Source organism: Apium graveolens, chromosome 4, assembly GCF_009905375.1.
Source record: "Apium graveolens cultivar Ventura chromosome 4, ASM990537v1, whole genome shotgun sequence".
NCBI classification, from domain to species: domain Eukaryota; kingdom Viridiplantae; phylum Streptophyta; class Magnoliopsida; order Apiales; family Apiaceae; genus Apium; species Apium graveolens.
The window spans coordinates 225,327,207-225,399,295 of NC_133650.1; the positions used below are offsets into that span (position 1 = coordinate 225,327,207).

A 72,089-nucleotide genomic window follows, 5' to 3' on the forward strand; every position below is an offset into this window, starting at 1 on the left:
TGGTTAGAAGCCGTTATGTGATGTTGGCAAGGCCAGAAAGTTGATCAACCAAAAGATCATTCATTATAATGGGTTGAGCTTGGGCGTCTTGAAGCCATTTAAAGATAAGGTGTAATGGTGGCAGAGAGGGGTTTGATGTAGAAGGAATGTCTGTTGGGTTTGAGGTGGATGGGTGAGGTTCAATAACATTACATGTGACTGATGTCATAGTTTGACTCACAGTTGGAACTGTGGTTATGACAGTGTGTTGTTCACTACTTGTGGGAACCTCCAATTGAATTGGAGGGGATTTTACCAGGTTACTGTCATATACCATGGCCTCAAACCCTTGCTCTTTTTGCAAAGAGCTGACACTTGAATGTGTCTGACTTGCCTCCCCTATAACAGGCTCATTGGAAATTGGACTCCTAGTTTCAATTGTTAAGGCAATTTCAACTAGGTTTTTGAGGGGAGTTGTTCCTACATGAGGAACCTCCAATTGAATTAGAGAGGATTTAGATAGCTCCCCCTCATGAGTACTACCCTTAAACCTATCAATATGTGAAGATTGTTTAGCACATGAAGGTGCTTGAGTAACTACCACATGGTCTTCAGTAAAAACTGATGAAACCCCTGTGTTTGTATTGGTGTCATCAAGGTCTACCCCAGAGTCTAGCCTCTCACCAACTAAATGTGGTTCCTGGGTGGTGAACATAGTTTCATGAACCATGTCACTTGATTGTGACAACACTTGAGAGTTAGATTCAAGTGTTTGATTATATGAAGAAGATATTTTAGATATTAGATTTATAATTTCAGGATTGAGTGTTGGCAGTCCCCCTGAATAGATGATGGAGCTTCAAAAGATGTGCTCTGTGTATCTGTGCCATCCTTATTCCTTCTTTCATACACTTTAAAGTGTTGAAGTATTGGTGTAGACTCTTTACATGATGCACTAGGGAGAATGCTCTTTTCAATAGAGACACCATATTGAGAGGATGCCCTTAGAGTCTATTTTATGCCCTTTTTTGCAACTACATTATTTTGAGAGGATACAGAAGTAGCTTGAGTGGTCAGCTCAGTTTGTTTTTCCTTCTTTGGTTTCTTGACCAAGGTTGACTCAGGTTCTATTTGATTCTCACCACTCTCATTTATCACAGTCAAAGGTGCATGCTTTCTCTTTTTTACTCACTTCACCTTTTAAGAGGATGAAGTGGTTGGTTTCCTATCTTCTATTGGTAAAGAAAGAGGGGTCTTAGTTTGGGAAGACCCCTGTTGGTGTTCTTGTGTTTGTGCTTCCATGGGTACAGGAGCCATAACTGTACTAATTGTTATTGTAGACCTCATGTCAGGCATTGGGTAAGGGTAAGTCCTGAATCTCTCCAACATAAATGGAGTGATTCTAAGACTTAGAGGTACCTTGTTCTTTATAATGAGTGAGCCAAATAGAACTTTGGACACTTGTTTACAGTTGCCTATTTTAGTTCTATCTATACCATTAAGCAAATGAATGTCATGCACTTTATAATTTAAAGCATACATTATAAATCTAGGAATAACGATTTCCTTACCTCTTGATGTCAAAGGTATTATTAGCCTGGTGCTGAGCTCCTCCATTATCAGGTGTCCTACATTGAGGTGTCTATTATGAGCCATAGAGAATACCATCTTCTGAACAACACTTGAGATGTTGTCACACCCTGTCTTCCTAAAGGTGAATGCCCTCACAATTGAATCAAACAGGAAATACCATTAACTCCTCATGTACTTCTTGTCTAGGCTAGCCAAGTTGATTCTTTCACTGTAGTTTATGAAGTCCATGAACTCAGCTAGCTCATCTTGTGTTGGAACCTCCACCAAATTTTCATTAGGAATGCCCAAAGCCACATTGACATCATCTTCAGAAAACTTCACTTGTTGGACTTGAATGAAGCAGTTAACCACCATGGACATAGCTTCGTTCTCATGCACCACTATCCATATCACAGCTGTGTTCCAGAAATCCCTAAGAACATCCAAGTACAATATTGGATTTGCAGTTAGAGCACCTGCAAAGTATGTTTCAGAAAGAAACTTCACAAAACTCTTGAAGCTATCAGGAGCTTGGTTTGCATCTATAAATGCAAGATAGCTGGTTCCTTCTTTTGGGATAAAAGGTGTAACTGTGTTTGATGCCATTTGAAGTATTTGAATTTGAGTGGGTAAGAAAAATTAGAGAGAAAGAGCTTGAAATGAGAGAAAGCGGTTTGGATTTGGAAAAATTAGGTCACTTAGAGATCTCGAAGGCGTAAAGAGGTGTATGTCGAGATGTCTAGGTATTTATAGTAAAAGGTAAATGACTTATCGAAAACTCAAAATAAATGTTTGGAATTTACTTATCGAGAAGTCATATTTATGAGAATAGATACATATCGATATGTCATTTTCCTGACTCTTATTGAGAACTAGAAAATGACTTATCGAGATGTCAAATAAATACTCAGTTTGTCCTGAATGGACTGAATTTTTCCAATTTTTATTTGAATAAATCAAAACAAAATTAGAATGATTTTATCAAAAGTATTTTACCAAAATAATTTATTAAATTAAATTATCTTAGTTCTAAGTTGTTGATAAGTCTAAAATTCATACTTGTAGAGAACTCTGTAAGTTTTCACTTATCGAGATCTCTACAATGACTTATCGAGAAGTCATAATAATGCTTGTCGAGAAGTCCTTCGAGAAGTCAAAGAAATGACTTATCGAGAACTCACTCGAGAAAATGACTTGTCGAGAAGTTAGTTAGATTTATCGAGAACTCAGTTCTCTATATACTTTTATTCTTTTGATTCTGTCTTATGCTAATTTTACATATTTGAAATGTAAATTATCATTTAGATAGTTTTCTCATAATTGAACAATTCCAACCTAAATTTTGAATTTTAAAAAATAAATATACAGAGATTTCTGAAATATTTATAACTCATATTTCAGTTAATTTCCAATTAAATCAAAATAATTTTGATTTATTAGAAATTAATCTACTGTAAAATATTAGCTGAGTTCTTGCCTTTAGGATGCAGAATTTAGCATTCCAATTTCACCTACAAGTCTAGTGAAAGTTGCTTCATCCAAAAGTTTAGTAAAAATGTCCGCTAACTATTTTTTTGTTGGAACAAAAATGAGCTCAATGGTACCATTTGCAGCATGTTCTCTAATAAAATGGCACCTTACATCAATGTGCTTTATTCTAAAATGATTAACTGGATTAGCCACAATAGATATAGCACTAATATTGTCGCACATAATTGAAATTTTGTGTAACACTAGGCCATAATCCATTAGCTGATTTCTAATCCAAAGCACTTGAGCACATCAACTTTCAGTAGCTATGTATTCAGCCTCAGCTTTGGAAGTTAACACAGATTGTTTTTTCTTGCTATACCAGGATACAAGTCTTTGTCCAAGAAATTGACAGCTTCCACTAGTGCTCTTTCTGTCAACCCTGCATCCAGCAAAATTTGCATATGTGCATATAGCAGCTTCAAAACCTGTTCCCTTAGGATACCATAATCCCAAGTTTGGAGTCCCCTTTAAGTATCTGAAAATTCTCTTCACAGCCATCAAATGTGATTCTTTTGGATTGGCTTGAAATCTTGCACACAGACATGTTGCAAACCTAATGTCTGGTCTACTAGCAGTCAAATATAACAAAGATCCAATTATTCCTCTATAACCTGAAATGTCTACACTTTTTTCTTTCTTATCTTCATCCAACTTAGTAGTTGTAGACATAGGTGTGAATGCAGGTGAATAATCAACCATACCAAACTTCTTCAATAGATCTTAAACATATTTAGTTTGTCTGATGAAGATTCCATCACTTTTTTGACTGACTTAAAGTCCAAGGAAGTAACTTAATTCCCCCATCATACGCATTTCATATTCACTCTGTATGAGTTTTGAGAATCTTTGACATAGATTTTCATTAGTAGAACAAAAAATGATATCATTCACATAGATCTAAACTAGGATCATATCACCATCATGCTACTAGTAGAAGAGAGTCTTGTCAATTGTACCTCTAGTGAATCCATGTTTATGCAAAAATTCTGGCAGTGTGTCATGCCATGCTCTAGGTGCTTATAGAGCCTTGAGTAGTTTGTACACATAGTTTGGAAATTTTGGATATTCAAAGCCAGGTAGCTGTTGCACATAAACTTCTTCTTCCAACTCACCATTATGGAATGCACTCTTTACATCCATTTGATACACCTTAAAATTTGAGTGTATAACAAATTCAAGAAAGATCCTTATTGCTTCAAGTCTTGCAACTGGAGAAAAAGTGTCATTATAATTAATTCCTTCCCCCTGTGAATAGCCTTTTACAACCAACCTTGCTTTATTTCTAGTGACAATCCCATTTTCATCCATTTTATTCCTGAACACCCACTTGTTCCAATTACACTTCTATTCTTTGGTGCAGGAACCAACTCTCAAACTTTGTTTCTTTCAAATTGATTTAGCTCCTCTTGCATAACAGATTTCCAATCAGGATCAAGCAGAGCTTCCTCAGTTTTCTTAGGATCAACTTGTGAAAGAAAGCATGCATGTAAATATTCATTAACAGTTGCACTTCTACTCCTCACTCCAGCATTTCGATTACCAATAATTGCTACTCTTATGTGACTCCTATCCCATTTCCTGGTGTGAGTTTGTTGACTTGAATTTTCTGTATTTCCTTCATCATTGGCATGACTTTAGAACTATCTCCTCTTTTTCCCCCTGAGTTTGTTCAATCAAATTCAGGTGTTTGAGATGAGTTTCCATTCTCATGATTCACTACTTCAGTTGACTCTTCATCCATTTTGTTGCTTGTGTTGACTTCAGCTCCATCTTCAGAATCACTATCAATGTTGAGATTTTCAAATTTAAGGGCTTCAGCTTCATTATCATCAAGGCATTCCAAGCTTGGACACTTGTCATCATCAAAAGTCACATATGTGCTCTCTATAATTTTCTTTTGTTCAAGCACATAGACTTTGTAGGCAGTTCTCTCCAATGGATATCCCAAAAAAATTGCTTCAAAAACCTTAGAGTCAAATTTTCTCACATATTCAGAGTTCTCTTTTAAAATATAGCAGTTACTTCCAAACACATGAAGATGCTACACAGTAGGCTTTTTTTTAGATAAAATTTGAGTAGGGTGATTTTCCAAGATTCTTGTTAATGGGATATATATTTTGAGTATAGAATGCAGTGTTGATAGCTTCTTTCCAAAAACTTGTTGGCAGTTTGGCATCCTGCAACATTGTTCTAGCAGCCTCTGTTGTGAATATGTTGTGTACTTGATGATTACCTAAACAAAACATCTAAGTAAATTTTACTTAGTGAAATAATGTAGCACTCGACGGATAAGAATTATAGTCCCGACGGATAACTCGTTTTAGTCCCGACGGATGAGTAACTTATTATCCATCGAGTGAGTAGCTTATGTAATAATAAGTTTGTAGCACAGTGTTGTATGCACCTTTGTATAGAATCTGTAGTAGTATATAAGTCATGTTGACTTTAACTAGATAAGCAGAATAGGTTGATTAACTGTACATAAGCAATGTCTTGTAATTCTGTATAAGTGAAATGAAGTCAAGTGCCAAAATAGCTATCAACGGATGCTTAACAAAGCTTCGACGGATGATCAAATGACTTTCAACGGATGTTTAAAATAGCAGTCGACGGATGATCAAGTAAGTCATCGACGGATGATCTGAAAGTCGACGGATGATCATATCAAGATTCAAACATCAGTTGAACAGTGAAAGCTGACACACAGCCGTCGAGTTGGTTACAAACACACTGTGGAAGCCCATTAACTGGGTAATAGAGGACGAAAAGCAGCAAAGATCAAGACTGTTAGATTTTATATTTATTCAGTTCTTTTAACTTTGTAATCTTGGTAATATATAAACCAAGAGAGTAGCAAATAGAAAAACAACTAAGAGAGCTAAGAAACAAACACAGAGAAATCTTTGTAAGCACTATCTTTAGCATTTCCGGTGTTCTTAGTAGTTCTATTTTGTATAAGCAGTTGTGAGCATTTCTGCACACAGAGTCCTCTCGATATATTAAATATATCTCTGGTGGAATTGTTTAAATCCACCAGAAAGTTTTTAAAGACTCTTGTTTTTAATTACTCTTGTTTTGATTCATTAAAGTTTATATCCCGCATTGTGCTAATCAAAACAAATATATCTATAATCGAGTTGAACATTTTTATTTCAAGAAAAAGTTCAAGAATTTCATTCAACCCCCCTTCTGTAATTTTTGCTATATTGTTAAGGGACTAACAATTGGTATCAGAGCAGGCTCTTAATCTACAAAGAGTTTAAAGATCAAAACAATACAGCAAGATGAACAAGAAAGATGTCGGAGTCAAGATTCCTTTTCTTGATAAAGATAATTACCATCATTGGAAGGTAAAGATGCATCTTCATATGCTTTCTCAAGATGAGGCCTATGTGGACTGCATAGAAAGAGGCCCTCATGTTCCAATGAGAGCTGCAATAGGAAATGAACCATCTGTTCCAAAGCCAAGGCATGAATGGTCTGAACCTGATCTTGAACAAGTCAGGAAAGATAAAAAGGCCATGAACATTCTGTTCAATGGTGTTGATGCAGATATGTTTGATAACATCATCAACTGCAAGACTGCCAAGGAAGTTTGGGACACAATACAGATAATCTGTAATGGTACTGAGCAAGTAAGAGAAAATAAAATGCAGCTACTGATTCAGCAATATGAGCATTTTCACAATGAAGAAAGTGAGTCACTCACTGACATTTTTAGTAGATTCCAAAAGCTACTAAATGCTCTTAAATTGCATGGAAGAGTCTATCAGACTAAAGACTCCAATCTGAAATTTCTCAGATCTCTTCCAAAGGAATGGAAACCAATGACAGTCTCATTGAGAAACTCTCAAGCTTATAAGGAGTTTACTTTGGAGAGACTGTATGGCATTCTGAAGACCTATGAGCTTGAAATAGAGCAGGATGAAAGAATGGAGAGAGGAAAGAAGAAAGGAGGATCCATTGCACTAGTGGCTGAACTGTAAAAGGAGAAGGAAGTAAAGATGGAAGCTGTGGAATCAACTTCAAAGGCCTGTGAAAGCAAGGGTAAAGGGCTAGCTGCAGAAAGTGAAGATTCTTTGAGTCAAGATGACATGGAGGACATTGATGAGCACCTAGCATTCCTTTCAAGAAGATTTGCCAAGCTCAAGTTCAAGAAGAACTTTGGAGCTGCCAAGCCAAATAGAAACATGGTGGATAAGTCAAAATTCAAGTGTTTCAAATGTGGCTTGGCAGGGCATTTTGCAAATGAGTGTAGAAAGTCAGATTCCAGTAAGAAGAGATTTGAGTCTGTGGATTATAAGCAAAAATACTTTGATCTACTCAAACAGAAGGAAAGGGCTTTTATTACACAAGAGAATGACTGGGCAGCTGATGGTTTGGATGAAGATGAGGATGTCAGCTCTGTCAATCTAGCCCTTATGGCCAAATCTGATGAAACAGAGACAAGTTCCTCAAGCAATCAGGTGATTACTACAAACCTTGCAAATTTATCTAAAGCTGAGTGTAATGATGCAATAAATGACATGTCTACAGAATTGTATCATTTGCGTGTTACACTTAAGTCCCTCACTAAAGAAAATGCTAAAATCAAAGAAAACAACTTGTTTTTGAGTGAGAGGAATAATGTGCTTGAGTCTCAGTTTGTTGAGTTTGAGAAACTAAAAATTGAGTGTAGAATTGCTAAGGAGGAATTAACTGAGTCCTTGAAAAAGGAAGAAATTTTAAAGAAGCAGCTTGATCGTGAACAGGAGGTGATTAAAGCATGGAAAACATCCAGAGATGTTCATGCTCAAATCATCGAGGTTCAAGGAATTGAGTCCTTTTGTGATGAAGCCTCGAAAAAGAATAAGGAGAATCTAGAACCTATTTTGGTAGATGGATTGCTGACAGATGTCTCGACGGATGATGAGGACTATCTGTCGGATAACAAAATTTGTTATCCGTCGAATGATAAAAATCCTAATCCGTCGGCTGTGAGCAAACCCATTAGCAAAGCCAAATTAACCAAGCTAAATGAAAAGTATGGGTCTGTTTCTAAGAACTTTATTTCAGGGGAGTCAAGTCAAGCCAAGAAAGGGAAGAAGGCTAATGTTGGTCACATGACTGTCAAACAGTTGAGTGACAGACTTGAGAAGATAGAGGTAAAAACAGAGACTAAAAGGAAAAACAATAGGAATGGTAAAGTAGGGATTAACAAACATAATAACTACACACCTGATAAATATGCTCCTAGAAAAATCTGTGTCAAATGTGGTAGTGTAAATCATTTGTCTGATAATTGCAAATCTGCCATGCCTACTCCCATGTCTGTTCAGCCTCAATTCTCTAACATGAATGCCATGCCTCCTATGCCTGTTAATTCTATGCCTACACAGAACATGAATGCACAGTTTGCTAACATGCCATTTGCACCTAATCCATATTATGTTGCATACAATATGCCTCAAATGCCATTTAGCATGCCTTACTGGAATAACATGTTTGCACCAAGCATGCCATTTCCTGTTAGCCATAACATGCATAATAATTCTGTTGCATCTAGTGGTTTCAAAGGCCCAACCCAAATGACTAAGGAAGAATATGAAATTCCTAAGTCAAATGAGTTAAGACCTAAGAAACAGAAGAAGAAAGCTAACAAGGCAGGATCCAAGGAAACTTGGGTACCAAAATCAACTTGATTTGATTTTGATGTGTGCAGGGAAACAGAAGGAATCTTTGGTACTTGGATAGTGGTTGTTCAAGACACATGACTGGTGATTCTACCCTGCTCACAGAGTTTGAAGAGAGAGCTGGCCCAAGTATCACTTTTGGAGATGACAGCAAAGGTTATACTGTGGGATATGGCTTGATTTCAAAGGACAATGTCATCATTGAAGAGGTTGCCTTAGTGGATGGTCTCAAACACAATCTGTTGAGTATCAGCCAGCTTTGTGATAAAGGCAACTCAGTAACCTTCAACAAAGAAACATGTGTTGTGATTAATAATCAAAACAACAAAGTGGTTCTCACTGGTGTGAGAAGAGGAAATGTGTATCTAGCTGACTTCAACTTAACTAAAGCAGAATCTGTAACTTGTCTTCTCAGTAAAGCAAGTCAAGATGAAAGTTGGCTATGGTACAAGAACTATCCCATTTGAACTTCAAGACCATGAATGAGCTGGTAAAGAAAGAGCTGGTTAGAGGCATTCCTCTGGTGGAGTTTACAAAGGATGGACTGTGTGATGCCTGCCAAAAAGGGAAGCAAATTAAAGCATCTTTCAGGAAGAAACTTGTTTCAGCAATTGAAGAACCTCTGCAACTGCTTCACATGGATTTGTTTGGACCAGTCAATGTATTGTCAATCTCAAAGAAAAGATTTTGCCTAGTAATTGTAGATGATTTCTCAAAGTTCTCTTGGACCTATTTCCTAAAGTCCAAAGATGAAGCTAGTGAAATCATCATTAATCACATTAGGCAAGTTAACAATCATCCTGATTTCAAAGTTAGAAAAATCAGGAGTGACAATGGAACTGAGTTCAAGAACTATGTCATGAGAGCATTCTGTGAGGAAAATGGGATCTTGCATGAGTTTTCAGCAGCAAGGACTCCACAACAAAATGGAGTAGTGGAAAGAAAGAATAGATCTCTTATTGAAGCTGCAAGGACAATGCTTGAAGAATCAAAATTACCAACATATTTCTGGGCTGAAGCTGTCAACACTGCATGCTACACTCAGAACATCTCTCTGATTAATCAAGCAAAATGCCAGACACCTTATCAATTGTTCAAAAACAAGAAGCCAACTCTGAACTTTCTTCATGTCTTTGGCTGTAAATGCTATATTCTGAGAAATCAAACTGATCAAAATGGGAAGTTTGATGCTAAAGCAGATGAAGGAATTTTTGTTGGATATGCTGTTGGTAAAGCATATAGAGTCTACAATCTAAGAACCAACATTGTTGTTGAATCTATACATGTTGTATTTGATGATAAAAAGATTGAAGGACTAAAAGATGGAGATTACCATGAGAGCCTCAAATTCGACAATGTTGAGATGGTCAGTGATGAAAGTGATGATGAGAGTGATCAAGAAAAAGTGTCTAAGGATAATGCAGACAAATCTACTACAAATGAAGCACAAAACTCAACATCCTTCGAGTTACATAATGCTTCATCCGTCGGAAGGCAATCTATATTATCCGTCGGAAGACAACCTGCCTCATCCGTCGATACTCAAAATTCACCATCCGTCGGGTTATCAAAAGGAGCAGGAAGTCAAGGCAGATCACCCATAGAAAGCACCCCAATCTCAAATCAAAGATCCACAAACTCAGGGGGAGTTTCTAGCAATCAAAACTCAATCATACATCAAGACAACATTGAGGTCTCTTCATCTAGGGCTAATCTACCTCAACCAAGAAAATGGACAAAAGATCACCCCTTTGAACTGATTATTGGTGATGTTTCTTCCAGAGTTCAAACCAGGAGAGCAACTCAAGAAGAATGTCTATACAGCAGCTTCCTGTCTAAGGAAGAACCAAAGAAGGTAGAAGAAGCCTTATTAGATCCTGATTGGATTTTAGCTATGTAAGAGGAGCTAAACCAATTTGAAAGGAATAAAGTATGGAAGCTGGTACCCAAGCCTAAAGGAAAGAATCCAATAGACACCAAATGGGTATTCAGAAACAAGATGGATGAAAATGGCATAGTAGTAAGGAACAAAGCAAGATTGGTTGCTAAAGGCTATTGTCAGCAAGAAGGGATAGATTTTGATAAAACATTTGCTCCTGTTGCAAGACTTGAAGCCATCAAAATCTTCTTAGCCTATGCAGCCCATGCCAATTTCAAAGTCTATCAAATGGATGTCAAAAGTGCCTTTCTGAATGGAGATTTGGAGGAAGAAGTGTATGTAAGTCAACCTCCTGGATTTGAAGATCCAAATTTCCCAGAGTATGTCTATTATCTACTGAAAGCACTTTATGGACTGAAGCAAGCACCTAGAGCCTGGTATGACACTTTATCAAAGTTCCTTTTGGAAAGTCACTTCACAAGAGGTACTGTAGATAAAACTTTATTTTTCAGAAATGTGAATGGCTCTAACATACTTGTTCAAATTTATGTAGATGATATTATTTTTGGCTCTACAGATGAGAAACTTTGTAAAAAGTTTGCCAAACTGATGCAAAGCAAGTATGAAATGAGTATGATGGGAGAACTGACTTACTTTCTTGGTTTACAAGTTAAGCAAGTTAGTGATGGAATATTCATTAGTCAAACTAAATATATTTTTTATCTTTTAAAGAAGTTTGATCTAATGGATTGCACATCTGCAAAAACTCCCATGGCCACTGCAACTAAGCTTGAACTAAACACTACTGAAAAGTCTGTGGACATTTCAAGTTATAGAGGCATGGTTGGCTCACTTCTATACTTAACAGCCAGTAGGCCAGATATAATGTTTGCTACATGTTTGTGTGCTAGATTTCAGGCTGATCCTAGAGAGTCTCATTTGATAGCTATTAAAAGAATTTTCAGATATCTCAAAGGAACACCAAACCTTGGCATTTGGTATCCTAGAGATTCTGGTTTTGATCTAACTGGTTATTCAGATGCAGATTATGCAGGTTGCAGAATTGATAGAAAAAGCACAACAGGAACCTGTCAATTTTTAGGAGACAAGCTTGTGTCCTGGTTCAGTAAAAAGTGAAATTCAGTTTCTACTTCCACAGCTGAAGCTGAATATATTGTTGCTGGCAGTTGCTGTGCACAGATTTTATGGATGAAAAATCAATTGCTAGACTATGGCTTACAAGTTGAAAGGATTCCTATTTTCTGTGACAACACAAGTGCAATTGCCATCACTGAAAATCCAGTGCAACATTCAAGGACAACGCATATAGACATCAAGTATCATTTCATAAGGGAACATGTAATGAATGGTACTGTAGAGTTATATTTTGTTCCAAGTGAGAAGCAACTTGCAGATATTTTTACTAAGCCACTGGATGAATCCACCTTTTCTAGGTTGGTAAGTGAGTTAGGTATGCTTAATTACTCTTGAATTTATTTGTATTATTCTTGCAATTTGAAAAGAAGCCAGAAATTTAGTTGATTTTTAGTCTTGGATGAAATTTTGGCTAAGTCAAAATTTGTATCTCGACGGATGACCATTATCCATCGGGTTGAGTCATCCGTCGATATACAAATTGTAAATAAAAATCAATTACTTTTCTGGAATATTTTAAAGCTCGACGGATAACATTTTATCCTCATCCGTCGAAGTATCTAAATCTGAACCGTTAATTCCCTGAACATTATCCATCGAGTATACTTACAGTTTATAAGCATTACACGACGGATAATGGGTGGAATTTTTAAAAGCTTATTTTAAAACGGTCGTTTTAGGCAATTTCTATTGGGTAATTTACTTCTCTTTATTATTTTCATCCGTTGAGTCTGAGCAAAGTATAAAAGCCTATTTCATTCTAATCATTTTCTTTTATCATTCTCAAATTCAACTGTGTTATTTCATTCTCTCTCAAGCAAAAATCCTCTTTCTCTTCAAGCTTTTCTTCTCTAACAATGGCACCCGTAGTAAAGATCATGTCACAGACTGGGTTCATCTATGAGAAGAACAACTTCACCGCCTTGGTCAATAAGGGGATTTAGCAATCTGAAGACTATCATAAGATAATGGACTTTGTGAAGAACTGCAAGTTAAGTTTTGCTATGCTGGAATCACCCACAATCTATTGTGAAGTTTTTGAGGAAATGTGGACAACAACAATCTACAACTCTACTGACAAAACCATCACTCTGACCATCAAAGGTAATGATTTCTGTATCAATAGTGATGTAATAAAAGCATGTTTCAAGATTCCTGATGATAATGTAACTGCACCACACACTGACACTGATATTGTCAATATGCTTAATTCCATTCATTATGCACTTCCTACTGCAAAACTAAGTGAAATTAGAAGACTAGGTCTTAGGAAGGAATGGAGTTACTTGTGTGATGTAGTAACTAAAGTCTTTTCTGGAAAAATCAGTAATTTTGATTCTGTGAACATTTTCATGCTTAACATGCTATACATGCTAGTTACAGACAAATATTATAATTTTAGTGACCTTGTTGTGTATGAGTTAGGTTTTAAATTAGGTGACTTAGCCAAAAGAGGAAAGAATATTTACTATGCTAGATTTTTTATGCTTTTGGCTAACCATCTTTGTCAAGAGATTGAACTTGAGAACCCAAACAACAAATTAGCTTGTTGGGTTCAAGAGAGAAGAATCATTGCAGACTTGAACAGAGCCAACCATCACAAGGATGTGCCAATGTTCTATTTTCCTGTAATGCTGACACCTCAGGTAAGTAAGGTAAGTTTATCCATACCCTCAACTATTCCAATCTCTTCTATTTCTTTGACTTCAAGCATAGCATTGGCAACTGTGAAAATGACCAAACAGTTGCCTGCCAAAGCTGCCAAAACAACTGCAATTCCCAAATCCAAATCAAAGAAAACCCCCTCTGGTATCTCTCAAAAGCTACCAGTTGAAAAATCTACCAAAGCCAAAGAGGGGAGTGTGAAGGAGGGTAAGATAGGTGAGGGAAGGGGTGAACATCAAAGAAATCCCAAGGATAAGGTTGGAGAGATGAGTGAATCCCAGCCTAGCCACACTGCAGTTTCCCAACAAACTGCAGTGCTTAAAAAGGACAGAAGCTCACTTCTAGCTGCATCCTCCCAAAAGGATGTGGCTATTGAACAAAGCTCTCATCCAAGAGCATAGGCCAAGAGGGTTAGGGACACAAGCTCACACCAAACTTACACTAGAAAGAAGAAATCCAAAACAACTGCGGATGCACAGGGCACAAAATTAGTGCAAACTGGTGCTAAAGACACAGTCCCTGCACCTTCTCAAATTCAGATTGATGTGGCTCCAATAAATATGGAGTCACGGCCAAAATCTCTCATTATAGAAGCCACTGAAACACAATACTCACCAACCAACTCACTGGAAGTGGACATAATAAATACTTCAATTCCTGATTCCCCTTCTTTAACTCTGTTGGGGAAGCCAAAATCCAGTTCAAGTGAGCATCATCTTTTAGATGATTTGTTGGCTCACTTGCCAAATCTTTCTGATTCTATTGTGACATCTGTGCCTCAAATAACTTCAATCAACACAGAGTCAACAATAGTTTCTCTTCCCACCTCATTCATTTCCACTCTCCCGATGGATATTGCTCATCCGTCGAGTAGTGATTATATTCCGACGGATAAGCTTAACAGCAGTTATCCGTCGGATAGCTTTACCACTCACCCGATGAATATCACTTATCCGTCGAGTGTCTCTGCACAACTTCAAACTTCAATAATTTCAAGTACAGAAGATTTGGTAGTAATACAATCACTCTTAGGACTGAGAGAGGAGAGTGCATTGAGTGAGAGGTTGGGTTGCTCCCAGGAAAAAGGAGAGGAAAAGAGTGAATCTCAGCAATCCATTCATTCAGGATTGGCAAAAGTGAGTGAGAGGAGTCCCACCTTAGTAGGTGAAGGTGAGGGTGTGAGGGTGGGGAGCCAGGGTAAGACCCTGATGCAACAAAAGAGAGAACATGAGAGAAAAGCAGGTACTGGAGAAATAAGGATGGAACCAGCCATTGCTAGTGAGTCAATGATTGTGGATGATGCTGAAAAGGAAAGACAATTTCAGCAACATTACAAAGTTGTAATTGATAACATTTCCTTGGATGCTGACACTTTTACTCACCCTGTTTCAGCCTATCAACTGTTGGCTGCTCAGGGCAATGTGGAGGCAGAGCAGACTTTGCACTTAGTGCACACCACAGAATCTCTTCAAAGAGATAAAGCTGCTGTAAACAGGATGCCTCCTCAAGCTGGAGAGCCATCTGAAGAATTTGGAGTAAATTCTGATGATGATGACTCTAGTTCTTTGAATGGTAGCATGAACTTAGGGGGAGCTGAAGGCCCAAGTTTTGCTTTAAGTTTACCTGAATGGGCATGGGCAAAGGAATTTACACCAGGACAATTTGAGGTGTCTTTGGTAAAACAAGTAACAGCTATTCAGCAAGCCCTTCAGGAAGCTTCAGATGCTGGTACCAAGGTTGTTCTTAAAGCTCATCTAGACTCTTTGCACTTAATGAAGATCCAACACTCAAGACAGAATATCAGTGTGGATGAATTGAAAAAGGAGATAGCTGACTTAAAGACATACAACTCTGAGAAGCTAGATTCAATAATGCCATATGGTACCATGCATGATCTATTACTAAGGTTGAGAAGAGAATCAGATTCTGACAAGAAGATAGCCAAGCTGGAGACCAGAGTTCAAGTTATTGAGAATTCAGTGGCTCTACTTCTTCAAAATCAATAGACTCAGACAAATCTTCTCATGCAACTGGCTAAAGCACAAGGCCTAACTCCTCCACTTGATGATAACAAAAAGGGGCAGAGAGAATCAAGTAAGGGGGAGAAAGGACCAACTGAGGGGGAGAACATTTTAGTTCAAATCAGCAAAGTAATTGTACCTTCAATTACTATCTCCAAGCCACCAGTTGCAGATGGTATAGATCTTATAAATGCAGCAGCAGCAAATTTGAAAGATGCTGATAAAGAAGAGTTGACTCTGATCAACTGGAAAAAGATTGATGAGGAAATACAGAAAAAGTTTCAATTAGTCAAGGAACCAGATCAGTCAGCCATCCATCACTCTCATGTCAAGCCAATCAATGTGAATGAGATGAGCATGAACTATCTGGAGAAAGGACAATCTTCCTGCATCAAGACTAAAAAGGCTGAGATAATTCTTAAACCAAGGGCAAACTATCCAAAGTCATCTTTGAAGAACCCTATGGATACTGTGTATGAGACACCCAAGCCTGATGAAAAGAAGCTTCTGTCAAGATCTATTCTCCTCTACAAAGATCCAGCTGATTCAGCCTCTAGAAAGAGAATTGCAAAGATATTCAGAAATGGGAAGGAAATTTGTGTGGTAGCTGGACATCCACAATTTGCTCATGCAAAGGAAGAAGAAAAAGTCAGATTGAAGCAGGAAAAGAGGCAAGCTGCTCTAGATGTAAAGAAGTCTAAACAAAAGAAAGAACAGTTTGTTATCTTGACCAAGCTACAAGCTGTGAACTCTTCTCAACAAATTCCCTCTCAACCAACTCAAGCTACTGAATCAAAGAAGAAGATTGAAGAACAGAAGAAATCTCCAAGAAAGAAAGAACTGGCTAAAAGAACAAAAAGAAAGTTGGATATTGTTAACAAGGAATTGGAAGATCAATTTCTAATGGAATCCACTAAAGCTGAAACTCAAGCATCAAAGCCTTCTGTGGTATTTGAAGACATAATGGTGGTGGACCCCTACAGGAACATACATGGAGAGCCTATTGTGCCAAAGGATAAGCCAATAGAGTGGGATAAATTACCAATTCCTGACTTCAACTTGCCAATTCTCACCAAGCCAAGAAGGACAAAATCAAGGGCAGTCAAGAAAGTGAAGTTGTCACCTCTCAAATCCAAGGCAGTAGTCAAAGCTCAACTCAAGATCAACAAGGGAGACTACTTGTACTTGTGTGACATCAAAGAATTCTCAAACCTAAACCTTTATCTGGAGGAGCTGGATGAGGTAAGGGCAATTGATGCATACAGAAACCTACCTGAAAGGTTGGTATTCAAGTACAAAGGAGGAAGAGAGATTCAGTGGCCTCTTCACAGGATACTTCAAGAAAGCCAAGCTGTGTTGATCAAAGTCTATTCATCCTTCAAGAAAAACTTTGGGTTTAATGTAACTGCAAGAAGATTAGTATTGAAGAAGATTGAAGAGCTAAGGAGTGTTAAAGCCAAAGATGCACTATCCAAAACTCTTAACATCCCATACACAGGGAGAAGAGTGCATCTAAGGCCCTACTGGCTGATGGAATTCATGGATGACAAGGGTGTGAGAAGATTCTTCAGATTAGAAGACCAATTGAGTATCTCTAGCAATGAGACTCTCTTGGAAATGCAAGAAATGTTAGATCTCTCAGAATCTGATGAATTAGAATTCCACAGACAGCTCCAGAATCAAATTGAAGAAAACAACAGAAAGCTTGGAAGAAGATCCAGACCTTCAAGAAACTAGAAAAATCTGCTCAGGCTAGAGAAGCATCTTGAACTGACTGTGAGCCAAACCTTGTATATCCTGTTTAAATTGAAGCACTCTCAGTTTTATCTACTTATCTTTAAAGATATATGTTTAGGATGTTTTGTTATCATCAAGTATCTCTTAATTTATGGCTACAATTCCAATAGACATAAATTGGGGGAGATTGTTGTGAATATGTTGTGTACTTGATGATTACCTAAACAAAACATCTAAGTAAATTTTACTTAGTGAAATAATGTAGCACTCGACGGATAAGAATTATAGTCCCGACGGATAACTCGTTTTAGTCCCGGCGGATGAGTAACTTATTATCCATCGAGTGAGTAGCTTATGTAATAATAAGTTTGTAGCACAGTGTTGTATGCACCTTTGTATAGAATTTGTAGTAGTATATAAGTCATGTTGACTTTAACTAGATATGCAGAATAGGTTGATTAACTGTACATAAGCAATGTCTTGTAATTCTGTATAAGTGAAATGAAGTCAAGTGCCAAAATAGCTATCAACGGATGCTTAACAAAGCTTCGACGGATGATCAAATGACTTTCAACGGATGTTTAAAATAGCAGTCGACGGATGATCAAGTAAGTCATCGACGGATGATCTGAAAGTCGACGGATGATCATATCAAGATTCAAACATCAGTTGAACAGTGAAAGCTGACACACAGCCGTCGAGTTGGTTACAAACACACTGTGGAAGCCCATTAACTGGGTAATAGAGGACGAAAAGCAGCAAAGATCAAGACTGTTAGATTTTATATTTATTCAGTTCTTTTGACTTTGTAATCTTGGTAATATATAAACCAAGAGAGTAGCAAATAGAAAAACAACTAAGAGAGCTAAGAAACAAACACAGAGAAATCTTTGTAAGCACTATCTTTAGCATTTCTTGTGTTCTTAGTAGTTCTATTTTGTATAAGCAGCTGTGAGCATTTCTGCACACAGAGTCCTCTCGATATATTAAATATATCTCTGGTGGAATTGTTTAAATCCACCAGAAAGTTTTTAAAGACTCTTGTTTTTAATTACTCTTGTTTTGATTCATTAAAGTTTATATTCCGCATTGTGCTAATCAAAACAAATATATCTATAATCGAGTTGAACATTTTTATTTCAAGAAAAAGTTCAAGAATTCCATTCAACCCCCCTTCTGTAATTCTTGCTATATTGTTAAAGGACTAACAGCCTCTACTAGTGTTTTATTCTTTCTCTCAACTACCAATTTTGCTGAGGTGTTCTAGCAGTTGAGAATTCTTGAAAAATGCCCTTGTCTTTGCAGAATTAAGTTAAAGTTTCATTTTTGAATTTTGTGCCATTGCCACTCCTCAACCTTTTCACACAATTCTGATCTTCGGCCTGCTTCTCAATCTTCTTGATATATTCAATTATGATGTATGGAGTTTCATCCTTAGAATGCATAAATTCTACCCATGTGTATCTTGAGTAGTCATCCACCATCACAAGTGCATATTTCTTCCTTGAAATTGATAAGACATTAACTGGTCCATTGGCATCCTGCAATATTATTCTAGCAGCCTCTACTAGTGTTCTATTCTTTCTCTCAACTACCAATTTTGCTGAGGTGTTCTAGCAGCTGAGAATTCTTGAACAATGCCCTTGTCTTTGCAGAATTAAGTTAAAGTTGTATTTTTGAATTTTGTGTCATTCCCAATCCTCAACCTTTTCACACAATTCTGATCTTCAGCCTGCTTCTCAATCTTCTTGATATGTTTAATTATGATGTGTGGAGTTTCATCCTTAGAATGCATAAATTCTACCCATGTGTATCATGAGTAGTCATCCACCATCACAAGTGCATATTTCTTCCTTGAAATTGATAAGACATTAACTAGTCCAAATAAGTCCATGTGAATAAATTACAAAGGTTAACTTATGGAATTCACAATTTTACTCTTGTGACTTGACTTTTCATTTTGCCTTTTTGACAAGCCACATAAACTTCATTTTGAGCAAACTCTAGATTTGACATGTCTCTCACTAACTCATTTTTCACCAGGGTGTTAATTGCCTTGTAATTTAGGTGAGAGGGCTTTTTGTGCCACATATTGCTTTGCTCTAGAGATGCCTTGGTGTAGAAGCAACAAATTCCTTCCTTATTTGCTGAGTGTAAATCTGCAACAAACAGGCTTCCCTTTATTACTCCTTTCAGAGTAACTTCAATAGTCTTTTTGCTGATGATTAAGCATTCTCCTTTGTCAAATGTAACATTGAATCCTCTATCTGTGAATTGACTGACACTTAGGATATTCACTTCCAAACCAGCAACCAGTGCTACATCTTCAATGACAATATTTCCAGAAATTAAGTTGTCATATCTCATTGTGAAACCTTTGTTGTTATCTCCAAAAGTCACTAATGGGCCAGCCATCTCCTCAAACAGTGATAGCAGGGCCATATCACCTGTCATATATCTTGAGCATCCACTGTCTATGATCCATATGACTTTCTTTATTTTTTCCCTGCACACAATGAGGATTAAGTGTGTTTAGCTACCCAAGCAGTGTTAGATACTTTCTTCTTGTTAACAGAATTTACAAAATTAGAATGAGTTGATTTAGAAAGAATGGTGTTCATTGATTGATTTTCATGTTCCCTTTTAGCTGCAGACCCAATATTGACTTCTTTGAGATCTACTCTCAGCTTGTGGCAACTTGTCATCACTTTCATGTTGCAAGGAATGAAATCAAACTTATCACAGAAGGAATAGGGATCTTCAGTCTTTGCTTCATTATATTTGCATGCTCCCAATCTTGACTCACTAACAGTCTTTTTTACAAAGATGAGTTAGATGATTTGTAGAGCCACATTTCTGACACTATTTCCTAGGAGCATCTGCAACAAATGCAAAGTTTTTGCTCTTGTTTATCTCAATCTTCCCATTTATGTTTTTTTTCTTCTTTACTGCATTCTCAGTCTTAACCTCCTTGATTGGCTTCTTGGGGGTTTGATCTACCATGGGATTCTTCTCAGTTTTTGGAGTTGTAGTTTTTTCTGTGCATTTCTTCTCATTATCCTCATCAGCAAGTTCTTGCTTTATCACCAACTCCTCTTCACTGAAACTGACTTCACATGCCTTGAACAAAGGTGAATCAACCTTTCTCAGCATAGTTGGGACATTTTCATTTACAGTTTCTTTGCCCTTATCACCTTTATTCTTTTTGTTGTTGTTTAAGGCATCATAGTCAAGGCTAGGGGTGTAATCGAGCCAAGCTGAGTCGAATACTGTCAGGCTCGGCTCGAGCTCGATTAAAATAGTTCGGGCTCGAGCTCGAGTTCAACCGAGCCTTTAAATTCAAGTTCAAAACTCGGCTCGTAAAAGGTTTGGTAGACTCGAGTTCGGCTCAAAAGCTCGAATTAAGTCACTAAATATTAGCAAAAATTCGAATATGATCAGTTCGAACTGATTTCGGCTCGAGTTTGACTCGATAATAAATAAATAATATATAAAAATAATAAATATTAACATAAAAATAAATTTATAATAAAAATAAAAATAAAAATAATAGAGGCTCGATAAGGCTCGCAAACCTTACGAGCCGAATAATTTGAAGCTCGAGCTCGGCTCGGTTAAAAATTCAAAAAGCTCGAGCTTGAGCTCGGTTCGATTATTTTTGAGCCGAATTCAAATTTTTTACGAGCCAAACTCGAGTAGCTCGCAAACAATTTAGCTCGTTAACACCCCTAGTCAAAGCCAATGGCTATATTAGCACAGTTCTTCTCATGGTACTAACCCATTAACTGAGAAGCATTCCTGAATGATTTCAGTTTCACCTCATTCTTTTCTATCTTTTCCCTCAACACAACTTCTATCTCACTAGCATACTTCAACTTGTTCTTTAGATAGTCATTTTCCTGCTTTACAGTCTCAAGCTCAACAAGCTGCAGTTCCAAATTTTGCTTCTCAGCCTCAAGCTTCTCATTAGCTTTGACAGCCTACTAACCTCCTCAGTAGCTGCCACCATGCTAGTGTGGATGTGGAACATCTCTATGCTCATCTTTTCAATAGTCTCTATATATGGACTTGTATTTAAATCAATAGTAGTAAGAGTTGGTACCTCTGTTTTTTATGAGGATGACTCTCCTTACTCCAAGGCCATGAGTGCATAATTTCCAACCTCCTCATCTTCATCATTATCAGAATCATCCCAACTATTTCCTTCCGCAATGTAAGCTTTATCCTGTTGCTTCATCAAGAGAGCTTCATACTTTGCCTCCAACTCAAGATAAGATTTATCTCTCTTCACCTTTTTAGGCTTCCTGCATTCAGTAGCAAAATGGTCCAATTCATCACAATTTAAGACCTTATTTTTGATCTGTCAATCGATCCAGTCTTGTAGCCACTTTATCCACCAGGAGTGTACTGTCTCTTTCGTTTCCAGCTGCTGTCCTTGTTAAATGTATGTCATTTACTCTTGAAAAACTTTGGCTTTTTCACTCTTATTTTAGAGAATTTCCTAGCTAGATAAGCCATGGATTGATTTAACTCATCTAGTTCATTCAATATATAGAACTCATCTTCTTCAAGTTCTAGAATGACTTACTTCATTAGTTTCTTGTTCTTCTGCTCAATACTTGAGACAGCTGAAGTCTGGTTCTATAGTTCATCATCAGATGAATTGTTGTCATTAACAACTAGTGCACTTGTTCCATCAACAATATGCCCTTGACCAGTTCTTAAGGATTTTCTTTGAATCATTTCAAGTTCATATGTTTTCAAAATCCATATAAGACTTCCAGTGTTATCCTGCTTAAGTCTCTTCCTTCTCTTATGGCTAATATTTTTTGTTCAAGATGGTCAGGAAGGGTGAGCAAGAACTTCAAGTTAAACTCCTCAGCTTCATAGTACTTGTCATGAAGCTACAAGTCATAGTACTTGTCATGAAGCTGCAAGTCATTGATCAGCTTATTGAATCTTTCAAACACATCGGTAACACTCTCCTATGGTTTTGCCATAAAACCCTCATACTAAGACACCAGTATTCTTCTTTGGTTTGACCTAACTTCCTCTGTACCTTCACACAATATCTCAATCTTCTCCCAGATTTGCTTGGCTGTGTCACAGTTGACAATATTGTTGTACATAACATTTTAAAGTGACTCTATCAGAATTAGTTGTAGCCCAGTGTCAAGAGAGACTTTTTCTTTCTCACTGTCTGTGTATTTTGAAGGATCTTTAGGACCATAATGAGTTGGGATGAACATGTCTCCATTTGTAGATTCTCCAATCCTTTCCATAGGAGTGAAAGGTTCATTCTTCATAATCTGGATGTACAAGGGATTGACCATCCTTATAAACAACATCATCTTCTTCCATAATGTGTAGTTAGTCTTAACAAATGTTGGTATCTTTATACTGCTTATCTTTTGTGTATTCATTCTTCCAAGATCTTGATCTATTTACTTTCAGATTTTTCTCTGATACCACTTGTTAGATATTGAATACAACACGGGGGGGGGGGGGGGTGAATGTGTTTTGGATATTTTAGCCTTTTTCAATTTATTGTGGATGGTGAACAAAGCAGATTAATTTGTAGAGATATTGTGTTTAACAGAAATAATAAAGCATGCACAACAAATACAATATTTTCAAAACTCACTTAACTTTGTATTAAAATTAAGTATGTTTTGCTACAAATTTATGGGTTCTTTTGTAGGTAAAGAACTCAGCTTCTATCTTGAGAGGGTTACAAGAAAATCTAGATCTGTTTGTTACAACTAAAATAAAGGACCAGTGTTTACTTTATAGATTAGTAAACATAGTTTTACACAGCATGTAATAAGATGTACTAAACCCTACTTTAAGTTATCTCTAAAACTTTCCATTTCAGGCTTAGTGAATCTTTACAAATCGTGTAGGTCTGTGACTTTCCTTTGTCAGTTAATCTTGACTCTTGATCTTGCACTTTTCAAGCTGCTTTTGTAGACTTTTCAATCTAAGTGATTAGATCGTTTGTTGATTAATAATCTTGAATATTTAACTTGTCTGCACTTTGTACTTGATGTTCATATCGAGATCTCCAGTTTGTTGTATAGAGAACTGACATCTCGATAAGTATAATGGCTTATCGAGATCTCTTAGTTCTCTATAAATGTCCTTGACTTGTCGAGGTCCCTGAGTTCTCTATAAGTGAACTTGGCTTGTCGAGGTCTCCAAAACTATGCATGTAGAAATGACTTATCGATATCTCTGAGATCTCTATAAACATTTTGACTTGTCGATATCTCTTAGATCTCTAATGAGAAATTGACTTGTCGATATCCCTGAGATCTCTAATGAGAAATTGACTTGTCGATATCTCCAATCTTCATATTTTCATTTTAACTTGTCGATATCTTTGAATTCTCTATATGCAAAATGACTTGTCGATATCTCAGAATTTCTATATACATTTTGACTTGTAGATATCTCTGAGATCTCTAATGAGAGATTGACTTGTCGATATCTCCAATTTTCATATCTTCATTTGACTTGTTGATATCTCTGAGACTTCTCTCTAAGCCAATTTGGACTTCTCGATAAGTCATTCTGGAGTTTTCGATTGACTTTTCTATATGACTTGATCTGTGACTTGTAGATATCTTGACTTAGAACATTTTTCCTAAAACAAATTTATTCAACTCCAAGTTTCTTCACCTTTTCTCCGAGGCATGATCTTATTGATTTTCTTCCAGAGTTTATTCTTAGGCTTTAAACTGTTCACAGATTTTTACAGACTCAAGTAATATATACAAAATACAAATTTAGACTATCATACAACGAAATCTTAGAATTGTCGATATGACTTAGTCTCGTTATGATACATGCAATAGACCTTCATTGATGAAGACATTTAATTGAAAAATCCATCTAATAAAAAAGATAATTTTCGACCTTTAAAAATTCATCTACCTGGTATGAAAATAAAACTCGACAAGTTATGAAAAAATTAATAATAAAACTCAAATTTGGAATTTTAGAAATTGGAATATATTTGTTATTTTGGCAATTAACAATATGAACACTTGACCAGTATAACAGTACAACCTTTGTAGATTCTTGGAAACTATCACATGATAAATTCATTGAAAGCACAGCCAAGCCAAGCCTAGCCTAGGGATCTCCATCTCATTTCATTACAAAACACCACTTTGAACCCCCGCTTCTTTCTGGTATGTCTATTCTTCATTATTATCTTGTTTTTCTTGATTTTTGATTTGTTTGATCTACTTTTTGTTATACATGTATGTATCTGTGTGTTTGCATGAATACAACTATTACTCACGATTCGTATTTGGATATGTTTGATTGATGTTGATTCAATTTCAATTCTTTCATTTTATTACACACATCACATGTTTGATGTTACTAATACTATTATCAAAAGATTCAAATTAAGCTAGTCATTTCTATAAGAGAATCATAATTTATCTACCCTTCTATTGATTTTCTTACCTCGGATGACTGTATGTAACTTAGTTACTACATATGTATACTTGTCTAAATCTCTAATCTTTTTTGTTATTTTGTCCTTTGTTGAATTAGAGCAAGACGATTAGTTGCACTTGCACCCCTGTTTCATTTTTTTTTAAAATAATTGTTTGCTTGTTTGCTTGTTATTTTACTTATAATTTAGGATGTAGATAGATTTTAATTGGAATTTGAAATTCAGTGAGTGATTGTAACATCCCTTACCGTAAATTTGATTAAGGTTGAATGCCTTTATAAGCCCTTGTACTTGAGGTGTTACACTTGAAGACTGTCATAGTTCGTAACTTCAAATCAATTTAAGGTGACTTGCTATTTTTTATGTTTTAAGGACCCGCTCTTAGTTTCTAGACTCAAGAATTTATTTGACTGGCAGTCGACATTGACTGGACATATGAGTCACAGCTGGCCGGAAAAGGGTAATCTTAATGCTGTAGGATCTAATAAATTATACTACTAAAACCTTCAACAATTTAATTGTAATGGATGTTTTGCTCGTAATTGTATTTTATCCCGTACTTTGAAGGAAGAATTTTGAGGGTCAGGGTACTACTTGAGATCAAACTTGTTGGTCACAGTGCTTTAAATGCACATGTTCAGTAGGACCGTTTTGCATTATTTATAATTTGCTCCAGCAAAATATAATCCAAATACTCTATGCAAAATAGATTTCCTGTCAATCTTTGATCTCGGCCTTGTAGGAGAACTACCAAACTTCTTTAACTGATAACGTATGAATTAGGTTGTTCCGTACATATTCCATAATGTTATATCTTTGTGTACCTAGTAGGGAAATATTTCATTCGAAAAAATCTGCGGGATATGCTGGTTGAAGCAATGGATGCAAGACAAATTTCGATATGGAATACAACGAAGGAAGCTGTAATGAATATGGTAAAATCTGCATCCAACTGGTTAATATTTGCAATTGATGCTCCTTCTGCTCGAACTGTTGTCTTCGGAGTGCACATTGGAGGTATGCTCCCAGATCATAGAAAATGAATGGAATTTGGCTCCTTTCTTGAGATATTTGATAGGCTTCTGTTATAATGTATGCCTATATATATAATTGCAGGGCATCTGTTTGTAGAGGGTCTTCTGTTAGTAGTTATTATCTTCCTACTTTCCCAGAAAAGTTACAAGCCACCTAAGCGACCATTGACGAATAAGGTAAAGCCCTCACCTTAATTTAATTTTATGGCAAGTAGGAGCAGTCTGATGAAAAAATCACTTACAGGAAATTGATGAGCTGTGTGATGAATGGGTTCCCGAATCCCTCATTCCACCTATAACTGAAGATATGAAACTTGAGCCACCGGTTCTGGAAAGGTAATGGTAGCATTTCTTTTTTCTCTACCATGCATTGTTCTTTAATTCTAAATTATAATACAAGTCTTAGGTTTATGCCTAGTCTAGGACCTATATCCATCCCCTGTTGATATTAGGCAAACCTGGATCCTCTATCTCCTAATACGCGCCTAAAAAGATACCTGTACGTGCTTGAAAGTGGTTTTGTATGACACACATGCACATAGGCACAAGGCCGTGCATGTTTCTGTATAGGAGATATATCGGACCATAGAGGGTCTGGATTCAGATTAGTTTACTGAATCAAATTGTCAATTACTTCTATATATTAGTAGATTGTGCAGACGAGAAATTATATACTTAATCATAATTTTTTTATTTTCAAATATGGGGTCTGAATTATTATCAATGGAGTTGGTTGATAAAATGGAGTAGCACACCTCTATCTTAGAATATGTCAAAATAACAATGTAATAATCCTTCAGATCCTGTAACTGGGTCTCACGTGTTAATTTTTATCGGGCAAGAGTGGTGCCAATTTTTTGAGTGAATACATAAGCTGGCAATGGCATTCATGCTTTTGGAGTTGTATTGGTTTTGCAGCTATATCAGTGAACATCACCTCATACAGATATGCTTTAGATTGAATATGTTTTAGTTGTATTGTAGCACCTGATTGCACCAAGATGTATCTGGCAGTGATTTTTTTTTTTTTTCAAATGAATCTGTAGTCTTGAACTTTCTTCTCATGCAGTGCTGCTGAGACACATACAGTGATCAACGGTAAAGAGGTCGTGAATTTTGCTTCTGCAAATTACCTTGGATTTGTTGGGCATGAAAAGTTACTTGTGAGAACCCATACTGATTATTAATATCTGTATATTGCGTTGTGTTGAGTAAATTACTAAAGCATTTACTCGTGTTAGGATTCCTGTACTTCATCACTGGAGAAATATGGTGTTGGTTCTTGCGGTCCTCGTGGCTTCTATGGAACGATTGGTATGCTTTGATACTCAACTGTGTCACAAGCTTGTAAGGACTGCATGATCTTCTCTGGTGGTTCCCGCTATGTGAAACTATTCAGATGAAGGATCATGTGGATATATATGATATCACATTCAAAAATATCGATATTTAAGTTGTTATTTTTTATAAATCCCCCTTCAGTTCACATGAAAGAACTCTGAAAACTTTGGTTTCTGTAGATGTTCACCTTGATTGCGAGGCCAAAATAGCCGAGTTTTTGGGAACCCCTGATTCCATTTTATACTCGTATGGACTTTCCACCTTGTTTAGCGCGATTCCAGCATTTTGTAAGAAAGGAGACATCGTGATTGCGTGAGTACATACAAAACTGAATTCATAAGTATCAATCCTAAAGTAGTTTGCCACGAATTGTACACAACATAATGTACACTTCATTAAGCAGAAAATATCACTGATTACAATATTCATATGTGTGTGGGTGTGTGTTATGTTGTGTATCGTAACCTTATTTGTTACTCTATCAGTGATGAAGGTGTCAACTGGGGAATACAAAATGGCCTATTCCTTTCTAGAAGTACTATCATATACTTCAAGCATAACAACATGGTGTCTTTACAAAATACTCTAGAGAAAGTCACCCGTGATAATAAGCGAGCAAAGAAGCTAAGGCGCTACATTGTTGTCGAAGCTGTATATCAGGTAACTTTCATGATTCTATTGATTCTGGTTTATTTTGTTCCAGAGCTATTATATTAAGATGGTACCAACTTTATAGAGTTTTACTTTCTTGCTGAATTTCCCTTGTCTTTTTCCTCTTTCTTACATAATGATTTATATTTCCTCAAAAGCAAACATAATACCCTAATTTTTCAAGGAATGGAGATTTCCTAATTATGCAAAGTGGCTTGTCTTGAGATATGCAGTTTAGGTGTTCTAGTATAGATTATCGTGATAAAGCTTGTAACTAGACGCAGTATGTTAGATGTTAAAAGGCTACATGATTTCGTCATTACTTTACTTCTATTCGGAGTTAAATATGCACTGTGATGGTCTGGCACTGTAGATGACACTATCTACTTCACCAAAATGTATTATTTTGACTTCCCCAAGTCAATTGACGGCGTATAATATATAATGATCGATGTAACTTACAGTATCTTGAATTTATGATCTCTGCAGTACTTTTGACAGATTATACATGTACGATACTTGTGACAGTCTAGTATCAATGAAATTCACAGCCTGTGAAGTTTTTAAATACTTCCATTTGTTGTTGAGTGTCCAAATGTGAGCGTTAATTGGCGTTTTGATCACTCAATTGACTCGAAACTTACAACAAGGTCATCCAACTCAAAAAACTTTTTGTCACATCATTTTATTCTTAAAAATTTTCATTCAGGTCACTTGCCGTTATTTTCCGTTTAAAATTGACGGACTGCTGACTAAACTTGGTGACTTAGCTTAAATAAATCCACCTTGGCATGTGCAGTCATTTGAAACGACGTTTTGGTCACTCAACTGACTCAATACTTGCAATATGGTCATTAAACTGAATAAAGTTTCATTCAGGTCACTAAGCATACGTCCATTAAAAATACAACATCAATGATTTCACCCCAAAAATTTAATCCTTGTTAATTTCTTCTCATTTTATATATCTTCAAGTCATTTTGGAAAAGTTAATCAAATATTTGATGGGCTTTACCAAAATGACCTAAAGATATATAAAATGATAATAGATTGATAAGGATAAAGTTTTTGTGAGTGAAAACATTATTGATAATATATTTGCTGTAAAGAGGTTTTGTAGGAGAGCTCTTCGTCCAATTTTTTTCTTCAGTTTTTATTGGACGTAATGGTCATGACGTGAATGAAATTTTCTTCAGTGTGATGACCAAATTTCAAGTTTCGAGATAGTTGAGTGACCAAAATGCCGCTTCAGCTGGTAGTATATGCCATGGTGGAATTATTTAAGCCAAGTCACCAAGCATAGTCATCATTCCGTCAATTTTTTAACAGTCTGAATGAAATTTTTTAAGAGTACAACGATGTGACTGAAATTTTTTTGAGTTGGATGACCAAATTGCAATTTTTGAGTGACCAAAATGCCATTTAACCCCAAAAATGAGATTTTTTATTTGCTAGACAGATGCAATGCCATAATGAGTCAATTGAAATGTTGTTGCTAACATTAATAACTTGGTGGTGTTTGAAAGCTTTCGAAGCTCAGCTGTTTCATCGAGTCCATTTGAAATGGGGTCTGGTTTCATCTTTTTCTTTAGTCAATATATTTAGGTTTTTTTTTGGTTTCAGGTTTTTTTTTTAATTTTTACTACTGCAACGTAAAACTATAAATGCTGAACTTCAATAATTTTTAAAACGATTTCCATGAAACCTTATTTTCAACCTTGGAGATTACCCTTATATATACATATATTAATTATAAATTTTAATTTCATCATGTGCTAGCTGTCAGCTAACATTTTTATTAGCAAGTTCACCTTTTTATTTTGATTTTTTAATTTTTTTTAGTCGTCGTCACCATCATCATCATTATTATTATTATTATTATTATTATTATTCAAAAAAATAATTCTTGCTCAAATAAATCTATATAAACATCTTACAGACACTAGTTAGACCTGTGAGCTACAAGAAAAACAAATTATATTGCTTTACTTATTTATTTTAAATAACTTTATATATGATTTTACCAGTTATCATGTTAATAATTCTTAAAGTTGAATTCAATGCTCGGGTTAGTACCACTATAGTATATTGCTGAAAGCTAATTATTTCAATCATGTAGTTGAGATATGATTAGCTTATGTAGTTAGAGGTAATTACAAAGTACAGGTAACGCATGTAATCCAGCTTTTGTAGTGTGAAAGATGCGAAAAGATATCACTGGCCATCACTTCGTCCAAAGCCCTGAAATTGGCTTTCTTTTGTTAATACTTGTTAAGTTTTACTTCACCTGGAAAAATAAATATGGATCTTGCATCAGAATCTTTCTTTTTTCCTCTTATTGATTTCATAGGGAAGTTCATGTTCGGAAAAAAGGCATTATATTATAATTTCCCTTGGCCAATGTGCAGAATTCTGGTCAAATTGCTCCTCTTGAAGAAATTATCAGACTCAAAGAAAAATATTTATTCCGCGTATTGTTAGATGAGAGCAACTCAATTGGCGTGCTGGGTAGTTCTGGTAGAGGTTTAACTGAACATTGCCGGGTTTCGGTATGTTTCTGAGATGCTTATAGTTTAATTACTTACTTTCAATATCTATTGTGGTTTTATGATGGAATTATATTATAGATTGAGAAGATTGATATTGTGATGGCTGCCATGGGAAATGCTTTGGCTACAGAAGGCGGATTCTGCACAGGGAGTGCTAGAGTGATTGACCACCAAGTATGGAGAAATGTTTTACCCACTTCCTTTAGAAAGTACTTTTGCTTAAAGAGAAATTTATCCAGTAGAATTGCAAAATGGTGCTTTATTTTGTAATGTATAGATGAAGTCAATGGCTGTACACTCTCTAGCTTTAGTTCCCTGATGTTTTTATAAATATTTGACAGCGGCTCAGTAGTTCTGGGTATGTCTTCTCAGCTTCGTTACCTCCGTACCTAGCAAGTGCTGCAATTACAGCTATCAATATCCTGGAAGACAGTCCTCAACTGATTACAAACTTGAAGAAAAATATAAGCATACTACATGAAGGTTTTAGTTACTCGTTATAAAAATATTTATAGATGCAATTAAGTACATTACATATTGCTTTGTGTTGAGCAATACTATAGGATATAACAATTTAATATTCTTTAAACCCTGTCATCACTTTGGTTTCTTATATTTCAAGCATTTTCAGGACTGTCAGAGATACGGGGTCTTGAGATTGCCAGTGATAAACAATCTCCCATTGTTTATCTCAGGCTAAAGAAATCAACTGGTTCACAGAAGAGTGACCAACAGTTGCTTGAAGATGTTGTTGATCGAGTAAGTTGTCATGAGATTCTTTTGATTTAAACTACAATATTCTTTCCTAATTATTTAAACACATTTGCATGTGCAGTTATTGAAGGAAGAGAATATCTTTGTAACAACTTCAAAAAGATCTACACTTGATAAATGCAATTTGCCTCTTGGGATTAAATATTTTGTCTCTGCTGCTCACACTGAATCTGATCTAAAGAAAGCATATGAATCGCTGAAGAGGGTTGCAACACAAGTCTTAGTTGGAGGTGACTGACTTTTCCACCAAATCCAGTGATTGGAGTCGAGCAAGGATCAAATGGGAAATTTTGCTGCAACTGTAGTTTCAGATTTAAATGATTTTGAATTATATATGTGTATATATCTGGGTCCTATACTAGGTCCTTGTGTGTTTATGCATATAGGGTCTTGGTAATTAAATAGTACTTTACTTGGATGGCAATGCCAATACGTATAGGCCTCACTAAGCATTGGGCTGTGCATATTCTTTAGTTGGTCATTAAGCTGTGCATACTTTTTAATTGTTATATTTGTCAGATTTGAAGTATTAAGACTGTATATCCATAGCTTATTGCTGAACATGAAAAGTCATGGTTTTTCAGAAGATAAGCTGATCAATATTCATGCGGATAAATGAATAATCCAATTTCCAATCATATAAAATAAATGTTTGTTGCCTTGTTGGATGTAACATTATCCTCAGGTACCTAAGCTCATACAAGAACAATTTCTAATAGAGGCCTGTGCTTCGTTTGGTTGGGAAGAATTGAATGGTAAGATGAATGGTGAACACTACTTGAGGAGATAAATGGAGTTTGGAGGGAAGAGGAAAAAAACCGAGGTAGAGCACCAGTTTATAGGATCTTTTTGAATGAAATGGGCAGTAAAGCCAAACCTTTGCTTATTCAAGTGATTAATGGCCTTCAAGCAACAGGAGCAGAAAATATGATATCTTGTTACGATGTTAAACTATAGTAAATTAAAATTCTGCCAGCAAGGTAAACTGATTTCACCAAGAACCATTATTGTAAAATATCCATAATTCAGAGTCAAAATGATCTGTTATACCCGGATAATATGCAAAATAGTAAAACCCTGGACATTACTGAGTCAAGAACATAAAACAATTTCTCCTTCATACAATTCAGTAAGGAGTGTGGTGATAATAACCTCCTGGCTGCCCAGTGCCATTGTAACAACCAGTAGTTCCACCAGTAGCATTAGCTGAACCTACTTGGCCTTGCATCCCACTGTTCGCAAACTGCTGCCAAAGCTGTTGTTCCTGCACAAGCAAATGTTGTTTCATCTCCATGTCTGCCATCTGAACATAAGATGGTGGTGGAACCACTAGTGATGCTGCGAAAGGATCTTGATTTCCAACTACTTGAACAGTTCCATCAGGAGCAGGCAATGCCAGCACTGGTGCTGAGCCCTTGCCTATTCTAGGAAGTGTCACACTGCTCGCGCTCCCAACAATTAGCTGGGCATTAATAACGTGCTGTTTCACTGCACCTTGATCATACATGCCACTCAACAATAGTGAATCTATACCGCCTCCCATGTCAGCCTTTTGCTTAGAAAGATTGCTGGCTGTCTCCACCAAGGTCAACTCCCAATCAGCCTTACCTATCTCAGCAGCTGGTGTTTGCCATGCTGAAGTTATTCCAGGCTCTCCATCTGAATGGAATACTTCCCACGAACCATCTGCATTTACAGCAGGGGTTTCAGAAAACAAAGTTAATGCCAGTTTGTTGCCTTGAACTTCAACTGACGTTGCATCATCCTTCAAATTCACCAGGTCTTCAGTTGTCTGTTGAGTCTGTGGCTTTGGCTGGGCCTGAAGCAGAGGCTGAGGTGTGGGTGAATTATAGTCCTTCGTCGGAGGGAGTGCTTTCATTTCACCAAGATCAGTTAACTTCTCCTCCTCTTTTATTACTAGCGTATTAACTCCTCTTGTCTTCTCTCTGCTATTTCTCGTTACTGCCCTTCCCCTCAAGAACCCCTCAAGTTTCTCCATAAGTTTATCAGCAATCTCCTGCAGTTCAGGGTACTCTGAAGATCTTGCAATTCCTGTATCCTTACACCAACTATAGAATCCCACAAGCTCTTCGATCATTTTTGCAGCTCCGACATATGTATCAAAACTTTTGAGACAATCTTCATATTCCAGATCTGAAAACCTGTCCAGCAAAACGTGCAGCACCTCACATAAATCAACATAAAGCTTAAAACTCTCCTTCACAAGTGAATATACTGCAACAAGTATAATCCTGCTATCCTTCGCAGCCCCATTTGGTCTACAAGCTAAAAACCGATCAAGAAGGCGAAGCAACTGATTCAACCTCTGTGAAATCTTCTCTGTTTTCATTTCCCTAAGTAGCCTCCCCTTTTCCCCAACTCCAAGCACCACAGTTTCATCCTGATCACCATAAGACCTTGGCCATTTGTTCATCCCATGACCATAATCCACCCCGAACTCTGGATTCTTATCATCCACACCACTCAAGCTTCTCTCGTAAATGGAAAAATCAATCTTCTGATCTAAGTATAAAGCATAGCTCTTGACAAACCCCACATGATCCCAAGAATATGAATGTGCTTCATCACGAAAATCTGACATATTCAACACCCTTGTCCCCTTTCGACTTGCATGAATAAGCTCCTCCCCAAACAATGGAGTCCCAACAACCAACAATTTATGTACAAGCATCAAAGCTTTAACAGCCACAATCCAATCACGTGTTTTACTCAACCTCTTAGAAATAGCAAAAACACAAGCATTAACATACCCTTTAGAGCAAGACATGAGATTTACAATATCCCTTGTATACTTATCATCAGCAGGCTCATCATCATGGCTAGTTGCCTTAACAATTAAAACCTCGAGGTCTGGTGCAACATTGCCAACAACTTTTGCAATGCCAATGCTTGTTTGATCTTTAACTGCTCCAATCGCCTTTCGAATCGTTATAGGAGCCATCAAATATAACTACCTATCAACAAAAATTTCTATTTTAATAAATTTATTCTTACAGGTAGTGCGAACCAAAAGCCAATCAAGAACATTACAACAAATCAAGAAAAATTACATACGAAGCGTTTTTAAAATATACGAAAATTAAAAAATCGAGATATTTGAAATTGATTTAGTAATAAAATTTTGATAAAAATAAATAAATTAGAAACATGTACTAATCATGTATCCTTAACCGCTTAAACCGATTTTTAGAACAGTGAAATTTGTGTTCCGGAACTTTAATTGTATTATACAAAGTGTAAAACAACTTGGCTCTCTCTAACACACACACACTTTTATACATGATAAAAGAAATACAATTGATGAGAAATTTAGAGATAAAAGGAATCTAGCGTGGTGATGATGATGGTGTATGTATACGTAGAGAAATGTAATGCACAGAAGGAATTAAGCGTGGTGAATTTCTAGATGCGTATGCGTATGCGTATGCGTGTGTGTATATACAAAATGATGAAGAAAGAGAAGAGATTAGGAAATTACCGGGGGGTTGTAGTGGCAACGATGATCGAAGGCGTTGGTGCAATTGAGTAGTGATCGATGTTTAATACTAGTACAGATTTATTCTTACTGTTTTACTAGCCTTCTCTCTCTCTCTCTCTCTCTCATTTTTGTTTTTTTTCCATCTTTTTATTTTTTTCCAGAATATATGTAAATAAATTGGGGAATCATTTTGCACGTAAGAGTGTTTATTTTTTTGTATTTTAATTATTAATACTTTTTTTCATATACTGCAAACCTTATGATTTTTTTTAATAAATTAGTGTCAATTAATAATTTGAATCTACATTATGTTTTATTTTTTATTTTTATCAATTTACTCTGGAAAAATTTATTTACAAAAGACAAAAATATGTATTCCATGGACACATTAGACCATATATTCGCTAATCAATATTGATCAAAATTAAGATCTGTCATGGTCCTTTATGTTCTCAACAAAATATTAATAAATCTGCATCCATTCATCATGATTATAAAAGCAATCTATAATCTTAATTAATAGAGTTGGAACTTGATCAATCTGGTTATTCTTAATTTGACAATTTGGGTATCATGATTTATTGTGTATATGTCTTAGGTAAATAATGTAAGGAATAAGATTTGACTAGCTAAATGTAAGTTTTGTACTATATTCTAAAAAATTGCATTTGACAAGAACCAAAACCGAAGAAAACTGCAGCTTAAACTTCCATGCCCTAAGAAAAAACACTAAATCTTTCTAGGCAACTGAACAGAGAGAACCACAACAAAATGATTCACACACACAAAACAAGCAATTAGTTCCTCAGCTCTCCTCTGTACTAAAAACTACCTCTTCAAAATTTACACCATGGACTGAACTTCAACAATCCTTATCACAGAAGAAGATAGCAATGTTCTTTTCATTCTAACCACTTCAAACTTGCAACTACACTAACTCTACAAGTCTAAGCTCAAGTTTCCTACACTGTGAAACTAAAGTTTTCAGCTTTCACCTCCAAGGAAAATCATGGAGAACACGGTGCAGAGCCACATGAAAGGGTTACATACACTCATGGCTCAGCTGAGTACGTAACCTGGTCTCCACAAGCAACTTACCTTTGGGGCTGATCTAAATTGGCTGTAACAGGTGCGGAACTAGGCCCGGCATTATTTTCTGGAGGTAACGTACCCCATTTTCCTTCTGATTCAAGAGGCTCAAGCATATAAACTCCACCATCAGTTAATCCTAATGCAAACTGAGTAGGTTCAGATGGGTGTGCCGCAATGACAAGTGGATACACTCTTAAACTGCAAATCGTTTATCAAATTGTCAGTAAGAAGGAAAGTTAAAGGTAAATTATAGGTCAAGTCAAAATCAACATCATCTTTAATAGAAGATACAGACCTTGGATTGGCGGGCAGGTATGATGCAGGATTGATTCGACATCGTAATCGCAGTGATGTAGCAGTGAGAACCCCAACACTTCCATCTTCAAAGCTCACATATATAGATTGGCTATCACAAGAATATGTGGCATGTGTAATTGGACCACTTGCTTCTCGTGGAACCCACTATGTGCAAGAAGAAGAAAATAAATGCTGTTAATCTAAAAACCTATGCCAAACAATAAGTTTTGACAACTGCAGAACCAACTACGAATTCCTGAAACAGATGACTATAATATTTGTCAACACAAATATGCTGTTGAATGTTGATGCAGCAAAACACATCACACAGCATGACATCCAACAAGATAGAAGTGCGGCAAACAATTTCAAAGATGCTGCAAGTGAAAAACACTCGATTTAAGTAATTATGACAAAAAGTAGAACACAATACCTGCTTAAGGCATTCGAGTTTAGGTGCTTCATATATTGCTATCTGTGTTTCATGGACTGCTATGAGATGGGTCTGATCCTGGTGAAATTGCACACGGGTATCAGCAAGAGGAGCTGCGGCCCGACCTGCTGGAATCTGCAACTGTCTACTGGTTTGTTTTTCCCATCCATCTGTGCTCCAAACACACAGCTGTACAACCAAAAAGCTATGATTGGCAGAACAAAAAATGTGCAACTTTTTCATAGGTGAAACTGGTTTGCCCTAGGTAGCATGTCTAGAGGTCCAAACTTTTAGTATAAGCTATTACAAAACCATATATACACAGCTTGAAAGAAAACCATAACCAGAAAGAGATATACAATTATTAGAACTTAATCCTTAAAGACCAAATTTTCAATAGATGCAAATGTTAGACAAATTTATGTCAATGAATCTTTACAAGGAAATAGACCTAAGAAATAGTATAATTAATTAAGGAGGAGTTTAGAACTATAAGACGAATTTACATGTGAACTTAATCTCTCCCAATAAAGCCAGCTATTGTAGAATGTAACAATGTACAGAGCATAAATAGATTTATGTATGATGAATCTTAATCACATAATTTAATTTATCAACAGACATTATTGTCGCAATCATTTGTGGTTCAAGATGTGAAGGACATGACTCCAATCTTACCTGAGAATCAGCTCCTGAAGATATGAGCACATTAAGAACATTAGAAAATGCAAGACCTGTAATTCTTTTATGATGTCCTTTTAGTTTTGTTTTGACCTGCAAAAAGAATGCAGTATATGAACACCACTAATTTATAGCTTATGTCACACCTTTACACTATTAAACAAGGTTTAAGTCTAAGGAACAACCTCATCAACCCGAACGTTGTATATTTGGATAGAAGAGTCCTCCATGCCTATTGCAATTATATTGTTGTCTTGCGGATGGAATGCTAGAAAAGATGCGGCGGGTGGAGGTGGCATGAATGTTGTCATCGTCTGCATTCACAACGACAAAGAAGTACAGACTGAGAAAATATAGTGTCGATACAAAAGTATTAAAAGTAATACATAATTTCCAGACGACAAATTCCTTTGATAACAAGTTAACTAATTGTAGAGGATAAATGGCTTTGAGATAAAATATTCTTTAAGAAGATGACCACAACTTAAGAAACCATACGTAGCAAGTCAAAAAATCGTAATAAATTTATAACATTTTCTTATGTCAACAAACTTGAAAATTATTAAATTCCCAGAAATAGGAGATTTATTTTATATAGTTATTGCTTCACAAATATTGGAATAATACTTTCCGTGAATATGTATGTATCGCTAGAAAACATCAATATTAGTAAAGCATGTAAATAGTATAATTTATAAGAGAAACAAAAAAGACCTTAAATGTCATCATGTTGAATAGAGAGATTTTCCCTCCAGAAGCTGACATGACATAAGAATCATTCTTAGACAATGCGAAGCATGGAACTGCATCCTCCGGATTTCTGTCGCTAATATCATTCGTCATCAAAATTCCACTTGTTGGCTGCCACAGTTGGGGTGCAATACTAGCAGTTGCCTATAAACAAAATAGTGATTGTAAGCTCATGTTTTCTTTTAAGTTTTAGTTCTGGCCAAGCAATACCTTTCCAGAAGTGTTTCGCTCATTTCTTTGCCACTTCCAAAGCTTGTGGACAGCATTTGCTGCTAGCGCCAATATAGCTGATCCTGAGTTTGTGTATATCAACCTTGAAACCTAAAATTTTAACACATAGAGGCAACCAAACGTTTGGAAAGGATCGTTATTAAAACCTTTAATATGCTCTTGCAGTCTATAATATGCATATTTAGATATAAGAATTTAGCAAGTTATGCTAACACACAGATGGAAGATTTTTGAAAAAGTTTTAAAGCATACAAGGGCTCAAATCATTAGGGCAGCGAGAGCAGCATGACCATTGATGGGGAAGAAGATATTTGCTGGTGCTAGCTTTCCACTGAATTTTATTAAGACTTAAACTTCTACAACAGGTCCAACAATAATATGAGTCTCTTACTACACTGGGCATGGAGTACATGGGTGCAACTGTCACATCAAAGATTATTAACATACCGATCACTAATAGCATACATTTTATAGCCGTTCAAGTAAAATAATATACTGATGGGTTTATAAATGTCAAAGGCATAGATCCATAGTCGTGATATTGTCCATCAATATACGCGAAATATATACACTTTTATACAAACTAACTGATGCCCTATGGGAAATGGAAGACAAATATAGACTGAAGTTACTAAATTTAATGTTAAGTGTGAGATTGGGATTATGATATGAATAGATGTATGCATAATAGATGAAGTATAGCTTGCAATACATATATTGTAGTAATGTAGAAAGTGATTGCAAAAAAAATTACTTCTGGTGGACACAAAGGAATTACTCACGAGAAAGGGATGCAACACAAAAGTCCTGAGCAACAGGCATCACTCATTATATAGATTTTAGCAAATCAATGAACTAATACAGAAGAGTCCACTGGTCATGTAACATTTTCAGATAAATGCAAAACTAATACTGAAGCTACCGCGGTTTCACTATGCATCCATTTAGGTAAGAAAAGTTTTATCCAGAATTTGGAATTTTTTTATCTATGAACCTGCATATATATCGTAATATTTTCAGTGCATCATCTTGAAGAACCTAAGGCGATCTCAAATAAAAGACTGAAGGTCAATCAACTAAAGTTGTAACCGGGTACCCAACACATGCATAAGGAGAGTGGGAGGTTGTCCGGTTGACAATGAAGCAAATCGGAAAAATGAAATTTTGTAATAAACAGTTAACAACCAACAGTTAAGCTTTCAAAAAAACACTAGAGTCATTCTCATTCAGTAACTTCACTTTTGCAACTGATTTGAACTCATACCCTCATTGCAGATATGTTATCAGGTAGCCTCAGAGAACGGCATTGTGATGGTTCGTTGATCTCAATCAGTTTCCAAGCTCTGGATTTATCGATAGATTCATCTGTTATTCTTGGTTTCACATCTGGCAAATTACGATTGTCACCATTCTGCCATCATGATTAAAAAAAATCAGTTATGAGGTCATATGTGTGGCAAATAGAAAGGTTACAAGCTGATTTTGTCTTAATTATTAATATATTCTCTTTACTAACAAAGAGAGTTCAGCTACAAAATTATAAGGCTTGAATTTGAAAATATTAATATTAATGATCACTAACATTACAAACAGAAGATTTACCACATTTCCTGTGATGTTGCAAAAGAAGGTAACAATTTAGGTGCTCCACAAATAATATCGTTCACTGTACTTAGATAGAAGATACTTACTAGTGCAGCCATGGGTGGCGTTGATGCAACTCTATCTACAAGATTCGCTGCAACAGTAGAAGCAGCAAAGGTGCCCATAGCAGGGGGCTGCAAATGTGTAAAAAAATTCTTCAGTTCAACGGTAATAACCTTTACCTTTCGACATAATATATTATAGAAGGAACAGAGATCTATAAAGGGTGTGATTTGAATGAAGACAAGGTATAAAATTGCCATGTACCTTTACAATGGATCCTTGGGCAATCCTAGGAGAATCAAATGAACGACTTTCAACAGTTCGCAGTAGCCTTATACCATCTGTATTTGCTAGAACTTTTATGCCATTCTCATTTGTAGAAACGGCCAGCAAGATTCCTTCCTTGTTGAATCGGATACATGGAGAAGCCTGAAGAGATATCAGAAACAAATACAATTACTTAAAAAAGGATTTGGGAGGAAAATTTAGTCAAATGCCCTCACCACAGAAATCTTACTTGTAAACCACCCTCCGCATCAGTGGTTGTCAATAGGTTAACATTGTCCATATCCCAAAATTTCACCATGTTCTCGTCACCAGCAGCCAAAAAACGATTTTTGGTAGTATCAAACTGGACAACACCTACAGATCGCTTCCCAAGCCCAATGTATGTACGTTTAACAGCTCCTTCGCTTTCATTCCATTCTACTATATATGAATCTCCTTCTTTATTAGTTCCACATGAGAACAACCTATGAGGAGCTCATTGTGTTAAAGATATACTTCAACTAATTATGATAATGTTAAATCTTGCTCAATTTAAGTAAATATTATCTACAGCATGCTTAGGAAGTTGGAATGTCCGACTTGGACAGTTACCTCACACAAAAACATATTCAAAATGATATAACATGGTTTGGTAGTTTTTTTTTGAATCATATATCTGAATTTTTTTTCAAGTAATTTAGACATTTTTATTCTAACAAAGAATAACATGAGCCATCTAATGATCTTCTCAACGTGTATTTTCAAAACTAATCTAATAATGGAATACCGGTAAAAGAAAAGCTGGGTATATTTTACAAACTTGAATAAATGGAAAAGGAAAATAAAATGGATATGGGGTGGGCGGTAATGTTACTATGATAAAAAAATATAAGCAAAGAACCCATCCACCACCCTAACCTTTTTTCATCTCTCTTTAAGGAAATCCTCTCCTCTCTATTGACAATTCTGCTCTTCAATCTTGTCTATTTGCTTGACATTGGTGGCTAGCTAGTATGGTAATAAAGAAAGGTACTTGATTGAATGAGTCTCTGTACTATTTTTTTAGTATATTTTTGGTATTTGGTCAGCCCCGACTTGTATCAGGTTAAGAAGATTTAAAAGCGCCCTTCTCTCTCTTCTCTCTATAAAAACGGAATGGTTTTAAATATAATGTTGCAAATGCTGAAGATGTTTGGAAATCTAGAGTGTTGAATTTATTAGGGACAGAACATGAACAATTATACTATGTATAACGACAATTTGAGCAAAAAGGGTCAAAAGTTCCCACTAGGTCCGACTAAATGGCATTAGGCAGGTATGAGATTCTTATTAAAAGAACTTCTAAACTCTGACCAAACAAAAATATGGCCACGAAAAGCAAAAAAAAAAAGAAGTCATCTCACTATCTTACAAATATGGCCAAAACCAGAACAAGAGTTCCTCTATATTATTTTTCTTTTACGTGTCATGTCCAACTAAATGGCATTAAGCTCTAAGAATGTTACAAAATGTCAGGAATTAGTAAGTTCCTGACCTAGTTTCTTACTATTTTTGGTGTTTTCTGATTAATAGAGTAGTACAACAGCTAGATAATGTGAAATGAGAGCAGAAATGTAGAGTTTAGACAGAGAAGAAAGAGATCAGAGAGATAGTAGAGAGACTTGAGAAAGAAGATAGGTTTAGAGAGAGAGAAATTCAGTTATAGAGAGAGAAAGTAGAGAGAGAAGGAGATGGTGGCAAATGCATTTTCCATATTATCATTCATATCCCAAATGAAGAGTTACACCTCAGTTTCTATACTAGTCACAGCTTGCACATTAACAGCACATGATAGAATGTCCTTTCTACCCTTATTAACACTACTCATCTTTCATACTGCTATACTACTGGTTTACAATCTATCATCCTGACATTCTTTCCCCCTTAGCAGCATTCTTGTCCTCAAGAATAGTAATCCCAGACTGCAACACCTGATTCTTGACTGGCTGTTCTTCATGTGCCCTGCTGAGAGCATCAGCCACTTGATTCTCCACCCCTTTCCAGTAAATGAAGGTATAATGATACTCCAACAGTTTACTTATCCACTTTTGTTGCAACAGATTGCCAACCTTCTGTTCTGTGAGATACTTCAGAGCCCAATGATCAGTTTTGATCAGAAAATGCTTATCCATGAGATAAGAAGCCCATTTTTTTACAGCTGTTACAACTGCCATTAGCTCCTTTTCATAGGTGGACATAGCTTGACCTCTAGGACCAAGAGCTTTACTAAAGTAAGCCACAGGATGACCCTCCAGAGTTAATACAGCACCTATTCCAGAGTTAGAAGCATCTGTTTCTACAGTGAATTCCTTGGAATAATCTGGTAATCTGAGTACAGGAGTGCTAGTCATGGCTTCTTTGAGAGCATTGAAAGCACATGTTGCTTCTGCAGACCACACAAAGTTGTCCTTTTGTAATAAATACATGTTGCTTCTGCAGACCACACAAAGTTGTCCTTTTGTAATAAATTGGTCAGAGGCTTAGCAATCAGCCCATAATTTCTAACAAACTTCCTGTAATATCCACTTAAACCCAATAATCCTCTCAGAGCTTTGATGTTCTGAGGAACAGGCCAAGAAAGCATATCCTCAATCTTACCTTTTTCCACAGATACTCCCTCTTGGTTATGACATGACCAAGATAGGTCACTTGAGTTTTCATAAACTCACATTTAGACTGCTTAGCAAACAATTGATGTTCCCTCATCAATGTAAACACATGCCTTAGCTGTTGAATGTGTTCCTTTGCACTCTTGGAGTAAATCAGGATATCATCAAAGAACACTAGTGTAAATTTCCTCAAATATGGTGCAAAAACCTGATTCATCAAATGTTGAAAAGTTGCAGGAGCATTTGTCAGCCCAAAAGGCATGACTATGAATTCATAGTGTCCCAAATGAGTCCTAAATGCAGTCTTTTCTATATCTCCCTCCTTCATTCTTACTTGGTGATAGCCTGCTCTTAGATCTAATTTTGTAAAGAATTTAGATCCACTTAATTCATCCAGGAGTTCATCAATCAGAGGAATTGGGAATTTATTCTTAATTGTTAGTGAATTCAGCTTCCTATAATCAATGCAGAATCTCCAAGTTCCATCTTTTTTCTTAACCAACAAAATAGGAGAGGCAAAAGGAGAACAACTAGGCCTAATTACCCCAGATTCCAGCATTTCAGAAACCAACTTCTCAATTTCATTTTTTTGATCATAAGAGTTACTGTAGGGCCTGATAGAAAAAGGTTGAGAGCCTTCTTTCAGCTCAATGCTATGTTCTATCTGCCTGTGAGGAGGTAGCCCACTTGGAGGCTTGAATAGATCCTCATATTCTGCTAACAGTTCCTGTAACTCCTTATTGCGTCCATTGTCAACTTGTGATTCTTCTATAGAGCTTACAATTCCTGGTGGCTGCCCTATCTCATTTACCAGGTATAAAAATCCATGACCTTGCCTTTGGCAGCTTCTAACAAAGGCCTTGGCTGTCATTTGTTGAATTCTTGGCTTAAATAGCTGAGAATTCCCCTGTAACTTTATCACTTTCCCTTTATTCTGAAACTGCAGAGTAAGTTTTTTATAATCAAAAGTAACAAGCACTAGAGAACCCAGCCAATCCACTCCTAAAACTAAATCATAACCTCCCATTGGCAAGGTTCTGACTGGAAATGAAAACTCATGCTCTCCCACCTTCCAAGTAAAATCACCACACTCATACTGACTCAATAACTGGTTCCCATTAGCTACCTGTACCTTCATAGCTGGGTTTTTTAACCAATTCACGCTTTAATTTACCCCTCTTTCCTGTTAGTGTTATTGTCTTATTGTTATGGAACCCTTCTATAGCATGTATAGACACTTCCATCTGATCTTTATCTTCCTTATACCCCGTCTCCACAGCCCTTCCAGGGTTGCTTTTAACTTCTTATTGGTAGTCTCTGGCTGGTTCATCTCATCTTCCCTTCCCTCCTGGATCATGAAGTAACAAGGTTGAATACAGTGGTGATTCAGCCCCTCTTTATCCTTACAATAAGTACAATAACCTTCATTGATTCTTTCCAACAATTGTTGACCGGTTATCTTGATCACTTCTGTTGTTGAAGGGTTAGGACTAGGTATTTCTTGAATGTCAGCCAATTGGGCAGGTTTTGGGTTCTCTCCAGAACCTTCAGCCAGCATGACTTCCTTGTTGATCTTCTTGGACGCTCCTTCAGAAGTTTCATATTGCCTAGCTTGCCTGTAAGCTTGTTCCACAGTAGTAGGTGCCAAAAGTTTCAATGTTCCCTTGATTTTCTCTTGTAAACCCCCAACAAAGCACTCCACAAAATACCTTTCAGTCAATTCCGACATCTTTCCTTTCAATTGCTCTTGATATCTCTCAATGTGATCAAAGTATAATTCCACTGTAGATGTCTGTTGTAGGAACTTAAACTTCTCATAAATCAATTCTTGTTCTCTGAATCCAAACCTAGCTGTAAGGTGCTTGCAAAATTCAGTCCACTCCATACTTGATTTTCCAACTGTATAAGTCTGAAACCATTTCCTAGCTGAGCCTTGCAAGTGCATTCCAGCCACTGCTACTCTCTTGGTTTCTCTTATAGAGAAATACTGCTCACAGCCTTGTATCCATTCTGAAACTCCTGATTTCTCCTCAAACTTAGGAAATGTGAGTTTAATATGAGATAATGTGTCACCAATTCCATTCTCAGTTTTCTCCGCATTAGTTCCCACTCTTTTTGCTTTCCTAGCAGCTTTTCTCTTGATCAACATCTCTATTTTCTGAGCAGCTATGCTAATAATCTTCTCTATTTCCTTAAACCTTCTATCAAACTTCTCCTTGTAACATATGAACTGTTGCTCCAATTCCTGCATCATTTCATCCATATGTGGTTCCTCGTTTTCTATCATCTCCATACCTTCTTATGTTTTACTTTTCTCACTGAGACAAAAACTCAAACACCTGATAGGCACTCAATTTATACTCTTTGAATTAACTTGTCAATGGATCACTGCAACTTCTACTCAAACTTCCTTCAGTTCACTTGACCCACAGTATAGTGACTAAATCCACCAGATATATAAGCTACACTAATTCGTTTGTGATTTTCTACTTATGAAAAACAGTAAACAACTAAATCTGAAGACGAGCTATCTTCAACTAGAATTTACTCTACAATCACTTTAACAGCTTCAGAAATCCTAGATCTAGATCAAACAGCAAGGAATCAGAGTACCTGACCTGTTTTAGTACTCATTTCTCAAGTACAGCTGAGATTGCAATGATTCTTCAACCGCTCGACTCGTTTTTATCAGCACAACACTGGTGAAGCAATGGATGATCGAAAAAAATGAGCTCTGATACCAATTTGTCAGGAATTAGTAAGTTCTTGACCTAGTTTCTTACTATTTTTGGTGTTTTCTGATTAATAGAGTAGTACAACAGCTAGATAATGTGAAATGAGAGCAGAAATGTAGAGTTTAGGCAGAGAAGAAAGAGATCAGAGAGAGATCAGAGAGATAGTAGAGAGACTTGAAAAAGAAGATAGGTTTAGAGAGAGAGAAATTCAGTTATAGAGAGAGAAAGTAGAGAGAGAAGGAGATGGTGGCAAATGCCTTTTCCATATTATCATTCATATCCCAAATGAAGAGTTACACCTCAGTTTATATACTAGTCACAACTTGCACGTTAAACAGCACATGATAGAATATCCTTTCTACCCTTATTAACACTACTCATCTTTTATACTGCTATACTACTGGTTTACAATCTATCATCCTGACACAAAAAAACAGACTTTTAAGTCTACGAATAACATATGGCTATGAAGAGAGATAATGAATTAATGAAGTAGACAAACATATTATTGTCTTCTGACCATGACTCATTTTCCGCCAGTTCCTAACAGAATAATCATGTCAACTGAAAAATATATAAATCAGACCTTGTTCCATCAGCACTGTAAGCCAAAGCTGTGGATGAATGACCTGGTGCATCATAGTCAACTCTTGAACCCACGTTGTCATACAACCATGCCTTTATCTTTCCGTCAGTTGCAGTTGAAAATATAAACTGTAAAATGTGAAAGAGTATGAACAAAAATCAATTATATTCGTAGAAAGCAACTATCTCTACCAATTATGCAAATATCATTCTCATGTTGGTCAAAGAAAAGTTAGACCTGAAATTTTAATATATTTCTATGTTAACGACGAGGTAACTTCACAATACATATTAAAGATGAGGAACTAAGACTTGTGAGTAATAATAAACCCATGTTCTTGTAAATGGTCTGAAATAATGCATTGTTTCTACCTGAATGTTTTCCTTGTAATGTGGGCAGACAGAGTATACTGGAGCTTCGTGGCCCTCAAAGGCATATTGTTTGGCCCCTGTGTTGGCATCCCACACCTGTAGAAACCCTTAACATATAAGAGAGAAACCCACAATAGCCATGTCTAAAAGAGAAACAAGATGATGAAAACAAACCTTAATCAACCGGTCTTCCCCACAAGTAACAATGCAGAGTTGTTTATTTGGAAAGCAGAAAGCAAGATCATTTACACTGCCAACATGAGCCTCAATCTGGATGGTATAGAAAAATATCAGTGTGAAGATTAGTATACAACAAAAGATGCTAATATTCATACAGGTTCCAGAGCAAGGACAAACCTCTAACTTATCTTGTAGGTTGTCACCACCATGGTAGGCGTACAAATGGATAATGTGCTTGGAGTATGCAACACCTGAAGCAATTAAATATAGATCTCAGACTAGAAACACAATTTCTATTTGTGCTGTGGACATAATGTCTCATGCGCAACAAACTGTGAATATACTGTCTGATCAATCACAGACATAACAATATAACATAGACTGCGTAACTTATAAATATAATATAGTGGCATACCACAAAGTGTGCCATCAGGACTCCAAATCACACGATTAACTGATGCATTATAGTCATTTGCTAGAGATGCCTGAAACATTAGTGTTGGCCCTTGTGAGCACTAACAACATAATTTTATGTTGGATAAAAGCGAAGAGTGCACTAGGTATAATTAAGATATTACATAATTTAAACCAACCTGCAATGGCATTGAACATGACCCAAGTTCCCAAACCTTAAAATTTCTCTGAGCAAGCTTTTCACGAGTTCCTAATTCCCACAACATTACCTCTCCCGTGCTGGTTCCAACTATATTGTTAACACTTATCAATATATGCAGCCATAATAAATGAAATATAACTCAACATTATCAATTGATTATAAATCTACTGGTAATGCAAAATAGTAAAATACTAAAAAACAATTAGTGTGAGTCAGTAGGTACTAACCAAGAAGTAGAATTTGTTGTACCGGATGAAAATCCATACTCTTGACTGCTGAACCTTGACTGAGAGTCATAACAACAGCCTTCGGCAAATCATCAGTTGAAAATGAACTCTGACCATGATTCTGACTCGGGTACCCAACAGGTAATATATTGACAGGTAGATTATTGCTAGCCTGCTAAATAGAGAATATTAAAAACTATCTAAGATTTTTTTATCTAGTAAGCTTGGTTCTAATTTTGCATGAAGAAGTTGTTCCTAGTCCACTACCACAATAACTTGATCAAAAAATACAGGAATGTATAACTTGCAGCGGAGGAAACAAAATGATGAATACATACATCAAAAAGGCCCGGACGAAAAATGAAAGAAAGGTATGAAACATTAAGCAATACGAACATAAATCTACTTATAACAAGAAAACACCTACAACCAACAAACTTTGGTTGTGCAAAAATGAGTGCAAGTACTAAAAAGTTATATGAATAGTATGGTGTACATCGTCTGATAATCCAAAAGGTCTTGATCTCTTCAATACATGTTCAGAATCAGCCGTCTGATAGTCAATGGCCGGATTGTTACTAGGAGGAGTCCTTGGCCTCTTCAACAAAGCTGTTACAGGAGTAACACTTTTATAAAAATGAATATAAAGTTATGAGGGAAATCAGATCAAAAAGGAAATAAACAAACTGTATCAGGAAAATACTTCTTAAACATTTTTTTTACCCCAAAATTTTTCTTTACTCAAATATGATAGTAAGGTACTACAAACCACTACACAGTCCACACTCAGTTATTGAAAGCAGTAGAGCTAAATACCTGCATTATTAGATGAATTGAAACCAATGGGACCAGCTGAAGCAGATGCATGGGCTGCTGGGGCTGGATTTGACATCCAGCCGGCAAGAGATGTCGGCAAAGGACCTTGAGCTGGCTGAAATGGCTTGCGCAACAAAAACAAATGGCAATTATGATAGTTCTAAAATCCAGATGTCACAATATGAGAAAGAATGCATATTCTTTAATATGCCTTACCCCGTGAGCACCCAGAGGTGGAAATCCTGCTGGTTTTGGTAGCCCGCCCATCAGAGCATTTGTCACAGGTGATGGAGCCCTTGCACCATTTGCTTGCGATTGTCCACATGAATGGTCTATAAATAGGGTCTTGATGTCGGGATTAGGTTTTGGATTCTTACAGAGCTGATGCTGCCAGTTTAAACTGAAACACAACAAAGCATTATATAAATACAACATCTTTTCAAGAGAAACTGGTATTACAAATTTAATATTATTAACCTTACCTCTGGTTAATTAGTGTCCGCAATCTAGAATTTCTTAAAGTAGGGAAATTTAATTTATCGCGAAATAGAGGGTTTGCTTCAATTAACTTTTTGAGTTCAGCAAGCATTACACCCCTTGCAGACTTGGTGTCTCCATATTTTGATAGCTGCTCATTATCTCTGCATATTTGTAAATGTGAACAATTGACATAATAAATAAATAACAATCAGTACACTGGTAAATTCGATAATAATAGAAAATATACTAATATCCAGAATAATTATGAACCTGAAATTCTCTAAAGTCAATAGCTGTGTTATCTCCTTGAATAGATCTTCATTGAATGCTGAGAACACTTTCAAGTCCTTCACTAATATGTCTACAGCTTTGGCACGATCCTTTCTACAATTTTAGGATGAACACCAGGATAAATAAAATTGGTATCCACATGATAAATAACATGTAAAAAATAAAGAATAAAAAATACAAACACATTCATATCCATGAGGAAGGTACATACTTATCTAGAGCTTCTAGGTATTTCTGCTTTCGAATTTCGAAGAAGATTTTCATTGAATATCTATTATCATCAACCTTAGTGAATCCAGATAAATATTTTTCCACCTCGTCCCATTCCCCATTTGTCACCATTTCCTCGAAATGCCTCATATTGAAGTAGAATCCTGATTCTTGCTCCAATCTTCACAGCATAATTGAACAACAAAAAATTAAAATCTTCACCATATGATTGACCAACAAAATAACGCATGTTAAAAAAAACAAAACAAAACACTAACTACTGATACAGACAGATAATTAGCTAAACAACTCCAGTCTCTATGTCAAGATCTAGCAAAATCTAGCTAATCACCCCTTTCGTAAATAATTAATTAACAAAATAGGAAACATAATTTAAATAAAACATAACATAAAAATGCACAGGCACACATATCTACACAAATTAATGAATCCATACCTGTGTACAGCATCTTTGAATTTCTCTTCATCCAGAAACTGAAGTATAAGGAACACGAGTTCTCGACTCAAAGACGACATTTGGAAACTGCAAATAAGAAGATCTAAACAATCAGGATCCAATAAACACATGAATTACACAAATCTCCATCAACAAGACCTAATTAAACACATATCTCCTTAAATTCTAAACAACAAAAAATCAATCACATACAAACATAATTAACACATATATACACACATACAGATATCATCATCAATTTAAAGATTATAATTGAAAGCACCTACCTTAATCAGATGGTCTAGATAGATAGATGTTTGTATGTATCCGTCACAAAACAGATCGATAGGGTTTTGGTACTTTCTCTCTGTAGAGAGAGATACGAGCAGAGAGAGAGAGAGGGAGTTGTTGCTTCTCTCTCCGCTTCTCGTTCTTCTAGGGATTGTGAAGAGGAGAGAGGGCAGTATCAGACAAAATATTTACTAGAACTATACATACATACGAGAGCGAGAGGCTTACAAAAAAACGAGTTAATGTTTAATTATAAGCTATTGTGCTTATGATAAGATAAGCTAATTGGCATACTGATAAGCTAAACTACTTATAAAGTGATAAGTTAATTTGATTTTCACGAATTTATATCCGGCAAGATTTGCGGGGTTTTCGAAGAGAAGTTACGGTCTTACAAACGAGGGGATGTTACCATGTGCGCATCCGTAGGATAAGATATTATGGTACGTCATCTTTTATTCTTACGTAGTGGAGCCTCCTAGGCTTATAGCTCTAGCTTTTCTCACGATCTGGGATCCGTTGGTTAAATCTTAAAATCGAACACATTTATTAAATCTGATATTCGAGATAGAAGATCTTAAAGTCTGATATGATCTTATTTCCTTTTATAAAATATATTGATACCGGTGCGATGTACGGTTCTTAATTAATATTTATTAGCCTATAACCCATGTGATACACATAATAATTATATAATTATTATTTTATAAAATATAATAGTTATTTATTATTGAGAGTAATGAAGTTAAAATATTTACGTATTATTTTGTTTGTATTGAATGATTCAAAATTTAGATAGCTAAAATTTTAAATTTAGAGATAAGAAAGAAGTTGAGTGCGATTAAAAATCAAGTTGAATAATAATTTATAGAGTCGGTTGTTATATCATATACATGATTTAACTTTTTTAACTAAATAATATTTGTTGGATAATAATTTATAGAGTTGGTAGTTATAACATACGTTTTAGTAAGGTGTTAACCGACCGACCTAATGAAACCATGTTTCGCTTATAATAGTATAGTATAGATATATTTTTAGTTTTATTTTTATAATTTTATTAAATTTCTATATAAATAATTAAAATACTAAATAATGATTATATAATTATAATTTCATTGTGTATAATTTCAAGTTAAGTTCAAATTATATAAATAGTAAATAATTGATGAGATCTTATTCATACATAATAGTGTAAATGTTTGTTGTTGGTGAGTGAGTTTCGAATCTCAAAAATTATATATATTTTTATAAATAATATAAATGTTTGTTAATGGTATTCGAACTTGAGAACTTATATGTATTTTTATAAATAATAATATAAATATTTGTTGTTGACGGGATTCGAACATGAGAACTTGTGGAGTGTATTTTTTTAGTATTTGGATGTAACATCTCTCGTTATTTGATAAAGAATATTTGACGATCGTGATGTAAATGGATAACCAAAATGAGGGATTAACCAAATTACAAATTATACACATTCTGGTTATTATAGTATATATACTAGCCTAAAATCTGTGGGATGCACAGATTATTTTTAATATTACATAATTTATTTGATTTTAATTTGAAGTAAAAATTTTAAGTTATGAAACTTATTTATTTGAAATTTTAATAATATGATTTAATAATACTTATTAATATACACATAGGTGTATAATTTAGTGATATTACAGTTTTAAAAATAGATTAATGATTGAAATTTATATTTTTATTGATAGTTATAAGCGCGTTTACGAAAAATTATTATATTTAATTTAAAAGTAAATTTTAGATAAGATCAATAGTATACGAATTGCATTAGTCTGTTCACCGATCAAATCCAACTAACTATATTCACATTTATGTTAGTTTAATATGTTAAAACCCAAATCAATATGAAATTTTTATCTATCAATGACAAAAACTTTATGTTAGCTTGAGACCCGTTATATTAACCAAATCCAGCTAATTATATTTATTATTATTATTAGCCCGGGGTGATTATTATTTTATTTTATACCGAATTGATAATATGTATTACTCTCTCCGTCCCAATTTACCTGTCGAGTTTGACTTTTTGTGGTCAAATTGGCCCAATTTTGACCAAAAATTTTATATAATATTTAATCAAAAAAATTTGTAAAAACTATATCATTAGAAAGTACATGTAATCTATTTTAATATGTATTTTCAGTTTTTTAAAATAATAAAAGATTAATGTTTAATTTACGATCAAAGTTGAGTCAATTTGACCACAAAAGTCAAACATAACAAATAAATTGGGACAGAGGGAGTATTTTGTTTTAGTTTGATGACAATATATCGACCCCACAAATTTTTTATTTTTTTTCTATTTTGTTTATGTAATTGAATTGTAAGATAATGCTTACTTTAAGTATATTTGTCTTTACATTAATAATAAAAATTATATAAAACAAACATTTTTTATTATGGACCCGTAAAAAAAAATATCTGCGACAGTTACCTGGTTAGATGTAGAGATGATTTTGACTTTTGCATTGTTTTAAGAAGAGAGAGGTTTTGCATTATGAGATGAGATTGTTATTGTTGTCGAGGAATAGGGATGATGATGCTAAGTTATTCTTGTAAAGCAGATAATAATTTATTGATTGCTAAAGTCAAGGAGCTTAACAAAGTCTTTAAGTAAAATAATAATTAAATAAAATAAACAATTAAGTAGCTAAAAATGTAATTTATTAGTTATTAGTGATTATAATATTATTATTCTATTTTATTAAATAAACTTGCCTATGATATTTAGAGAAGTTGTTTTAATTGAGAGAAATAAAAAGGTAACATGTTATAGTTGAAAACGACTTTTATTTTTTTTTCTATTATAATTCGATAATTGAGAGGAATAAAAAAGGTAACGTGTTATAGTTGAAAACGATTTTTATTTCTTTTTCTATTATAATTCGATTACTAAGGCTAATAAAACTTTTAAGTAAAATAAGGGTAATTCAGTAAATTTAGCGTGTACAAAAAAACAGCTACCGTACCAAAACTTTCAATATTTCGTCTTTTATATAATAGTAATATATATATATACACACTAGCTTATAGCCCGTGCGATGCACGGGTCTTGATTGATATTTATATATTTTCATTTTAGTTTTATATAATTTTATTAAAATTCTACATAAATAATTAAATACTAAATAATGATTGTATAATTATAATTTCTTTGTGTATAGTTTCAATTTAAGTTCAAATAGTATAAATAGTATATGATTGATGAGATCTTATTCATAATTAATAATGTAAATGTTTGTTGTTGATGAGATTTAAATCTGAAAACATATATGTATCTTTATAAATAATAATATAATTGTTTGTTGTTAATGAGATTCGAACCTGAGAACTTATATGTATGTTAGAAATAATTGATGATATCTGGACAGAAACTATCATAAGTTCTTATCAGGATTTATATCAGTATTTACTGAAGAGTGAAGTCATCAGTACTTATATCAGTACTTGATGATCAGCAAATGATGTCATCAGGATTTGTCACTTCAGTAGCTATTCAAGGAGGAAAAAGGAAAGCAGGAATTTAAGGCGGCGAAGGATTTTATCTCAGAAGCAATCATACATGGATATGTAATAGGTTTTCTTATTGTAATGGAATAGGATTCTTTATTGATTGTGTAACTGTGCTCTGTATAAAGCACATATTAGGTTCATGCTATAAGTATTGCGAACATTGTTATATCATTCGCATAACCTAGCAGCTTTCAAGGATATTTTTCATCCTTTTGAGAGAGTACGTTTGTAATCAGTTTTTATCTGATAATATATGAACTGTTGATTATGTTGAAACTTTGTCGAATTATCTACATAAACTGTATTCACCCCCCTCTATAGTTGATTATGGACCTAACAATGTATCTTTATAAATAATAATATAAATATTTATAATTGACGGGATTCGAACCTGAGAACTTATGGAGTGTATTTTTTTTAGTATTTGGATCTAACAGCTCTGATTATTTGATGAAGAAGATCCGACGATCATGATGAAAAAGGATAACCAAAATGAGGGTTAACTATAACAACCATATATTTTTATTATTATTTAAATATGTAATTATGGAATAAATAATTAAATAAAATATTTGTGTGGGTTCAGTCAGTGGGTTATTACTCTGTTACTATGTGTATGTGATTACTAGTGTATGGAATTAAATTGCGTGGTTAATTAAGGAATTGTATGATTTTGTACCGTTGTTAGAAATGGTATTACTGCAGTTTTATTTCCATAAATACTTGGATTGTCTCTAAAATTGTTTTTATGACTTTATAATTTCAATAATTATTTTTAGGACTTTATAAAATTGAGAAATCAATATTTCATTAATTATTTAATTTTAAATGATTTTCTGAGTGTGTTTAATGGTAAAATCCATATTTAATTATGGAAATCTTCCAAAATTATGAAACTTATATTTTATTAAGTTCGTATTATTCTGAGAATTTTAAAATTATTTTGGGAATTTTCAGGATTAATTTCACCCGCGATTTATTTCATTAATTGTTAAAAAGCGGGTACTAGTTGTGTTTTAGAAATCGTTTAAAAATTTCAAAATTTATGTTCTTATAAACTTCGGGATATTTATAACATTTTTAAAACTAGTTTGTTAAATTTTTGGATTATTATCGTTCACACATTATTCGTTAAATTTCAGAAGTGAGATAATTCTGCGGCCCAAATAAGAGGAGGGACACGTGTATAACCCCCATCATTTCATTTTATGCGTGTCTTCTACTAATTGGAAGAAAAATATACATGTATATCTAACAAAAACACAATCACAACATCGGGTTACAATCTCTCAATTGCTAAATCTCTTCTCTCTCCATCTCTGATTTCTCCTGTGATTCTCTACATCTCTTTATCTCCTCTTGCCTCTTTGTGCTCTGCCCCTTCCTCTCGGTGATTCTGGCCACCGGAGTCCTGTTGTTTCCGGTTTCTTGGTCGCTGTTTTCTTCCTCTCGGTGACATCGCCGCCTTGATTCAGTTTTGGTGGCAGTATCTATACATGCACGCGCGTGTGTATGTATGCATCGTGTGTGTGTTGCCGCTGTTGAACTGCTAAGGTGAGGCTGTGGATCGATTCTGGTGTTCCGCCGTTGTATTTCTGTGTGTATTTTCTGTGTAATTGTTCCGGTCTGTGGTTGTTTCAGTTTTGGGATGGTTCTGGTGGCGCGAGAATTACACGCGCGGCTGTGTGTTTGTGCGCAGTTTGTGTGCAGGGAACTTAATATTTTATTAATTTTTAATTCTGTTTTATGTAGGTATTAAATGAATAATATTCGTGATTAAATGTACTTACCGTGCGGGAATTTGATTTGATTATCGGTGAAATTTATTCGGACACCCGAATAATTTCGGGCACCAATAAATTTTGCCGCCGTCCGCGATGAATTAATACGAGCGGACTGTGGACGATGATGATGTATATCTGAGTCCTAATATTTTAAAATAAATAAATATAAAATACGAATAAAAATATAAGATGTAAATAAGTATATTTAATTGGTATTGGTGAATTTGTGAATTGACTTGTTGACTGGAAGTGGTGGTTGGGAATTGAATTGTAGTTGGCTTGGATTTGGTTGTGATTGATTTGACGTCGAGTTGTTCAACAGGTTAGTCCGATAAATAAAGGAGGTGCTGTCCAATTTCCGAGAAATCAAACTACGGAGATACGGGAGCGTATCCAGCAATTATCGGGCCGTCGAACGAGTATATATATATATGTGTGTGTGTGTGTTGTATATGAAATTTGATTGTATGTGGTGGCGAACTGTTTTGCCAAAAAGAAATAACCCTAATTTTTTGCAAAATGACGAGTATATGTATTTTTCCGAAAACGAACACCGAACCTATTTTTCATGAATATGAACCCTAATTGTTGTGTGTATTATTATAATATGTGTAATTACGAGTCGGGATTTGATGTTGAATGGGTAGATGTGTTATTGAGGATATGTCAAGCATACCTAGACGTCTAACGTAGGGTATTTCGGCTCTGTAGGTTCTAGTCGAAGGACTCCAGAGTTGATATCGAACTAAATTGACCTAGTGATCAGTCGACAAGTGCAGCGAGGTTCCTAAGCGAAGGACATAAGCGTTGAAGTCGGATCCAGGATAGTCTGATAGTAAAGCGATAAAGCCGAGTTTTCAAGTCAGTCCAAGGTCAACCAGAGATAGTCGTAAGCTCTGCAAGGCAAGTACCTCTGACCTTTCTTTTATAGTTTAGTATGTATGAATAGCTAAATGTTTTATTCTCGTAATGGAATATAAATGTTTTAAGTTACGTATCCCCTGTATTTAAAAATATTGTTTAAAATTATGTTTTGGGGAAAAGTAACTTCTGAAAATAGCTATCTCTAAATGTAATTAAAATAAAAAGAGGATTTGAATAGTGTGCTGTGACAGAATTGATTTTTAAAAGAGATAGGTAAAAGTAACTTTGAAAATTGGATAAAACGATCAGATATGGGATACGTTGGGGCCAGAGTAGGCCTATTGAGGTGGCGTAAGAGGCTAATTCGATTGCGCGCATTGTATAATCGATTAGTCCAGCAGGTCAGAGACCTAGCTAGTCTCTGAGTTCCGGAACAGGTAAATGGGATGGCAGTTGGAGCCGTCTGGTGTTGATAGCCTGATCAGCTGTCTTCACATATCCGCTACGTATCTGATTTGGTTTTGTGATTCCCGTAAGGGTATTAGTAGTTGATATAGCGGATTTGGAAATGAAAATGGCATGCTAGAATTATTCTCTGGTATTTATGCACAACACACTACTGATGTTGTTATTTTACAGAGCATGCTAGTTTTGATATCCAGTTTATGAATGTTTACTTGTTTTCTAAGCGAGTTGTGAATTTTGTTCCTATAACTGCTTTACTTTAAACTGTTTTACTTGTTATTCATATAGTGTTGCTGCTGAGCAAGCAATTGCTCACCCTTGCAGATTATTTTATATGTATTGTAGATGCCTAGGTGATTCTTGCGCGGTAGTCAGGGCAGAGTTCCAGCTCCTTTCGAGTCAGACTCCTCTGAGGTAGTTGTGTTCAGACCAGATGAGGTATGTTGAGTTGCTGCATTAAATTAGTGGTCAGGATTGTGTAAGGTAATTTGAGTTGTGTTAGTTGAGTAACCTAAGTCATACTTAAACCTGGAAAAGATCATGGAATTAGGGGTCGTATTTATATTCTATCATGGAATTGATTATATTATGTTTGTTATGGTGATTATTGATGACGTCAACTCCTGACCCCGGGGTTGAGGCCGTCACAGTTGGTATCAGAGCTACAGGTTTGTGTCCCTGATTTAGGTTATGGGTATAGTAAAAATAGTGAAGAAAGGTTTGTAGATAGATATAAGTCAGCAACTCAATCAGAGGAGTGAGTCTATGAGTTTAGTCACGGGTTTCAGAGACGTAACCCTGACGTTTATTAAGGATTTACTGGAACTGCCCTAACCTAGAGTACATATTCTTCGCATATGTATTATTAGTAACATTTTATAGAGATTTCTAGTTTTGCCCTCGAGAAAACGATTCTGATTGCGAAGATGCAGCATTGTGCGGGTTCTTGTTGTGTCAGTTGCCAACGTTATTTCTAGATATCGCCTTTTCAATGTCAAGAAATGTTATTGGCCGATTGTGTGACCTTGGTGAGTTCGGAGAATATGATATTAGTCAGTGGCTGCTATGATGACCGAGTTTTATAATGAATGTGGATCAGAACGGGAGGTGGTATCCTTGAACCCTTATACTTCTTTCTTGAAATATATTTCATTTCCAGAGTCACTGTTTCTTATCCTATAAGTTGCTTATTTTTCCTGTGAGAAATTTGAGAACTCAGAATAAGCGACTTAGGATTCTGTTGATTCCATTATAAATCAAGATTTCTCCCTCTTTATTTATGAATTTTCTATTTAAACATTGTTTCATTCCTTGGTGACTCTTTTGGTTGATTGGGGCGAACAATGCATAGGAGTTGACTGTTTGTCTGTGTGACAAAAGGGTCTGGTGGGACGCCACCGAGTTATGTGTTGTGAACTGTGCGGTACTAAGACTGGCCATCTTATGTACTTGTATGGTTGCTCTCAGTCATACCTACATCTTCTTCATAATTTCTTCTTATCTGATTCCCTTGAGTTGAAATCTCTTTTAATATTCTATGATAATGAATTTTTGCGATTGGATGGTCCTCATTATTGAAAGCAAGTCAGAGTAACTGTCAGGAAGAAGGAAAGCCTTATATCAGGGTGTTATTTAAGAGTAATGGAAACCGTGAGAGTTTAGGATCCAAGGATGGAGTATAGCCTGGGGAAAGGTAACTCAGTGATGGTTGAATCACTTGAGGGTGATAAGAAATCATCCTTAGAGAAATGGTTGGTTGAAATTTGGACCATGGTGCCTAGATGAGTCTAGCATTCCTTAAGCGTGACTTGAATTACTAGTGGGCTCTGTGTAATTGGTGGCTGTTATAGCCGGCCAAGTTTCATTGTATACCAGATTGGTGTTAATGTGGTAATAGAGTAGTGATGGGAAATGATCAGTTGATGTTGTATTAAGGATCTATGATATGGTGAGTAGTATTCTAGTTTTCCTGAACTGTTGTTGATTCTGCTACTGTCATGGTTGCTGTGATTGCTAGTACTGAATCTAGATTTCTTTTATAAGTGGCCCCGATACTAAGGACTTGGGTACAGTGATTGGGCAGCATTTTCCTGATATAGGTGCACCGTTTAAACGGTAATACCTTATGTCAAACATTTTATTATGTTTTGAATAAAACCCATTTATATATTCCAGGAAGATGCCACCTAAGAAAGCTACCCAGTCCAAAGAAAATAGTAGTAGTATTGCGGAGGGTTCATAAATGAAATTCTAGATTTGTTGCGCCAGCAGCAGCAACAATAGTTGCAGTTAATCCAACAGGTTCAACAGCGGTATCTACGGTTGCAGCAGCAACAACAAGAAATGAATTGAAATGCTAGTTTTAAATCTTTCTAGAGTATTAAACCTCCTGAGCCTCAGAGTGAATTTAATCCAGTAGTTGCTCGAGCATGGTTATAAGAAATGGAGGAAGTTTTCAACCTCGTTCAAGTAAGTGATAACCTTAAGACCGATTATACAAGTTACTTTCTTAAGAATGAAGCAAATTACTGGTGGGCATCCACTTGAGCGTTGGAAGGAGAAGACCCTATTTCTTGGACAAGATTCACATAATTATTTTGGAGGAGTGTTTCCCGATGGTTTAAGGAATCAGTTGGAAGTCGAGTTTCGGAAACTGAAACAAGATGAAAGAAGAATTGTGTTGGAGTATGAGGCCAAATTTGTAGAATTGGCCGATTAGTTCCTGAATATGTAAGTGTGGAGATTCAGAAGGTAAGAAGGTTCCAACAAGGGTTGAAGCCTGAAATTCGCAGAGGAGTTGTGGCGTTGCAACCCAAGACATACTCCTCTATGGTTCGGGCCGCCCTGGTAATGGAAAGTGAGCAGAAGTTGACTATTAAGGACGAAAGTGATAAGAAAAGGAAGTCGGAAGGTGTTAAGGATAAAGCAAACCAAGGAGAATCCACTCAGGGATTTGAGAATTGGTTTGGCCGGAATAGGAGTAAGAGATTACGGAGATAGAGTTTATTTCAGGATAGATCTAGTGCTACTTCAGTTGCTTCCACTCCAACCCAGTCAGTTAAGTAAGTAGTAGATTGCAAGTCTTGTGACAGAAGACACAGTGGCCCGTGTAAAAAGAATGTGCAATATTTCAAGTGTGGATGTAAGGGTAATTATGCATCGGAATGTAATCAAGAAATCCAGGAGTTATGTATCGTATTTATGGAAAGAGTGGCCATATTGCAAGGAGTTGTAGAACGGTTATTCAAGATATTACATCCCAAAGGCCAACATTCAGCTCAGCTAGAGATAGAACTTTCAAAAGAATCGAGAAATCAAGCGGTTAGAAGTTGGACGTAGTTGCAGTTAATCTGACCCCCTCTAAGCTAGAGGGGTTTGGTGTGATTTTAAGATTGAGTTGGTTGTCTTGTATTATGGCAAGGAGTGGTTTTTATAAGAAGCGATGTGTAAAGTGTACAGAAGCCAATAGTAAGGTAAGTTTCTGGATGCAGAAGCAATATAGGGAATTCTTTCAATCATGCGAGAAAAGAAGTAATAAGCTAAGGATATAAGGTAGATCCACCATCTGTAAAGATACGAAGAAGAGAATGCTGAAGTTAGAGGAATTTTGGGTAATAAATAAATGCTCTGGAGTCTCTGGAGGCCAGTGGAACAAAATAATTAGATGATAATGGTAACAATTATTAGAAAGAAAAGTGAGCATACCAGATATAGTTCTCTGGGGGTACACCAGTGATGTTACTGGAAAAAGAAATGAAATTATGAGATTGTGTACTAATTATCGGGAGTTTAACAAGATGATAAATAATAATAGGTAACCTCTATGAAGGATTGGTTACTTATGTGATCTAAATCAAGGAGTATGTGATTTCTACGGGATTGACTTAAGATACAGTATGAGGGCATGTCAAGGATTGCGTTTAGGTTGAGTTATGAGCGCTGCAAGGGTGGTGATATCATGAGAGTGACAAGTGTATGAGTCGTCTATAAGGATTTAAAGAACGTGGTGTATAAGGAGTACTTGGAAAAGCACATTGTATTTATTGATAACATCCTCGCCTATCTAAGGGCTAAGGAAGGCCAAGTTAAAAACCTAGAGAAATGCCGCAAGGATTGAACGGTGGCAATTGTATAATAAACCTTAAAAGTATGAAGTTCTGGTCAGGAGCCCGGTTGTTTGAGTAACTACCAACCAAGCAAGGTCCATTTAGGGACCAATATCTTGAATAGAAGAGAAGAAATGAATATGATTAAGATTACTGAGGAATTAATAGAAGAATTGGAAAGAGTAAAAGTGGGAGTTTGAATACCTAAAGGTGATAAGAAGTGAACATATGAGAATACTTTTGTTGTGCATATGTTGTGTACTTGATGATTTCATAAACAAAACATCTAAGTAGATTTTACTTAGTGAAATTATGTAGCACTCGACGGATAAGAATTATACTCCCGACGGATAACTCATTATAGTCCCGACGGATGATTAACTTATTATCCATCGAGTGAGTAACTTATGTAATAATAAGTTTGTAGCACAGTTATATATGCACCTTTGTATAGAATCTGTAGTAGTATATAAGTCATGTTGACTTTAACTAGATATACAGAATAGGTTGATTAATTGTACATAATTGATGTCTTGTAATTCTGCATAAGTGATATAGAGTCAAGTGCCAAAATAGCTACCGACGGATGATTAACAAAGCCATCAACGGATGATCAAATGACTATCAACGGATGTTTAATATAGCAGTCGACGGATGATCGATTAAATCATCAACGGATGTTCTGAAAGTCGACGGATGATCATATGAAGAATTCAAACAGCAGTTGAATAGTGAAAGCTGACACACAGCCGTCGAGATGTATACAAACACACTGTGGAAGCCCATTAACTGGGTAATAGAGGACGAAAAGCAGCAAAGCTTAAGACTGTTAGATTTTATATTTGTTCAGTCTTTTTGACTTTGTAATCTTGGTATTATATAAAACAAGAGAGTAGCAAATAGAAAAATAACTAAAATAGCTGAGAAACACAAAAACAGAGAAATCTTTGTAAACAGAATCTTTAGCATTTCCTGTATTCTCAGTAGTTCTATATTGTAAGCAGCTGTGAGCATTTCTGCACACAGAGTCCTCTCGATATATTATATATATCTCTGGTGGAATTGTTTAAATCCACCAGAAAGTTTTTAAAGACTCTTGTTTTTAATTACTTATGTTTTGATTCAATTAAGTTTACATTCCGCATTGTGCTAATCCAAACAAATATATCTATGATCGAGTTGAATTTTTTTTTTCAAGAAAAAGGTTCAAGAATTCCATTCAACCCCCCTTTTGTAATTCTTGCTACATTGTTAAGGGACTAACAATTGGTATTAGAGCAAGCTCTTAATCTACAAAGAGTTTAAAGATCAAAACAATTCAGCAAGATGAACAAGAAAGATGTTGGAGTCAAGATTCCTTTTCTTGATAAAGATAATTACCATCATTGGAAGGTAAAGATGCATCTTCATATGCTTTCTCAAGATGAGGCCTATGTGGACTGCATCGAAAGAGGCCTTCATGTTCCAATGAGAGCTGCAACAGGAAACGAGCCATCTGTTCCAAAGCCAAGGCATGAATGGTCTGATCCTGATATTGAACAAGTCAGGAAAGATAAAAAGGCCATGAACATTCTGTTCAATGGTGTTGATGCAAATATGTTTGATAACATAATCAACTGCAAAACTGCCAAGGAAGTTTGGGACACAATACAGATAATTTGTGATGGCACTGAGCAAGTAAGAGAAAATAAAATGCAGCTCCTGATTCAGCAATATGAGCATTTTCACAATGAAGAAAGTGAGTCACTCACTGATATTTTTAGTAGATTCCAAAAACTACTAAATACTCTTAAGTTGCATGGAAGAGTCTATCAGACTAAAGACTCCAATCTGAAATTTCTCAGATCTCTTCCAAAGGAATGGAAACCAATGACAGTCTCATTGAGAAACTCACAAGATTATAAGGAGTTTACTTTGGAGAGACTGTATGGCATTCTGAAGACCTATGAGCTTGAGATAGAGCAGGATGAAAGAATGGAGAGAGGAAAGAAGAAAGGAGGATCCATTGCACTAGTTGCTGATCTGGAAAAGGAGAAGAAAGTGAAGATGGAAGCTGTAGAATCAACTTCAAAGGTCCGTGAGAATAAGGGTAAGGGGCTAGCTGAAAGTGAAGATTCATTGAGCCAAGATGACATGGAGGACATTGATGAGCACCTAGCATTTCTTTCAAGAAGATTTGCCAAGCTCAAGTTCAAGAAGAACTTTGGAGCAACCAAGCCAAATAGAAACATGGTGGATAAGTCAAAATTCAAATGTTTCAAATGTGGCTTGGCAGGGCATTTTGCAAATGAGTGTAGAAAGTCAGATTCCAGTAAGAAAAGGTTTGAGTCTGTGGATTATAAGCAAAAATACTTTGATCTACTCAAACAAAAGGAAAGGGCTTTCATTACACAAGAGAATGACTGGGCAGCTGATGGTTTGGATGAAGATGAAGATGTCAGCTATGTCAATCTAGCCCTAATGGCCAAGTATGATGAAACAGAGACAAGTTCCTCAAGCAATCAGGTAATCACTACAAACCTTACACATTTATCTAAAGCTGAGTGTAATGATATAATAAATGACATGTCTACAGAATTGTATCATTTGCGTGTTACACTTAAGTCTCTCACTAAAGAAAATGCTAAAATCAAAGAAAACAACTTATTTTTATGTGAGAGGAATAATGTGCTTGAGTCTCAGTTTGTTGAGTTTGAGAAACTAAAAATTGAGTGTAAGATTGCCAAGGAGGAATTAACTGAGTCCTTGAAAAAGGAAGAAATTTTGAAGAAGCAGCTTGAGCGTAAACAAGAGGTGATTAAAGCATGGAAAACATCCAGGGATGTTCATGCTCAAATCACCAAAGTTCAAGGAATTGAGTCTTTTTGTAATGAAGCCTGGAAAAAGAATAAAGAGAAACTAGAACCTATTTTGGTAGATGGGTTGTTGACAGATGTAGACTCGACGGATGATGAGGACTATCCGTCGGATAACAAAAGGTGTTATCCGTCGAATGATAAAAATCCTCATCCGTCAGCTGTAAGCAAACCCATTAGCAAAGCCAAATTAATCAAGTTAAATGATAAGTATGGGTCTGTTTCCAAAAACTTTATTTTAGGAGAGTCAAGTCAAGCTAAGAAAGGGAAAAAGGCTAATGTTGGTCACATGACTGTCAAACAGTTAAGTGACAGACTTGAGAAAATAGAGGTAAAAACATATACTAAAAAGAAAAACAATAGGAATGGTAAAGTAGGGATTAACAAACACAATAACTACACACCTGATAAATATGCCCCTAGAAAATTCTGTGTCAAGTGTGGTAGTGTAAATCATTTGTCTGTTAATTGCAAATCTGCCATGCCTACTCCCATGTCTGTTCAGCCTCAATTTCCTAACATGAATGCCATGCCTCCCATGCCTGTCAATGTTATGCCTATACAGAACATAAATGCACAGTTTGCTAATATGCCATTTGCACCTAATCCATATTATGCTGCATACAATATGCCTCAAATGCCATTTAGCATGCCTTACTGGAATAACATGTTTGCACCAAACATGTCATTTCCTGTTAGCCATAATATGCATGATAATTCTGTTGCATTAAATGGTTTCAAAGGCCCAACCCAAATGACTAAGGAAGAATCTGAAATTCCTAAGTCAAATGAGTTAAGACCTAAGAAACAGAAGAAGAAAGCTAACAAAGCAGGACCCAAGGAAACTTGGGTACCAAAATCAACTTGATTTGATTTTGATGTGTGCAGGGAAACATAAAGAATCTTTGGTACTTGGATAGTGGCTGTTCAAGACACATGGCTGGTGATTCTACCCTGCTCATAGAGTTTGAGGAAAGAGCTGGCCCAAGTATTACTTTTGGAGATGACAGCAAAGGTTAGACTGTGGGATATGGCTTGATTTCAAAGGACAATGTCATCATTGAAGAGGTTGCCTTAGTGGATGGTCTCAAACACAATCTGTTGAGTATCAGCCAGCTTTGTGACAAAGGCAACTCAGTAACCTTCAACAAAGAAGCCTGTGTTGTGACTAACAATCAAAACAACAAAGTGGTTCTCACTGGTGTGAGAAGAGGAAATATGTACCTAGCTGACTTCAACTCAACTAAAGCAGAATCTGTAACTTGTCTTCTCAGTAAAGCAAGTCAAGATGAAAGTTGGCTATGGCACAAGAAGCTATCACATTTAAACTTCAAGACCATGAATGAGCTGGTAAAGAAAGAACTAGTAAGAGGCATCCCTCTAGTGGAGTTTACAAAGGATGGACTGTGTGATGCCTGCCAAAAAGGGAAGCAGATCAAAGCATCATTCAGGAAGAAACTTGATTCAGCAATTGAAGAGCCTCTGCAACTGCTTCACATGGATTTGTTTGGACGAGTTAATGTATTGTCAATTTCAAAGAAAAGATTTTGCCTAGTAATTGTAGATGATTTCTCAAAGTTCTCTTGGACATATTTCCTAAAGTCTAAAGATGAGGCTAGTGAAATCATCATCAATCACATAAGGCAAGTTAATAATCATCCTGATTTCAAAGTTAGAAGAATCAGGAGTGACAATGGAACTGAGTTCAAGAACTATGTCATGAGAGCATTTTGTGAGGAAAATGGGATCTTGCATGAGTTTTCAGCAGCAAGGACTCCACAACAGAATGGAGTAGTGGAAAGAAAGAACAGATCTCTTATTGAAGCTGCAAGGATAATGCTTGAAGAATCAAAATTACCAACTTATTTCTGGGCTGAAGCTGTAAACACTGCATGCTACACTCAGAACATCTCTCTGATTAATCAAGCAAGATGCATGACTCCTTATCAACTGTTCAAGAACAAGAAGCCAACTCTAAATTTTCTTCATGTCTTTGGCTGTAAATGCTATATTCTGAGAAATCAAACTGATTAAAATGGGAAGTTTGATGCTAAAGCAGATGAAGGAATTTTTGTTAGATATGTTATTGGTAAAGCATATAGAGTCTCCAATCTAAGAACCAACATTGTTGTGGAATCTATACATGTTGTGTTTGATGATAAAAAGATTGAAGGACTGAAAGATGGAGATTACCATGAGAGCCTCAAATTCGACAATATTGAAATGGTCAGTGATGAAAGTGATGATGAGAGTGATCAAGAAACAGTGTCTAAGGATAATGCAGACAAATCTACCACAAATGAAGCACAATACTCAACATTTGTCGAGTTGCAAAATGCTTCATCCGTCGGAAGGCAATCTGTGTTATCCGTCGGTAGACAACCTGCCTCATCCATCGGTACTCAAGATTCACCATCCGTCGGGTTATCAAAAGGAGCAGGAAATCAAGGCAGATCACCCATAGAAAGTACCCCTTTCTCAAATCAAGATCCACAAACTCAGGGGGAGTTTCTAGCAATCAAAACTCAATCACACATTAAGACAACATTGAGATCTCTTCATCTAGAGCTAATCTACCTCAACCAAGGAAATGTACAAAAGATCACCCCTTTGAACTGATTATTAGTGATGTTTCCTCTAGAGTTCAAACAAGAAGAGCAACTCAGGAAGAATGTCTATACAGCAGCTTTCTGTCAAAGGAAGAACCAAAGAAGGTAGAAGAAGCGTTGTTAGATCCTGATTGGATTTTAGCTATGCAGGAGGAGCTAAACCAATTTGAAAGGAATAAAGTTTGGAACCTGGTACCCAAGCCTAAAGGAAAGAATCCAATAGACACCAAATGGGTATTCAGAAACAAGATGGATAAAAATGGCATAGTAGTAAGGAACAAAGCCAGATTGGTTGCTAAAGGCTATTGCCAGCAAGAAGGAATAGAGTTTGATGAAACATTTGCTCCTGTTGCAAGACTTGAAGCCATCAGAATCTTCTTAGCCTATGCAGCCCATGCCAATTTCAAGGTCTATCAAATGGATGTCAAAAGTGCCTTTCTGAATGGAGATTTGGAGCAAGAAGTGTATGTTAGTCAACCTCCTGGCTTTGAAGATCCAAATTTTCCAGAGTATGTCTATTATCTACTGAAAGCACTTTATGGACTGAAGCAAGCACCTAGAGCCTGGTATGACACTTTATCAAAGTTCCTTTTGGAAAATCACTTCACAAGAGTTATTGTAGATAAAACTTTATTTTTCAGAAATGTTAATGGCTCTAGCATATTTGTTCAAATCTATGTAGATGATATTATTTTTGGCTCTACAGATGAGAAACTTTGTAAAAAGTTTGCCAAACTGATGCAAAGTAAGTATGAAATGAGTATGATGGGAGAACTAACTTACTTTCTTGGTTTACAAGTTAAGCAAGTTAGTGATGGAATATTCATTAGTCAAACTAAATATATTTTTGATCTTTTAAAGAAGTTTGATCTAATGGATTGCACATCTGCAAAAACTCCCATGGCCACTGCAACTAAGCTTGAACTAAACACTACTGAAAAGTCTGTGGATATTTCAAGCTATAGAGGCATGGTTGGCTCACTTCTGTACTTAACAGCTAGTATGCCAGATATAATGTTTGCTACATGTTTATGTGCTAGATTTCAGGTTGATCCTAGAGAGTCTCACTTGATAGCTATCAAGAGAATTTTCAGATATCTCAAGGGAACACCAAAACTTGGCATTTGGTATCCTAGAGATTCTGGTTTTGATCTAACTGGTTATTCAGATACAGATTATGCAGGTTGCAGAATTGATAGAAAGAGCACAACAGGAACCTGTCAATTGTTAGGAGACAAGCTTGTGTCCTGGTTCAGTAAAAAGCAAAATTCAGTTTCTACTTCTACAGCTGAAGCTGAATATATTGCTGCTGGCAGTTGCTGTGCACAGATTTTATGGATGAAAAATCAATTGCTAGACTATGGTTTGCAAGTTGAAAGGATTCCTATTTTCTGTGATAACACAAGTGCAATTGCCATCACTAAAAATCCAGTGCAACATTCAAGGACAAAGCACATAGACATCAAGTACCATTTCATAAGGGAACATGTAACGAATGGTACTGTAGAGTTACATTTTGTTCCAAGTGAGAAGCAACTTGCAGATATTTTTACCAAGCCACTGGATGAATCCACCTTTTCTAGGTTGGTAAGTGAGTTAGGTATGCTTAATTACTCTTGAATTTATCTGAGTTATTTTGCAAGTTGAAATGTAGCCAGAAATTTAACTGATTTTTAGTCATGGATGAAATTTTGGCTAAGTCAAAATTTGCATCTCGACGGATGACCATTATCCATCGAGTTAAGTCATCCGTCGATATACAATGTGCAAATAAAAATCAATTACTTTTCTGAAATCTTTTAAAACTCGACGGATAACAGTTTATCCTCATCCGTCGAATTGTTTAAATCTTAACCGTTAATTCCCTGAACATTATCCATCGAGTATACTTACAGTTTGTAAGTATTACACGACGGATAATGGGTGGAATTTTTACAGTTTATTTTTAAACGGCTATTTTAGGCAATTTCTATTGGGTAATTTACTTTTCTTTATTATTTTCACCCGTTGTTTTTGAGGAAGTATAAAAACTTATTTCATTCCAATTATTTTCTTTTATCATTCTCAAATTCAACTGCTTTTATTTTATTCTCTCTCAAGCAAATATCCTCTTTCTCTTCAAGCTTTCATTCTCTAACAATGGCACATGTAGTATAGATCATGTCTCAGACTGGGTTCATTTATGAGAAGAACAACTTCACTGCTTTGGTCAATAAGGGTATTCAACAATCAGAAGACTATCACAAGATGATGGACTTCGTGAAGAACTGCAAGTTAAGTTATGCCATGCTTGAATCACCCACAATTTACTGTGAAGTTGTTGAAGAGATGTGGACCACTGCAATCTACAACTCTACTGACAAAACCATCACTCTAACTATCAAAGGTAATAAGTTCTGTATCAATAGTGATGTGATAAAAGCATGTTTCAAAATTCCTGATGATAATGTAACTTCACCACACACTGACACTGATATTATCAATATGCTTAATTCCATGCATTATGCACTTCCTACTACTAAGCTAAGTGAGATTAGAAGATTAGGTCTTAGGAAGGAATGGAGTTTCATGTGTGATGTTGTGACTGAAGTTTTCTCTGGAAAAGTCAGTAATTTTGATTCTGTGAACATTTCCATGCTTAACATGCTATACATGCTAGTTACAGATAAATTTTACAATTTCAGTGACCTTGTCTTGTATGAGTTAGGTTTTAAACTAGGTGAGTTAGCCAAAAGGGGAAAGAATGTATATTATGCTAGATTTTTCATGATATTGGCTAACCATCTTTGTCAAGAGATTGTACTTGAGAACTCAAACAACAAATTAGCTTGTTGGGTTCAAGAGAGAAGAATCATTGCAGATTTGAACAGAGCCAACCATCATAGGGATGTGCCAATGTTCTACTTTCCTGTAATGCAGACATCTCAGGTAAGTGAGATAAGTTCATCCATACCCTCAACTATTCTAATCTCCTCAATTTCTTTGAGTTCAGGTGTAGCTATGGCAACTGTGATAATGACCAAACAGTTGCCTACCAAAGCTGCCAAATCAACTACAATTTCTAAATCCAAGTCAAAGAAAACCCCCTCTGGTATCTCTCAAAAGGTACCAGTTGAAAAATCTACCAAAGCCAAAGAGGGGAGTGTGAAGGAGGGTCAGTTAGGTGAGGGAAGGGGTGAACATCAAAGAAACCCCAAGGATAAGGTTGAAGAGTTGAGTGAATCCCAGCCTAGCCACACTGCAGTTTCCCAACAAACTGCAAGGCTTAAAAAGGACAAAAGCTCACTTCTAGCTGCATCCTCCCAAAAGGATGTGGCTATTGAACAAAGCTCTCAGCCAAGAGCACAGGCCAAAAGGGTTAGGGACATAAGCTCACCCCAAACTTACATAAGAAAGAAGAAATCCAAAACAACTGGGGATGCACAGGGCACACACAGTGCAAACTGGTGCTAAAGACACAGTCCTTGCACTTTCTCAAATTCAGATTGATGTGGCTCCAATAAATGTGGAGTCTCAACCAAAATCTCTTATAATAGAAGCCTCTGAAACACCATACTCACCAACAAACTCTCTGGAAGTGGATATGATAAACACTTCAATTCCTGATTCCCCTTCTTTAACTCTGTTGGGGAAGCCAAAATCTAGTGCAAGTGAGCATCATCTTTTAGATGATTTGTTGGCTCACTTGCCAATTCTTTCAGATACTATTGTGACATCTGTGCCTCAAATAACTTCAATCAACACAGAGTCAACAATAGTTTCTCTTCCCACCTCATTCATTTCTACTCTCTCGATGGATATTGCTCATCCGTCGAGTAGTGATTGTATCCCGACGGATAAACTTAACAGTAGTTATCCGTCGGATAGCTTTACCACTCACCCGATGGATATCACTTATCCGTCGAGTGTCTCTGCACAACTTCAAACTTCAATTATTTCTAGTGCAGAAGATTTAGTGGTAATACAGTCACTCTTAGGACTGAGAGAGGAGAGTGCTTTGAGTGAGAGGCTGGGTTGCTCCCAGGCAAAAGGAGAGGAAAAGAGTGAATCTCAGCAATCCATTTATTCAGGATTGGCAAAAGTGAGTGAGAGGAGTCCCACCTTAGTAGGTGAAGGTGAGGGTGTGAGGGTGGGGAGCCAGGGTGAGACCCTGATACAACAAAAGAGAGATTATGAGAGAAAGGCAGGTACAGGAGAAATAAAGGTGGATCCAGCCATTGCTAGTGAGTCAATGATTGTAGATGATGCTGAAAAGGGAAGATAATTTCAGCAACATTAGAAAGCTGAAATTGATAACATTTCCTTGGATGCTGACACTTTTACTCATCCTGTGTCAGCCTATCAATTGTTGGCTGCTCAGGGCAATGTGGAGGCAGAACAGACTTTGAATCTAGTACACACCTTAGAATCTCTTCAAAGAGATAAAGCTGCTGTCAATAGGATGCCTTCTCAAGCTGGTGAGCCATCTGAAGAATTTAGAGTAAATTCTAATGATGATGACTCTGTTTCTTTGGATGGAAGCATGAACTTAGGGGGAGATGAAGGCCCAAGTTCTGTTTTAAATTTACCTGGATGGGCATGGACAAAAGAATTTACACCAGGACAATTTGATGTGTCTTTGGTCAAGCAAGTGGTGGCTATTCAAAAGGCCCTTCAGGAGACTTCAGATGCTGGTACCAAGGCTATTCTTCAAGCTCACCTAGACTCTCTACATCTCATGAAGATCCAGCACTTAAGACATAATATGAGTGTGGATGAACTAAAAAGAGATATAGCTGACTTGAAGACATACAATTCTGAGAAGCTGGATTCAGTAATGCCATATGGTACCATGCAAGATCTACTACTAAGATTGAGGAGAGAATCAGACTCTGAAAAGAAGCTAGCCAAGCTGGAAAACAGAGTTCAAGTTATTGAGAATTCAGTGGCTATCCTTCTTCAAAATCAACAGACTCAGACAAATCTTCTCATGCAACTGGCTAAAGCACAAGGCCTAACTCCTCAACTTGATGATAACAAAAAGGGGGAGAGAGAATCAAGTAAGGGGGAGAAAGGACCAACCGAGGGAGAGAAACTTCAAGTACAAATCAACAAAGTAATTGTACCTTCAATTACAATCTCCAAGCCAACAGTTGCAGATGGTATAGATCTAATTAATGCAGCAACAACAAATTTGAAAGTTGTTGAAAAAGGAAAGTTGAGTTTGATCAACTGGAATAAGATTGATGAGGAGATACAGAAAAAGTTTGAACTAGTCAAGGAGCCAGTTCAGTCAGCCATCCATCACTCTCATGTCAAGCCAATCAGTGTGAATGAGATGAGCATGAACTATTTGGAAAATGACAATCTTCCTGCATCAAGTCTATAAAGGCTGAAACAATTCTTAAACCAAGGGCAAATTATCCAAAATCATCTAGGAAGAACCCTATGGACACTGTGTATGAGACACCCAAGCCTGATGAAAAGAAGCTTCTGTCAAGATCTATTGTCTTCTATAAAGATCCAGCTGATTCAGCTTCAAAAAGGAGAATTGCTAAGATATTCAGAAATGGAAAGGAAATTTGTGTGGTAGCTGGACATCCACAATTTGCTCTAGCAAAGAAAGAAGAAAAAGCCAGATTAAAGCAGGAAAAGATGCAAGCTGCTCTAGATGCAAAGAAGTCTAAACAAAAGAAAGAACAGATTGCTATCTTGGCCAAGCTACAGGCTGTGAATTCTTCTCAAAAAAATTCCCTCTCAACCATCTGAAGCTGCTGAATCAAAGAAGAAGATTGAAGAACAGAAAAAATCCCCAAGAAAGAAAGAATTGGCTAGAAAAACAAAAAGGAAACTGGATGTTGTTGACAAGGAATTGGAAGATCAATTTCCTAAGGAATTCACTCAAGCTACAACTCAAGCATCAAAGCCCTCTGTGGTATTTGAAGACATAAGGGTGGTGGATCCCTACAGGAACATACATGGTGTACCTATTGTGCCAAAGGATGAGCCAATAGAGTGGGATAAAATACCAATTCCTGAC

At 36.0% G+C, this 72,089-nt stretch overlaps 3 protein-coding genes across 7 annotated transcripts; 1 reads left to right on the forward strand and 2 right to left on the reverse strand.

Moving 5' to 3' along the window:
• The first annotated feature begins 24,251 nt into the window (after positions 1 to 24,251).
• LOC141720659 (long chain base biosynthesis protein 1-like) lies at positions 24,252 to 31,573 on the forward strand. Of its 2 annotated transcripts, none has more exons than XM_074523194.1 (13): positions 24,252 to 24,409; positions 25,513 to 25,701; positions 25,801 to 25,895; positions 25,963 to 26,054; positions 26,788 to 26,881; positions 26,960 to 27,032; positions 27,239 to 27,371; positions 27,545 to 27,719; positions 30,119 to 30,259; positions 30,338 to 30,433; positions 30,601 to 30,742; positions 30,891 to 31,018; positions 31,095 to 31,573. In XM_074523194.1, exons 2-13 carry the CDS (start codon positions 25,548 to 25,550, stop codon positions 31,269 to 31,271), a joined length of 1,500 nt encoding a protein of 499 aa, XP_074379295.1. In that variant the 5' UTR covers positions 24,252 to 24,409; positions 25,513 to 25,547; the 3' UTR covers positions 31,272 to 31,573. The 2 variants fall into 2 exon arrangements, with proteins under 2 accessions (XP_074379295.1, XP_074379296.1); XM_074523195.1 differs by having other exon boundaries at positions 24,254 to 24,409; positions 25,516 to 25,701.
• A 446-nt stretch (positions 31,574 to 32,019) lies between these two features.
• On the reverse strand, positions 32,020 to 34,663 carry LOC141720658 (putative clathrin assembly protein At4g32285). 2 transcript variants are annotated; one of them, XM_074523192.1, is made up of 2 exons: positions 34,533 to 34,663; positions 32,020 to 34,008 (listed from the first exon to the last, which is right to left on the reverse strand). In XM_074523192.1, exon 2 carries the CDS (start codon positions 33,993 to 33,995, stop codon positions 32,160 to 32,162), a length of 1,836 nt encoding a protein of 611 aa, XP_074379293.1. In that variant the 5' UTR covers positions 33,996 to 34,008; positions 34,533 to 34,663; the 3' UTR covers positions 32,020 to 32,159. The 2 variants fall into 2 exon arrangements, with proteins under 2 accessions (XP_074379293.1, XP_074379294.1); XM_074523193.1 differs by having other exon boundaries at positions 32,020 to 34,004; positions 34,533 to 34,639.
• A 555-nt stretch (positions 34,664 to 35,218) lies between these two features.
• Positions 35,219 to 50,049, reverse strand: LOC141720660 (topless-related protein 4-like). 3 transcript variants are annotated; one of them, XM_074523198.1, is made up of 26 exons: positions 49,835 to 50,049; positions 49,548 to 49,634; positions 49,092 to 49,271; positions 48,860 to 48,973; positions 48,592 to 48,750; positions 48,326 to 48,509; positions 48,110 to 48,224; positions 47,790 to 47,902; positions 47,294 to 47,468; positions 47,044 to 47,153; positions 46,866 to 46,935; positions 46,628 to 46,701; positions 46,445 to 46,540; positions 46,271 to 46,366; positions 45,900 to 46,027; positions 40,181 to 40,415; positions 39,928 to 40,092; positions 39,708 to 39,794; positions 39,281 to 39,427; positions 37,996 to 38,106; positions 37,750 to 37,929; positions 37,221 to 37,349; positions 37,033 to 37,128; positions 36,355 to 36,543; positions 35,920 to 36,086; positions 35,219 to 35,822 (listed from the first exon to the last, which is right to left on the reverse strand). In XM_074523198.1, the coding sequence occupies exons 2-26, from the start codon at positions 49,625 to 49,627 to the stop codon at positions 35,627 to 35,629; spliced, it is 3,396 nt and encodes a 1,131-aa protein (XP_074379299.1). In that variant the 5' UTR covers positions 49,628 to 49,634; positions 49,835 to 50,049; the 3' UTR covers positions 35,219 to 35,626. The 3 variants fall into 3 exon arrangements, with proteins under 3 accessions (XP_074379299.1, XP_074379298.1, XP_074379297.1); XM_074523197.1 differs by having other exon boundaries at positions 47,294 to 47,465; positions 48,110 to 48,233; XM_074523196.1 differs by having other exon boundaries at positions 48,110 to 48,233.
• Positions 50,050 to 72,089: the final 22,040 nt, after the last annotated feature.

Bases quoted from the DNA above. Each gene is read 5' to 3' on its own strand.
- LOC141720659 (XM_074523194.1), top strand. From the start codon at position 25,548: ATGCTGGTTGAAGCAATGGATGCAAGACAAATTTCGATATGGAATACA. The intron at 26,055-26,787 runs GTAATGGTAGCA...CTTCTCATGCAG, and splicing joins GAGCCACCGGTTCTGGAAAG to TGCTGCTGAGACACATACAG. The intron at 30,743-30,890 runs GTTTTAGTTACT...AAGCATTTTCAG, and splicing joins TATAAGCATACTACATGAAG to GACTGTCAGAGATACGGGGT.
- LOC141720658 (XM_074523192.1), bottom strand. From the start codon at position 33,995: ATGGCTCCTATAACGATTCGAAAGGCGATTGGAGCAGTTAAAGATCAA.
- LOC141720660 (XM_074523196.1), bottom strand. From the start codon at position 49,627: ATGTCGTCTTTGAGTCGAGAACTCGTGTTCCTTATACTTCAGTTTCTG. The intron at 48,510-48,591 runs GTAAGGTTAATA...GTTGTGTTTCAG, and splicing joins CGGACACTAATTAACCAGAG to TTTAAACTGGCAGCATCAGC. The intron at 46,541-46,627 runs GTTTGTCCTTGC...TATACCATCCAG, and splicing joins ACCTACAAGATAAGTTAGAG to ATTGAGGCTCATGTTGGCAG.